This window comes from Ictidomys tridecemlineatus, chromosome 6 (assembly GCF_052094955.1).
Source record: "Ictidomys tridecemlineatus isolate mIctTri1 chromosome 6, mIctTri1.hap1, whole genome shotgun sequence".
In the NCBI taxonomy this organism is placed as follows: domain Eukaryota; kingdom Metazoa; phylum Chordata; class Mammalia; order Rodentia; family Sciuridae; genus Ictidomys; species Ictidomys tridecemlineatus.
Genome location: NC_135482.1, coordinates 122,942,651 through 123,014,739, shown reverse-complemented (window position 1 = coordinate 123,014,739; position 72,089 = coordinate 122,942,651). Strand labels below are relative to the sequence as shown.

General features: G+C 39.3%; 1 long non-coding RNA gene across 1 annotated transcript; it reads right to left on the bottom strand.

Moving 5' to 3' along the window:
• Nucleotides 1–32,563: 32,563 nt before the first annotated feature.
• On the bottom strand, nt 32,564–51,933 carry LOC120888408 (uncharacterized). Its single transcript, XR_013423282.1, has 3 exons — nt 51,830–51,933; nt 48,313–48,764; nt 32,564–33,832 (listed from the first exon to the last, which is right to left on the bottom strand). It is a non-coding gene; the product is annotated as an uncharacterized LOC120888408 (long non-coding RNA).
• Nucleotides 51,934–72,089: the final 20,156 nt, after the last annotated feature.

The window sequence follows — 72,089 nt, the reverse complement described above, 5'->3', positions numbered from 1 at the left end:
CCCCATTTTTAAAAAGTGCCTTCACTACCATGAGTTAATACAGAAGGATCTGGCTTGGGGAAGACCATGATTGAGAAAATGCAGATATGTGTGACTCAGTATGTGGGATTATACCTTCTGAGTCAATTCTGAACCCCAAATCCACGGGACATGCAAAGCAACCTGGCTTCCTAAAGAACTTTAGCCTTTTCCCAACAACCCTGATGTATATTTCATTTCCAAAGCAAATCCCATATGCTTCTGGTAATCCTGTATTACACAATGATGTTTCACATTAAATTTTTTCATTTGATCAGATATATCTTACATATTTAAAGACATAGTTAAGAAAAAATTATTTATCATGTCTTCCATTTGGAACACAATGCTGGGAATCATAGGATGTTTAGGAGGTATAGAATATAGATATGCATATGCGTACATCACAGTACATAGAGTATGTGACCAAATGCCTTAAATCTGAGTGGTTCTTTCCTTTTCCTACAATTACAACACTGTCAAAGACATCCTCCTTATTACCTTTTTTTTTTTTGGAGGGAAAAATCAATATTCAAAATGACAAACCTAATGAACCAAATGCTGGGTGTACGTTTTTGGGTATTGCTGCCAACACTGAGCTACTCTTCTTTTTGCTCGCTTAGCTTTTTTTAAGAGGTATTTTTATTTCTTTATCTAATCCCTAACATGGATTCATTCTGTATCCCTTAGATCGAGAGCAATTCTCATGGAATTCAGATACAAGCAATCTATTGGAGCTGGCCATGAATCAGCTGCAGTGGCTCCACATGCCTGGGCTGAGCCTCTTTTACAGAAATACATGGGTTAAGAGGGAAACAAGGATTGGAGCTTCTGTAGTCCTAATCCTTGGTCTCTTATGAACAACCAGACGAATTCCTAAGTCAATTCACTAAACTCTAATTGTAATAGACCTTGATTACTTAAACTAAAAAAATCAATCTCCTAAACCCTGAAAAACACAGTCATACATGTGGTATTAAGTGGAAGAGTAAGCAAAGAGAGAAACAGAGCTCATGAACTTTATTTCAGAGGAAAAAAAGTTGGTTCCTCTCCCAGTTCTCAGACTATAATCCACTGATTAAGAATTATATGTGAAACTAAGATGACTGGTTTCACACCAGCAATTGTATCTACAGAGGATACAATTGTACCATGGACAGAAGAAAAGACAGCACGAGAGGTTGGTAAACTCTAACAGGCTTAGTGTGAGAGAAGAAATGGTGAAAGAAGCAGATTTTGCCAACTATAATGCTGGGACTTGAGGGAAGAGGAAAGTAGCCTAACATACCTTAGAAACCCCTGACAGCCTCTGCCTGTGATTACATAGCCCAGGAGTCAGGATCTATAATGGTAACATGGGCCACCACAAGTAAAATTATGCCTAGAGTTATCAGTTGAAAAGACACAATATAAGATTAGAAATACTGTTAGCAACACAAATACAATTATTTTCATAATACTTGTAGAAAAGTCGTAATTCTCTTTAAAATTTTGCTTAGGTGGAACAGCTCATTCTTCAATGAGACTAGATATTTTAATAGGACCACACCATGAAGGACATCATGTGCCACATGAAGGACATCATGTGCCACATGAAGGACATCATGTGCCACATGAAGGAGGTTGTCATCCTGTGAGCTGAGAAGACTATTGAATAACTGAGAGTCAAACACTATGATGATCAGATCTAGTTTTTTGTTGTTGTTGTTGTTGTTTGCTTGCTTCTTGGACATCCAGTGGAGCAGTGGTAAGGTTGGAGGAAGGTAGTTGAGCCCTGGAGCTATGGAGGCCAATTAGAAGGCTTTAGTAATATTCCAGGAGGGAGCGTGAGCATATGAGCTAGAGAAATAGAGAAAACTGTGAAGGAGGATTAGATTTATTTGGGTGCTGTTAGGACAAAGCCTGGTGACCAATTAGATATGTAGATAATGTAAGTATGATCCAGGTTTCCATGGGTGGTAACAACAAAGATGGAGATAAAGATAGGAACCTGGATGGAGAGGGCAATAATGAATTGAACTTGGCGGTACTGAGTTGAAGGAAACTGTGAAACATCTAGGTTGAAACTGTAGGCAATCGGTTTGGGAGGTAACTGTGAACAGCTGGTAATCATTTCATGGGTGTAATGAAGAATCCTAAGGGGAAATGTGTAAAACAAAGAATGCAAGGATGGCTAATAGTGGAGAACTTAAGAAGGAGAAGGGGAACATTTGTCAGAGGCCTGGGGAATATTTAACAACTTGAGTCCTTGGATTAGAAATGTAAGTAAAAATCCCTGTAGAGCCAAAATCCCTTGAACAATGAAGTACTTCTCTCTTAAGTGATTATCTTCATTTTAACAGTGAGCTGTCTTTCCTTAGGCCTTTTCACATTTTAAGTTTCACCAAGTTCTTCTGGCAAGTAGGTGAGCTATAAACACTAAGTTATAAGTTAAAATGTCAGTTTCTTGACTCTGATAGTTTTAAGTCTTTGTTCCTAAGTAATTTGTGAGTAGAAGTGACTCATGCTGGCTTCCTGTTATGCTGATTTTTTTTTCATTTGTAAAAGTTTTACTTTTCCCACCCCATATCCATAACCTATTATACATAATTGATTGTCAAACAAACATTATTTTTTAAAAAACAAATGCAAGTCCTGTTCTGTAATGAATACTGGGTTTTTCTAGCTCTTCCCATATTTCCATCCTGGAGTTCTTCAAATCTAAAAAAAATTCAGCTAAAATTTTCCCTCTGTATGTATTTTTAATCACAGAGCAATTACCATGTTCATGATGTCTGTTTGGCTGGTAAAAATACTTGCCTTTTCTTTATGTTTTTTTTTTGGGGGGGGGACTGGGAGGAGTACCAGAGATTGAACTCAGGGGCACTCAACCACTGACCCTCATCCCCACCCCTATTTTGTATTTTATTTGGAGACAGGGTCTCACTGAGTCACTTAGTGCCTCGCCTTTGCTGAGGCTGCCTTTGAACTATTATTAATCTTCCAATCTCAGCTTCCCGAAACTTTAGGATTACAGGCATGCATCGCCACTCTTGGCTTCTTTAGTTTGTTTTGTTTTTTTTTTTAACTTTTATTTATGTGTAGTTTTGGATATGGCTATTGCTTGTTCTGTTGATCTGAAAACTCACCAGCATACTTTATAGTAATACTATTTCTAAGGAAGAATTCAGGAGTTATGTTTATGAGGTGTCCCCAAAAGCTCAGTGTAAGAAAATAAAAAAAGGTTCAGAGGATAAATGATTGGGTTCTGAAAGCCCTGACCCAATTAGTGATTTAGTCCCCTGATAGGGACTAGCTGAATGGTAACTGAAGTGGTAGCGTGTGGCTGGAGGAGGTGGGAATTAGGGCATGACTATGGGGTATATATTTTGTATCCGGAGAGTGGAGACTCTCTCTGCTTTCTTATCACCATGTGAGTTGCTTCCCTCTGCCTCGCTCTTCTGTCATTGATGTTCTGCTTCACCTTGAGCCCCAAAGAATGGAGCCAGCCCTCTATAAACTAAGACCTCTGAAACCATGAGCCCCCAAATAAACTTTCTCCTCTAAAATTGTTCTGATTCGGTCTTTTAGTCACAGCAGCAAAATAGTTGACTAAAACATCGATGTTTTAGTAATAGAACTGGATAATTACTCACTGAATTGTTAGAATAACAAAGGCCCCAGCACAGCTACTTACATGATGATCTGATACATAATTCAGTCCTGCGGCAGATATTCCAATAATGCTCCCGAGTAAATCCCTGTGATGGTTCCCATTGAATAGTATACCTGGCTGTTCTCTTGCTTGAAAGGAGAAATGGCCAGAGGTTCAATTATTTATCAGTTCCCAGGCTATAGCCAGAGCTATGGTTGGATGTTCAGTGACTTGGAAGGAATATTATTGAAATACAGGGGACATGAAAGTTTGGGAAAGAGGCGTGTGGACAGAACTTTCTGAATGCACAAAAAGTCATGAAGTTATGAGTGTCCCCTATGAATGCTCATCAAAGGGCAATCTCAGCAGAGGAAGAGTTTAATAATCAAGGGGTTAAGATAACATTCTAGGGGCTGGAGTTGTAGCTCAGCAATACAGTGCTTGCCTCGTACGTGTCAGGCACTGGATTCGATTCCCAGCACCACATATAAATAAGCAAATAAATAAAGGTCCATCAACAATTTTTAAAAATTTTTAAAAAGATGACATTCTATGGGTACAGTCAGCCTCTTTCCCCAGCCACCCCTGTCATCAACCAATAGTCTCCTGAATAAAGTGGCCATGGTGGCCAGGGTGGAGGTTAAGCACGGACTCAGAAACATGAACTCTACTACTCAACCAAGGACAACCTGGCTACGACCACTTCTGATTGTCTAATCCTCTGGTAGTGGAGCCCCCAGTATGGAACCATTCTCCAGAGTGATCAACCAAATACCTGATGGCAGGTAGATTACAATAGACTTCACCCATCATGGAAACATCAGTGCTTTGTCTTTATTGGAATAGACTCTGGATACAAGTTTGACTTCCCTGTAATCGATACATCTGCCAAAACTACAATCTACAGATGTTTCACAATGCCTTATCCACCATCATGGTATCCATGCAGTGTTGCTTCTGACTAAGCATTTGCTTCACTTTTCAGTAAAAGAAGTATGACAATGAGTTCCTGACCGTGGAATTCACTCTTCTTACCATGGTTCCTCACCTTCCTAAAGGAGCTGGCTGGAGAGAACAGTCTAATGGCCTTTTGAAGATGCAATTACTGCACTACCTTGAGGGAAGTACCTTGCTGGGCTAGATCAGGGTTCTCCAGGAGACTGTATATACTCTGAGTCAGCATCCAGTACATGGTGATTTTTCTCCCATAGATAAGATTTATGGATCTAGGTATAAAGGGGTGAAAATGGGAGTGGCACCAATCACTATTTTCTCTAGTGATCCACAAGCTTTATTTTAGCTTCTTGTTCCTGAAACCTTATGCTCTGTTGGCCTAGAGGTCCTAGTTCCAGAGGGAGAATGCTTTCACCAGGAAACAACAAGGATTCCATTGAACTAGAAGTTAAGACTACTATCAAGACACTTTGGGCTCCTCATACCTTTGCATCAAGAAGCTAAGAAAAGAGATACTTGCTGATGGGAGAGTTTAATCCTATCTACCAAAGAAAACTTAGTCTACTATTCTTCAATGGAGGTAAGGAAGAGTATATCTGGGATAAAGGAGATCATAGGGCATCTCTTAGTTTGCTTTGCCCTGTGATCAAGGTCAGTGGAAAATGATAGCAACCCAGCTTGGCAGGAGTGTAAATGGCCTAGACTCTGCAGGAATAAAGATTTGGGTCACCCTTCCAGTTAAAAATCCATGACCAATTGAGATGCTTGCTTAGGGAAAATGGAATAAAAAATGGGAAGAAAGTAATTATAAATATCAGCTGTGACCATGTGAACAGTTACAGAAACCAGGACTGTAATTGTCCTGAGTATTTATTATTTTGTTATGAACACAGTTGTGTGTTTTACTTAAACAAAAATATTCCTTTTATTCCCTCTCATCACCTCATCGCATAACATCAGATAGGTTGACTTTACAGTATAAGTATTTAAATACTATTAACTTTTCATCATAGTATTTAAATTACTGGTTTATCAGGGAGAAGAGTAAACATTACCCAAGAACTTTGTGTCATCTTCTGGGAAGAGTATATTTTTGGTTGTATGCTGAATAATTATGTTAGGTGGAAGTGTGACCTGGTTATTGTCTTTATTTGGAAGTTAAGTGTGAAGGAGATGTATAAGGGTGCCAGACTGACAAGAGCTGGAGTTGTGATGGTTAATCTTATATGTAAGCTTGTCTGAGCCACAGTGACCAAATATTTGGTTAAATGTTATTCTGGATGTTTCTGGGAAGGTGTTGTATTTAGTCAGCTTTCTATCACTGTGACAAAATACCTGAGATAATAAACTTAAAAGGAAGAAAGGTTTATTTGGGCTCAAAATCAGAAATTTCAGTACATGATCATTTGGCCCCATTGCTTTGGGCTTGTGGAGGCATAAAACATCATTGCTGGAGTATGTGGTGGAAGAGATCTATTCACTTCATGGCAGCCAGGGGAGAGTAATGGGTTGGGGCCCCAATATCCCTTTTATAGGCATGCCTCCAGTGACCTAACTTCCTTCCACTAGGTCTCACCTCTTGGTTCCATCACCTCCGAATAGTGCCACAGGCTGGCAATCAAGTCTTTATCCTATGGGGTCTCTGGGAGACATGTACGATTCAACCTATAGTAGTTTGAATGAAATTAACATTTTAAATTGACAGACTTTGAGTAAAGAAGATTGCCCTTCCTAAGGTGGCTAGGACTCATCTATCCCCTGAAAGCCTGAATAGAACAAAAAAGAATGGGCATCCTTGAGGAAGAAGAAATTCTTCATCAGACAGCCTTTGGACTGGGACTATAACAATGGCTTTTCAATTGGGGCTCCTGGCTGCCAGCCTACCCTGCAGATTTTGCACTCACAGTCACCATAATCAAATGAGCAAATTCCTTAAAAAAAAAGTGTGTGTGTGTGTGTGTGTGTGTGTGTGTGTGTGTAACCCTGATTAACACATTTCTTTAAACTCTCATCTGAGATTTCCATATTATTTCACTTAAATTAAATTCACTTAAATTTAATTCTAGATCCCCAAATGCCTCACAAGCACTCTGATATTTTTCTGTACATAATTAAAAAGCATGTCTTTTGTTCTATAAGATTAAAACAAGTTTGGGACCTCAGTGCTAACATTATCTGCACTCTGCTCAGGAGTAGATAACGTCTCTGACTTTTTGCATGCCTGGTACAGAGACCAATTCACTCTCTAATCCTTGGGTGCAAATGAATGAAGGGAGTAAATTGTGCTGTCAGCCATCCTGAGGGAACCCTCAGCTTCATAGAATCCAAAGAAACAGAAAGGTGGGAGGTTATGGTAAAGTGATAAGTCTTCTCACAGCAATCAAAACCACCTGGCTCCTGCAGTTGTACTTAACTGTAGACATTGTTTACACACACAAATTGCAGACACCAATCTGTTTTCTTAGGCTGGTAAAATGAGTACCTGAAGCTGGTTATGTGTGGTTAACAGGAAAAGTGAAGATTTTTGCAGTACAAGTTGGTGCATCATGGCTCTATATTCAGTGCTATTGGGATCATGACAGTGCATGAAAGAGACCTAGTGACTCATGAAGCTTGAATCACATGCACTTAATTCTCCATAATGCCATCTGCGTTCACAGCACTCTTCTATCTACTCCTTAGAAAAGATATATGCTAAGGAATATTCTATGTACATTTCTAGCCCAATTTCCTAACTTATAACTGAATTTTATAATTTCTTAATGAATCTTACTTTACAGATTAGAAGTTCTGGAGACCTGTGCTTCACAGACTAAGGAGCTGGGCCCCAAGGCCTGCCCATGACTTGCCCCATGTGACCCTGCTTGTCCCCCAGTTAAGACAAGCTTCACTAAGGTTGAGCCTTGATCACAACCTTGGAAAGTCCTATGCTTGTAAACATTCCCTTAGAAGCACTAAGCACCAAAACAGTTCATGTAAATTCTCCCTAAGAAATATGTAAGCCCCGAGAACAAAAGGGCCATGGTTAACACAAACCAGGCCTCCTAGGTCCTGCAGAACTTCACCATGTGCAGCATTGCTGGCAGCCTAGGGAGGGGAATCTGCTTCTACTCCTGCTCCTGTCTGCCCTGTGCTCTTTTCTGCTCTTCAATGTCTTTGAACCCCAAGCTCAAGATCTTGGGGGAAACTTCATTAGACACATGTGAACAGTCTCCATCCTGAACCATAGCCTCTCAGAAATGATGTGGAAATCAAGGGAGTCATAGCCTAAAACGGAAATGAAGGAATCAAGCAGGAAACTGGGGGCACTCATATGTCTTGCCCTGGTGAGGATAGTGTAGGGATTTTCAAACTACTTGCAGTCTAGGAGTGGGCTTTGCAATCAATTTTGGGAGTCCCAACCACAATCTTCTAAAAATTAGACTAAAATGGGGGTGGGGGGCGAGAAATCAGAGGGTATAGCATGCTGCAAGTTGAACACTGTTTTGTAAACTTTTTGTTTCAGATATTTGTGTGTGTGCCATTGTGTACATATGTGTACATAGTGTTCATGTGTTTACATATGTGGGTAAGTAGGTCACAATATAAAATATTTCTTACTGAGCATGGTCTAAAAGTACCGAATGACAATGCTAATGTAAGATGATTAGAAGATTGCTAGGCCTACAATGTTAGATTTTGCCTCTTTTCAGGAAAAAGATTTTATATTCATAAAAATTCAAATATTCAAAGTCAGATATTCCTCTGCTTTTGTCTTTCTCAATCACTATCTTAATCTGCCACGGAAGTCAGGAATCAAATGGTTAAAGATTTAAACAGAACTTCCATGTTATTTAAACATATTAAATAAGAGGTATGTCATCACATGGGATGATGGAAAGGCTTGATGTCTTTCAGTGTCTGCCCAAGAGCCCAGGGGGCTTCACTTATCAGAGAACAAGCTTCGTACCACTCCTGTGATGCAGAAAATCCCAAGCCAGCCATGGTACTCCAGCCATTGGCTCCCACCTGTTCTCTTCCTTCTCCATCCATCCCCCAACTGGTTATTTCAGAATGAAATCAATTTTGACTTAAACCAGATAAGAAGAGTCTGTTGTAAGAGGCCTGCTTTTGTGGTCTAGTGATATAAATCTGGCGGGGCAGGATTAAAAGATTGTGGAGTTCTACATCCCAAGTTTCATGTTGATCTCTGGATCAGATAGCTATGTGACCCCCTAAAGGCATATTGTTTCTAAGGATTTATTTTTCACAGTTACAATATAGTTGCTGGTCTTTTTTCTCTTGAATGTTGGGAAAATACCTAAGATATATTTGAGGATATAATACAAAAAGTCAATCCATGGAGTAATTATTACAATATTGGCAGCCTGGAGAAAATCCATTGATGTTTTTCCTAGTATGAAATGCAAAAGAGAAACAGAAATCAAATTTGGTTGAGGGCACTCAGTGGAGTCCTAAGGTCATTCTTAGCTCTAGGATACATCTGCCTCTGAACTTCTGCACTGGGCTGCAGACTTCCCACCCCAGCGCAAGTTGACTTTTGAAACATTGTTGACTTCTGCTGACCTTCTTCTATACAATGAACCCCTTTGCCCAAACTACCCAGAGACCAAGACTTTACCCATTCACTTTCTTATAAGACAACTTAACTTCTGCTAGCATCAGTTGAGAGCCACAGTGAAGGGGCCTCAGCAAACTTCCAGCTGCCAGCAAACTTCCAGCTGCCGGCTGATGATTGGCTCACAGCGGCCTCAGCAACATCTAGCTGATTGGCTCCTCTGTGGTGATGCTCATTGGAGATGCTCATTGAGCTGTTTCCCGGTCCTTTCAGACTGCCAGCTGATGATTGGCTCACAGCGGCCCCAGCAACATCTAGCGGATTGGCTCCTCTGCGGTGATGCTCATTGGGCTGTTTCCCTGCCCTTTCAGACCACGGAGCTGCTCATTGGGGGACTTCTTTGGCTCCACCCATGCGACCCAGCCAATCGGCCTCAAGAGCAGGAGGATTGTGGGAATGGGAGAGGCTTGTGTTTTTTGTGTGAGAGGCTTGTGGGAAGCCGGTGGTGGCAGTTGGTCTCTGAGGGTTTTTCCTGAGGAGCTGTTTTGTTTGGCGTGTGTGGTTCTAAAAATAAAGTTAGTTTCTTTTGACAAGTGGCTCCTGAATTGTGCCCAGCCAGACTGCCGCAATCACTCATAAATTCTAATCATTGAGTGATGTGATTTCCAAACCCCTTGTAGTTTAAAATTATAATTACAGCTAAAATTTTGTGAAACCTTAGAGCATATTTTCAAGACTGATTTAGTCTGTGTTTTCCAGGATTACAATCCAACAAATAAAGCCCCAAATAAATGTGATTTTCTTTGTTCTTGATTAGGTTAATTTTATTCTTAGCCAATGGAATTAAAATAGTTCCCACTTCACGCCCATTAGGATGGCTGAATAACAAGAGTTGATGAAAATGTGGAAACTGGAACCCTCAAACATTTCTGGTAAAAATATAAAATGGTGCAGCCACTATGGAAAAAATGTTCGATGGTCTTCAAAAAATTAAACATAGGACTACCTTGTAACCCAGCAATTCTACTTCTAGAGATATACCCCAAAGAATCAAACACAGATACTTATATGTGAATAGCAGTTTTATATACTATAACCCCAAAGTGGAATGAACCCAAGTGTTCATCTACGGATGAATCAATAATCAAACTATGGAATATACATACAATGGTTCTGACATAATAAGAAATTCTTGGTCTTTGCCCCTATTTCCTGGCACAGAGTTCACCAAACCCTTGGAAATTCCAAAGTAATATGCATCTTTTGTATGCTAATGAATGACTGGTGGCAGGGGGCTTCTGGATAATCTCAGGGTAGGGCTGGTTACTGGGGAACCCAAACAAAAGTTGGAGTTTTCAGTCCCATCCCCATCTTCTGGGGAAAGGAAAGAGACTGAAGGTTGAACTGATCACTAAAGGCCAATGATGCATAAGAAACTATCCCTAAAAACTCAAAAGACAGGGTTTGGAGATCTTTTAGGTTGCTAAACACATGGAGATACCCGGATACTGGCACACCTAGAGAGGGGGTTTTGAAGCTCATACCCCTTTCTACATACTTTGCTCTATGAGTCTCTTCCAATTGGCTATTTCTGAGTTGTAGCCCTTATAACAAATTGATAAACACAAATAAGTGTTTTCCGAGCTGTTCTAATGAATTATTGAACCTGAGGAGAAGGGCACTGTGGAAACCTTGGATTTATAGTCACTGGTGTGAAGCCTGGGGTTGAATTGGCATCTGACATGGAGGCAGTCTTCTGGGACCAAGCTCTTTAATACATGAGACCTGCACTAACTTGATTTAGTTTTAGAATTAAAATTAAAATGTAGTCTACCCAGTGGATGGGCATAAAGTTCCAGAGAATTGCTTGCTGTGGAAACAGCCTACACACTGGGTATGTCAGGGTGTTATATGAATAGAGAAACCCTCACACAATCCTCTTCAATGGAATATTATTCAACTATAATAAGGAATGAAATTCAGATATATATTCAGATATATATGCTACAACATGGAAGAATTTTGAAAAATATTATGTTAAGCAAAATAATAGACACAAAAGAACACATTTTGTATGAGTCTATTTATATGAGATGCCTAGTATAGGTAAATTCATGGAGACAGAAACTAGAATGGTGGTTTTTCCAGGGGCTTCGGGGGAGTGAATGAGTACTTTGTGTTTAATGGGTACTGAGTTTCAGTTTGGGGTGATGAAAATGGTTTGGAAATATATAGCAGTGATGGTTGTATGGTATCGTGGATATACTTAATGCCTTTCACTGAATCATATACTTTAAAGTGGTTAAAGTTAGAAAATTCTGTGTTATGATCTTCTACCATAGTTTTAAAAGTTAGTAGTGTAATACCACCCAAAGCATTGTACAGTGTAAATGGGTAAAGTGTTTGGTTAGGCAAAATAGATTTCAATAAAGCTATTTACAAAAATTTTTTTAGGGGCTGGGGTTGTGGCTAGAGGTAGAGCGCTCGCCTAGCACATGCAAAGCTCTGGGTTTGATCCTCAGCACCATATAAAAATAAATAAAGAAAATAAAGGTATTGTGTCCAACTGCAACTAAAAAATAAATATTTAATTTTTTTTTAATTAGAGATCAGGTATAGAAATTTTTCCCACACTGAGCTGTGCATTGTGTCACCTGTTTTCCTGGGAGGGATGGGTTCTGAGGTCTTGGCGGCAGCTGCCTCTCAGCCCCCTGCACAGAACAGGCATGGTGTCTAAATCTGGGGATTTTCTGTTTTTAGTGCTGTATTTACCTTTTAAAGACATTGCTGAGTTCGACAGAATTTTCCACATCCATTTGTATTTTGCTTGGTACTCACTCTCTTACAAAAATGGACAATCAAGACAAAGAAAACAGAAGGTCCAATTACGACTCTTCATTTCACCCCAAAGCAAAACAAGATTCATTTCCAATTTTCTTTTCTTTTCTTTTTCTTTTTTTAGTAGAAAGCAATGCCAGTCCCACTAGGAAGTGCTTACGATGCCACAAAGAAAAGTGAATTTCTCCAAGGGTGAGATACTTTTTGCCTGTGAGTTAGTGATAGTGGAATAAATGGCACCTTCAGTTGCCATGGGGACTTTGCAGGCCCCAATCCCTTTACACTGTTTAAATAATGTGGTTTGCACACTACCTGTAGCAGAATTCCCCAGGGTGCTGTAGTTCTGGGGGTGACATCTGGAATCTACATTTTAACCAGCACCCCTACTGATATTTTGGCATAGCTAAAAACACTCAGGGTAAATGCTTTTGCTTTCTATATATACAAAGAGGTTGTAGGTTTGACTAAAATTAGTGAATTTCCAGAGTAGCATTCTCAAGTCTTTTTTTAAAATTTGTTCTAATTAGTTATACACGATCAAGTCTTAACTGTAGGTAAAAAGCTTCACCACAATGAATCCTTGCAGTAATACCCACTGCCATGGTTTGAGCACATTCCCCAAGAGTTCATATCTTGGAAACTTACTCCTCATATTCACAGGTTGATGGTATTTGGAGATGGGGCTTTGGGAAGTGATTAAGATTAGATGAGGTTATGAGAGTGAGGACCCCAAGATGGCATTAGTGGCTTTTTAAGAAGAGGAAGAGAGATGCAAGCTAGCTTCTGTCTCCATGTGATACCCTCTACCATGTTATGATACAGCAAGAAGGCCCTCACCAGATGCTGAGCAGATGTCAGCACCATGTGCTTGGACTTCCAGGTCTCCAGGACCAAGAGCTAAGTGAACCTCCCTTCTTTATAAATTATCCAGTGTGTCGTATTTAGTTATAGCATCAGAAAAATGGACCAAGACACCTGTTTGTCTTGTGTGTCCTCAGTGACTGGTCACTGGTTTGATCTAATCAGAACAACTAGAGGAAGCTGAAACCCTCCTGTGCTTGGGTTTCCCTAGGCTGAATCCAGGGTGTTTTCCTTGACCTGAACTTGGACCTCAAACGTCACCAGCCTGAGCTTCTACACTTTGCTATCTCCTTCTCAGGCCTCTCCTATTCTCAGGAAGGCTGCCTGCAGAAAGTCACTTCCACACTCTGACCTGAAGCTCAGTAGGATTTTAAACAAAACTGTGCAATGATTTCAGGTCCACCTGGGGAATATTCTCATATCATTTTAGCAGTGTCACTAAGTATTTGGTGCATCCCCTCACCCTTGGGTCATCTGACACCAGGCTGGGGCTGGACATAGCTCAACCTAGCTGAGCATGTGCCTGAGGAATATCCAGCACTGTCTTACTGTTGACAGATGACTGCATCCCTCCCTCCCTAGACCTGATCTGCCTATTCAGAGGGGAACTTTTCCTGGTGTACACCATCACTGTTCCAGACCCTCTTATTCCATCTTCCTGAAATGGTACTTCTAATCATTTTTTTATAAGGAAGGCTTTTTCCCAATGTATGATGAATATTTATCTCACTAGAGATTAATGCCAGAGTTGATACGTTATTGGATATCAAGTCTCCTCCTTTCAAACTAATTCCACTTTAATAGATTTAAAGGAATGAGTGTCAGAATTTGAAGCTTTAAAGCAGGTTGCATCTGGCCTGTGAATTTCCACATATCTTTTCAGATATTTCTAGGTGTTCTGTCCCTGGTAGAAGTTATTTGTAATGTGAATTTGCTTATCAACCAGCTGCCTCACCTGGCCCTGCCCTTATCCATATAAGCAAGTGGATAAGGACAAGGGTATCACCTACATGCTATGGGTGCTAGCAGTGGGATGGGAGGAGCTACTAGGACTCTCAGTGGGGAGGAGTGTTTAACACTTCCTTGGGGCTCAGAAGGCAATTTCTGGAGAGTGTGATATCCAAGCTATGAGCTGAAGGTCCAGTCAGATATAAATAAAAGTGACTTTAAAACTGACCCTTTCTCCATACAGGGTTTTCTGATCTTAGCATTTTTCCTATCTTTACTTTTCCCTTTGAAACAAGAGACTTTAAAAATAGTTAATTAGCTAAATGAGAAAGCCATTAGAGAGAACCTCATGTATTTGAATGACCATGAATAATAAAAACATTTCAATAGTCAAAAGATTTTAACTTCTGGGAGGCTGTTTATTCTCCCCAAGAACAGAACATTTCCCAACTTGATGCTCTTATAATATTCATCTCTAAAGGCTCCTGGGTTTGTCTGTATAGTAATGAGGTTGCTGTGGGTACTTTGGAAATAATTAGACCTTTTAGGACATTATATTATGCTCTGCTGATGACCTTCTACCTCTGAGTGACATAAGCCCTCAAGAGAAGGGATCCCATTAAATCAAGGTGTTAAAGACATAGAAGTTGCTTTCACAGAAGGCAACTGTGAAGGATACAGAAGCAGTATAGATGGTTATTATATCTCCAGTATTTTGTTAATAATGGGTTAAAAATATTTATGAAGAAGATTAGATAGTGATACTGTGGCAGGAGAAAAGGTTAAAATGGAAACTTGGGGTCCTTCAAGGGTTTTTTCTTTGTAGCAGGGCTGAGAAACTACAGATACAAGCCAGGCCTCATCAAGGTCAGCCCATTTCCTGTGTATCAGAGGGGGAAAAAACCAAAAACTGATAGTGAGACATCTACTGCTGGTGGGGGCGGGGGGGGGGGGGTAAAGGGGTACCCAGACTTCCAGAAAAAAAGGTGGGTATGGTAGCCTGGTTGGACCAAAAAGCACATGAAGTGCTCATGAATGCTGAGTGCCTTACCCAGGCTGGGTAGGGGGGATAGCTCTCTAAATCCAGTAGATCTATATAAACCCCTAGACAATAGCTACTCTCTATAATCCCTCTCTTGGGACCCTCCACCCACCATACCACTTGGGAGCTCTGCTTTCTTTCTATTACTCTAATAAATTCTGTTACTGTGCTGTCACCCTTATGTCCATGGATTTCATTCTTCGAACTGACAAGACAAAGAACCTCATCCCATGCTCTGTACTACAATACCAAAATACAGGTAGATAGGTAGAATTAGTTCAGGTGTTCTGTAGCACAGCAGGGTGACTAATTTTGTAACAATTTATGAGACATTTCAAAAAAATTAGAAGTGTCTAAGTTTTCCAACATATGGAGATGATAAATGTTGATGGAAATGTTTTCTGACTTCATCATGATACATTGTATACTTGTATTAAATTATTATGCTATACCTCATAAACATGCACAAATGTTCCCATGTCCACATACTTCATCTTTACCTCCTTTTGACCTACAATGATCTTTTCATCTGTTCTGTAGGAACATGACACCCTCTGCACAGCTTTATCATGATGATCAACTAGACGATGTAACTAAGGTCATTGTCCTGGAGCCTCAGGTCTTCTGGGCTCTTGCCTTTTGTCCTGCACATCTCACCTCCCACCACCAGCATTTTCATGCACACTAAACAGGGTGAGCTATAAGACTTAGAGGGAACCACCCCAAATCCTTTGGGCAACATCAAACCTCTATACTCACTGTCCTGTGAGCACCATATTATTTATTTATTTATGGCCATGTTGGGGATGGAACCCAAAGCTTTGTATATGATGGGCAAGTGTTCTACCACCATACTCAGACTCAAGCACAATATTTTGTTAAATTTTTAAATCTGACAGTAGAATGTATTTTGACATATTATACATACATGGAATATAATTCCCATCCTTGTGGTTGTGCATGATGTGTTCATACATGAACATAGAAAAATTATGTTTGGTTCATTCCCCTTTGTCTAATCCAATGAACTTCTATTCTCTCCTCACTCCCTTATTGTGTGTGAGTATCTGCATATCAGAGAGAGCATTCAGCCTTTGGTTTTGGGGGACTGGCTTACTTCACTTAGCATGACAGTCTCCAGTTCTATCCATTTACTGGCAAATGACCTAATTTCATTCTTCTTTATGGCTGAGGAGTTTTCCATTACAAGCACAATATTTTTCAAGAGAATTTATTTCTTTTGTCACCTATTGCTAGGTTCATGGCTGAGGCCACTATAACAAAAGGCCTGTTAGCAACAGAAAAGCTTACAAATGTGTTCAATACAGATTTTATGTGACGTGGTTCACAGGGAAATGAAGACCCAGAGGAACAGGTAGTCCTGTGCATTGTTATGCTCAGGTTTGGTGAAGAATAGAGTTGTGCATAGGCATGACTGTACCTTCAGGATGGTGTAAAGGCCATATAGTGAAAGCTGAGCAAGATCTGTTAGTTCAGTCTTTTCTGTGACCCTTCATCTTCAGAGATAAGGATGTTCCTTTCTTTTGGTGATAGTCAGGGCATCTCTGGAATAAGGGTCTTATGACATAGGTCAGAGAAAGGTCAGAACGTTATTTTACAGCCTGCTTTTAGGAGAAAACTGTGAGGTCAGAGAGAGGTCCCAGCTTCTGCTGTTCCATCAAATGCAAATGGGCCATATTTTGGGGTTGTGCATCCTGAACCCCAACACCAGGTATTAATCTATTTGTTCATGGTGCTCCTTGGCCTGTGTGGTCCTCAAGGCCATCATGCTGAAGTCCTGATGAATCATATTTATGAGTTTCTCTGAGCTTTCTAACAAGCCTATCAAAAATAAAAACCAGTTTAGACTGTCATGACTTTTTTGGTTTGTTTTTATTTCTTCTTGTAAAGCATCTCATGAAAAAATCCACCATAAAATCTTTTCAGGACAAATGTCCATTCACAGAATATAACTTGAAAAAATCATTTTCCCCTTGTTTTTGAAAATTAGATTTATGTTTCCCAAAAGCTGCCCATTCCAGCCCTTTCTTATTTTCTTTGATTTTGGTCAGAATGACTCTCCAGGCTGTAATTTGTTCAGCTTAGGAGATTTTAATCATTTTAGGATATTTTGAACTCTACTAGAATCTCTTTAAAATCTGCTTTTTAATGAAAAGGGGGAAGAAAAAAATATTTAACATGCCCTATTCTCATTGATACCGCTATGGCATATTTTGTTTCCAGATTTTTTAAAGAAAATTTACTCCATTATTTTTTTTATAAAATGCTATAGGTGTATAAAGTACAAAAACTATAGTAATCAGAAATAATAAATAAAGAACACCCCAATTTCATGCCTAGAAATGACCATCATTAATTAAACATTATCTCAGACATTTTCCCATACCTGAATCAAAACAGGAAGGCACATGCTTCCATGAAAATTTAATCATACTAAAATGTATTATATTCATTTTTCCTTTAATTTAGTAAAGGAAAATTAAACAGAAGAAATTTTTGAAACTCATATAAAATTTTCTTTGCCTGAAGAGAATACAACTTCCTAAAAATCACCCTCAATTGAAACATAGACATTGTGAGGCACTCAGAGGTTAGGGTCAGATGATTGGTTTTTCAATGCATAAATTTCAAACCTTGACAGTGTTTGTTGACTCCTAACTTTAAAAGATAACATGAAGTTCTTTTCTCTTTTCACTTTATTCCCTGCTTGCACTTCCTTGTTTTTATTATTTTGTGAAGGTTTGCAATGTTCATCTTCTTTCGATAAAGGTATTGTTCTGTTAGCCACGTGCAATCCTTTAACCGAAGTGCTCCAACCCTGAGTTCATTCCTTAGAGAAGAGCTTCCTTGTGCCATTCCACCTGAGTGGAGTTTGCTAGCACAGTGCTCCTGGGTCACTCTGAATCCTACACACACTGCTCTGTTGTCCTCTGTACTGGATACTACTGAATGAAAGTTAAGAGATCTAACTGGTGTTTTGATTTTTTCTGCCTGATGTCTTCAGATTTGTTCTTTGTTCTTAAAATTCAGTTACTTCACTACTACTTGAGTGTTCTATATCAAAATGCCCTAAAATATGGTGTGCCCTTTTGATATGAAGACACTGTTTCTTTTCCTTTTCAGAAAATTTTTTTGTGTGGTATCTTTGAATACATCGTCTGTTCTATTTGTGAATTCTTCACCCCTGTTATGGATGAGAGTCTTCCTACTTCAATTTTCTTGACCTTTTCACTGGCATCCTAGGATCATACCAAACTTCTACTCTGTGTTAGCAATTCAGTGTCCATCAGCGTCTAGTTTTGTCCCTTGATTTTCCAATCTATTTGTCAATTGACTGCCAGTTTGATTCCCTATGTCTGCAATCCCTCTTTGAATCTCTCACTATATATATATATTTTCAATTTTGACTATTTTGTTGACTCCAGATACTTATTGATTTTTTTGAATGAAGTAATTCTGAAAAATTTCCTTCTATTCCTTAAGTAATATTTTCTCTTAGGTTGATCTCTGTTTCTTCTTTTATTCCTACCTTTCTTCCTCCACTCCTTTCTTTCTTGTTTGTGGGACATATTTGAAGAGATGCCCCGCAATTTCTTACACACCCATGTACCTGATGTAATGCAAATTACTTAGCTCTGTTCCAGGTGTTTTTTCTTTTTGAACCAGAAGTCTGACCTTTGGGTATTTTGTGTTCTTTCTAGCTGAGGGAGTGGGGAGGGTAGGAAAAGAACTCAGCTGAGGTGAAACAGTCATCCCTTAATATTCAGGGGATTGGTTCCAGTAACCCCCATCAGATACCAAAATCCACAGTTGTTTAAGACCCTTGTATAAAATTGTATAATATTGTTAAGGGCAGGTACTAGGAACTGAATTATAGCAAATTATATTCTATACTTTTATAGTTATGGAGGTTCTGAGCAACTTCGTGAGACCCTGTCTTAAAATAAAAACTAAAATAGGCTGGGATTGTAGCTCAGTGGTTAAGTGCTTCTGTGTTCAATCTCTGGTAAATAAATACATCCTATGTTACATATAACTAAAAAGAATCAAATTTTTTAAAAAAGAGTTTCTCTTCCTCCACACTTAAAAAAAACAGTGTAATATTTTCATGGAATCCACACACATCCTCCCGTGTACTTGAAATCATCTATAGATTACTTAAAATACTTAGTATCATGTAAATGCTCTATAGGAAATAAAGACAAGAAAAAAATGTATGTGTTCAGTACAGATGCGATTTTTAAAAAAATATTTTCAATCCTCCAATTTACAGACGCAAAACCTGCAAATACAGAGGGTTGACTTTCCACAGTTTTGTAAGAATCTCTGAACTCTAACTTTCTTTCTGAGATTTTGTGAAGTCTCTTCTAATCATTTTACTGACATTGTATTTTAAGTTTTCTTACATAAGTTTGTGTGTGTGTGTGTGTGTGTGTGTGTGTTAGTCTAACAATGTTCCTTCTTCCAGATGTGGATTATTCCATTTGTCACATGAAACAGAATCTTTATACATTTTTAAAATATGTCATGACATTTGTAAGAAAATAAACATGTTTCTCCTTAACATAAATAATAGAACCAAGTTAGAAAATGAGTATCATTTTATATTTGTTCTCAATTAGCATTCTACTATCAGCCATAAGTAATATACTGATTTCTTTTTGTCTTTTATATTATATTATAGCTTGTATAGCCATAATTTTCAATTTTACCTATTTGGTGCTACTTTACATCACTCCTGCATAGACAACACTTTAAAATCTCACCTCATCAGAGAGTGTCTGGTACAGTTCTGTTTATTTCTTTAGATTCTCTTTCCTTTTTATCCTCAAGATAAATGTGAATTTAAATTGATATTGAATTGATCAAGAATATGAATGGTAATTGTACCAAGAACTATATATTTTGGTAATTTTACATCATTTAAAGAATATTTCATCTTTTAGTATCTCAAGTGATGAAACCTGCCTTTCTAAAGTCTTGGGTATATGTCAAAACATTTAGTTTTCCTGACCATGGCCAGGTAAAATTAACAACGGAAATTCTCAAGTTGCATGAACATTTCCTATAAAGCTATAATGATTTCTTTAGGAAATGCAGCCATTATCCTATTATGGAATTCAGGGACATCAGGTCTCTGTTATAGTTTTAGGATTCTATTTCTCATTCACTCGTGTGCACTTGGTAAGTACTTACTGTGTACCAGCCAATATTTGAGGTGGATTATAACAATAACCAAGATGTGGCCCCTATTTTTAAGAACCTTGTGGTCTAAAAGATAACATTGTCGTACTAATAATGACAGCTAAAACATCACATGCTAGGTACTCTTTTTAATGTTTTATAAACTAACTCAATTATCAGCAATACTTTGAGTTAGGAACGATTATTATATCGTTTGAGAGCTGGGAAAACCTGACACCATTTAATTATTAGTTAACTGCTAATGACTCTAGGAAGTTAATCACTTGGGATTTGAACCCCAGTGGTCCAACCCAGGGGTCAAGTTCTTACCACTGTATGATTCTGCCCATCTACATTCCTGCATTATAATTTCAGATGCACTTTTTGTTATCCCCATTCTGTGTGTTTTCATATACTTCCTAGAATCCTTACATTTGAATGGTTTATTACTTATTTGATTTATGTGACTTACAAATACTTGACTTTGTTTGGTTTATTTTTTCTCCAATATCATCTGCACTCCTTGATCTATTTGTAGATTTATATTTCTAATTTATTTCTTCTCTTTTCTGTGATTGATCTCCATGTCCTCAGATACTTTATTAATCTAATTTCTAATAATATTTTTTCTCTTTAGTTTTTTTACCCTCATCTTGTTGTCTTCTGGGTGCATCTGCTTACTAGCCCCAAATACTCATCCATTTTAATAATATTTGAGGACTAAGTTCCAGTGTGGGGACTGATCATATAACAAGAGGCTAGGCTGGACAAGTTGCATCAGAAACACAGACCATCAGGAACACACGGAAGGAAACATCTCAGCAAGGCCAGAGAGAGTTGGGAAAAGCACATAGTAAGACTCACTTTCCAGGCTCTGCAATGCAAGCTGCCTCCTTATAGTGGGGATTTAAACTGCTGCCCTAAATCCTTTTTCTCTTTTTCCAGAAAAGGGTTAGATTTTCCTAGTTTCCTTGCAGCTAGGTATGGCCAGGTGATGAGCTTCTACACCACAGAAGATGAGTAGAAGTGGTGTTGGAAGTTTTGGATCAAGGCTTCTGAGAAACCCAAAGGTCTCTCTACATTCACATTCCACCAGTGCAGTTGGATGTTGATGATAGAAATGTCCCATAGAATGGCAGTGCCACAATATAGAAAAAGGCTTGTCTCTAAATTATTTTGTGGAAACATCATTTGCCAATCTAGAATGCATATTTAAAACTTGACACGAATGAGAAATAAACTTCTGTTGTATTTGAACGACTGTGTGCGTATCCAAATGTATTCACTACAGCAGCTTGCCTGAGTCTACGTTTATATACCTAGACACTATCCAGGGGGAGCAGTCAGAGGGGAAGGCAAAATAATTGACAAAATATTTGAACTTTTAATGGACTGAATGTAAATCCTGACTTCACTGAATAAATTCCCAAGCTAACATCTCAACAACAGAAAAACAACCCAATTCAAAAATAGATAAAGGACCTGGAGAAACATTTCTCCAAAGAGGATAGGCAAATAGCCAATAAATAAATGAAGAGATGCTGACCATCACTAGTCATTAGGAAAATGCTAGTAAAAATCACAGTGGGACACCATCTCCTACCCATTGGGATGGCTACTATCAAAAAATCAGAAAATGCTGGTGGGGACCTAGAGATACAGGAACTCTTAATGCTCTGTTAGTAGGGATAAAAAATTAAATATAAAGTTATGATCCATGTGATGCAGCAATTCCACTTATGGGTGTGTATCCAAAATAAGTGAAAGCAGGAACTTAAGCAAATATTGCTACATTCATGTTCACATCATCACTATTCACAATAGCCAGAAGGTGGATGCAGCTCAAGTACTCATCAATGTATGGATGATAAGCCAAAGGCACTCTGTCCATATAATGGAATATCACTTAGCCTTAAAAAGGAAGAAAATCTGACACACCTGGATGAACTTTAAGGATATCATCCTAAGGAAAATAAACCAGACAGAAAAGGATAAATATTTTATGATTCCTTTTATATATGAGACTCAGAACAGTCAAAAAAGAAAGGAAGTAGATGCAGTCATAGAAAATATATACATGTGGGATATAATGGGTGTGTAAATGTAACAAGGAGAAAGTAAAAAGTGGTTGCCAGGGGCTGGGGTGGAGGATATGGCCAGGTGTTGGTGTTTAATAGGAACAGAGTTTTAGTTTTGTAAGATGAAGAGTTTTGGATCTGGACGGTGATGATGGCTGCACAGCAATATGAATGTATTTAACGAGAATAAACTATACACTTTGAAATGGTTAAGATATCCAACTTCATGTTATGTGTGTTTTACCACAATAAAAAAAGAATACTGAAGTAGACGAGTTAAATTAGAAGTCAAGTTATCTCAAAATGGCAAGATTACGTATTTTTTTTTTTTTTGCAGTGGAGTGGAAATGATAAAACATGGATAAGTTGAGCTCACTTTCTGTATACAAATTGAAGTGTTTTTATAAAGAGAGGAGTATAATAGGATCTCAAATACCAAAGTACATGGTATTTAATAAAGATGAGTTGTTTAATAAAGCTTTTATTTGTGTTAAATGTATGTATGGATGTGTCATAGGACATTCAAAAGCCATTGTCGGTGTCACTGTTTCCACTGATGCATTTAAACCAGTCACATGACTGTGACATGAATTACTCTGAGAGATTAATAAGCATACATAGAAATTTTTAAAATGTGCTGCAAAAGTATCGTAGTAATTGCTTTTTGGCCCCAAGCACTTAGTTTTACCCTACTCTTTCAATGATTTTTGTCTACTGAGAGACATGCTTCAGTTATTCCAAGAACAGGGACTAATATTTTAACCCCATTTCTCCTCTTTGCTATTTTCCCATAATCACTCTTTAACCTAGATACCAGAACCATGACCCTGGTAGGTAGGGCCTACTCACTGGACCAAAAGGATGGAATATGTACACATCATAATGGGCATTTAGTTCTGCTATGATGTGAGCAGTGATTCACGAGATAATTCTGGAGCAGTTCTGGCACAAGCTAAATTATTTATTCTGATTGTGGCAAGCTGAGTAGCTAGGAGTGTCTTTTGAAAAGATGATAAGGAAGCTACCTCAAATTTCCCCATCTCAACCCCAGTATCCTCCTCCTGTTCCTTCACCCTCTCCCCACCCAACACACCTTCCTTCCCTATCTCCTCAGTCTTCCAGCCCTAAGCCTACTCTCCAGTGCAAAGCACCTATCTCCCTCCCTCCTCTGATTAATACTGTCCCTTCCCTCCACCCTACCTTAAGTTCCTCCATGCCCAGCTCTTCCTCTGTCCCTTCCAGACCACCCACTCGACACTCTGTTCATCTAGCTCCCCTTTCCTGTTACTCCTTCATCTTTGCCCCTACTCCTCCTCCTAGCCCTTCTTCCTAGTCCCTATTTTCTAACGCCCTCCAACAATCCAGCCACCCCCAACTAGACTGGATGATCAATAAGTCTCCTCCTGGGGGGTTATTTCCTACTACTGGTGCAGTTCAGAATGTCCTGGACTATGGTTTCTAACAGACTGACTTGGTGAAGATGAGGAATGCAGGACAAGGGCAAGCCCACCATTAGCCTAGAACATTTCTCTGTGGATTTCCTTGTTGGCTGGGTCTCTGTCTCTGATGGTGGTTGAGAAGAAATCCAGAAATTTCAATCGAAATCCACCCCCTGAGGACACGATCTTCAGAAAGCCCAGGTCTTGGCTCAAGAACTTAGAGGAACCTGCATATGGACTCTCACTCTAATTCACCATGCTGCCAGGAACCAAAGAAAAAATGCCCAGAGACAGACTGAAATTCCAGAAATTGGATGGGACTCAGAGCCTTTGGCCACCCCAAATTCCACGATTACAGGTCGAACCATTTTGGGGTCCACAGTGGAAAACGCTCTCTACAAGGCTAGAGATGATCACAAATAGCATTCCAGCCGTGGCATCGGTCTTTGGATTGAATACCTGAACTGTGCACCTTCCAGAGAAATATTTTTTATTAAAAATTAAAATTACAAAAAATATTTTTTCTAAATTTAATACAAATTGTCTCTGGATTGTGAGAATATGGCTGAATTTTGTCATCTTTTCTTTATTTTTCTAAAATGTCTGCAGTAAGTCTTGATTTTATAACAATTGTAAGAAGCAGAGATGGAATTGAAGTGAACTCAGAGTGTTCCTTTCATTAGGAGGCAGTGGGGAGGACTTGTGGGAAGCATTTCTAGTGTGACGGTCAGGCTATGTGCCAAGGACACCAAGACACCAGAGACTCAGTACCCACTTTTGGGAACTAACAGACCTGTGGACGGAAAAGCACAGCCTATCCCAGAGAACACGCAAGCACTCTCTGGAAGGAGCTGGGGCATCAGCCCTCTCCAGCTCAGGGTCCATGGTCCACATGTTGAGTACCCAGGTCTAGGTTCTACAGCTCCCCTTCTTTGTTCAGTTTCCTTGTGTTGGAGTTCTGTGAGGTGCAGAGCTTACCCTGTGTGCTCAGACTCTTCCTCTCCATTGGCCCTGAGATGTGGATGTCTCTGGTAGATGTTCTTTTTGGCTTTGATTGATTTTTTTCCCCTCAAGATATGACTTTGTCCTTAATCCCTTCCCTCAGTAACACACTGTAGCCATGAACAAGCCACAGCCACCTCTGAGCCATCCAGGATCCCACCATCCATCTAGTTACACACTTGTTCACCAGAGCAGGTGCACAAATGAGAGTGTGAAGTACCATGAGATCATGCCCCCAAGGTGCCTGATAAGGAGTGCAGATTGATAGGAAGGAAAGGCCAAGAGTACAGAGGCCTCCTTAGCTACCCCAGAAGTCTCTAGGCTTCCTTCATGAGGGAGCTGGGAGGTCAGGGAAAGTCTTTAAGAAGGGTGTGAAAGGGAAAGACTACTGTTTTTGGAAAACCATCTGTCAGCTGATAGAAGTCAGGGTAAAGCAAACCATACTCAAAGCCTGGGAGTCTGTTAGGAGCTGGGCTTTGGCAGGAGCCGGTGGGAAGAAGGGTTTGGAATGAAAACAAGTCTCCATTCCTGGATGGTGAAGATTTGCTTCATGTGAAAGGGCTATGAGATCATTTTTTCCCAATTTTAATGTTTATTATAAAGGCAGATTCTATTCACCCAAAACCAATTAGAAATCACTGCAAAAAATCCATTTGGGAAAAGAAAAAGCATTAATCAAGTCCTTTTTTTTTTAAAGATGGGGAAAATACTATTCTGAATTTCCTAGTTATATTCAACTTCAAAAAGTCAACAATTCGGGCTGGGGATGTGGCTCAAGCGGTAGCGTGCTCGCCTGGCATGCGCGCGGCACTGGGTTCGATCCTCAGCACCACATACAAATAAAGATGTTGTGTCTGCCAAATACTAAAAAATAAATATTAAAAAAATTCTCTCTCTTTAAAAAAAAGTCAACAATTCATGAAAAGGTCTTAAGGGAATGTTTCTCTCTCTCTCTCTCTCTCTCTCTCTCTATATATATATATATATATATATATTTATTTTGTCCTTTGGCCCATAATTCTTTTTTTTTATTTCTTTTTTTGTTTTTTAATTTCTTTTAATTAGTTACACACGGCAGCACAATGACCTTGACATATCATACATTTGAATCAGATGGGATATGATATCTCATTTTTCTGAGTATACAGGTTGCAGAATCACATTGGTCATGCATTCACATACATACAATAATAATAATGTCTGCTTCATTCTACTATCCTTCTTATCTCCCCAAACCCTCCCCTCCCATTTTTTGAAAGACACAACTTCATAGTGTTGATGCTATGGGTCTTGACCCATTAGAGGGTCAGATGATCAATATATTAGGTTGAAATCAGCATTTCATTTACAGGTTGAGCATACTTAATTTGAAAAGTCCAAATCTAAAACTGTTTTAAGTGCTGACATGAGACCTCAAGTGGAAAATTCCATACCTGACCTTGTATGATGGGTCATAACCAAAATACAGGGGCACTGAAAATACTCTGTAGTATTATCCTCAGCCTATGTGTATAATAATTTCATGTTTAGACTTGGTTCCTGTCTGAAAGATATCCCATTACATATATGCAATATTTCAAAATCCAAAAAATAATTTAAAATATGAATCATTTCTGGTCACAAGCATTTCTGATAAGAGATTCTCAAACCTGTATATGAAAGAGAATTGTCCAGGAAATTATAAAGTACATGAGAGATAGTGAGGACAAGTGTTGTTTACTGTTTCAGGTGCAGACACACACATACACATGTACACACATAGCACATACACATACATACATATATACTCATACCTGTACACATACACTATATACACACAAGTGCACAGACATATATGCTCATACACACATTTTTACACACACAACACACACACACACACACACACACACACATACACATTTTTCAGAGTCATTGCTCCCACCCATGAAGCCCACAATGGAGAAAACACCACTTGTTGGTTTGAGGCAGCCACCCACCTTCTGGTCCACTGAGGTGTGGCAGGTTCAGCTCCTACACAGGAAGCACACAAGGAGAAAAGCCTTATATAAGGGAAGGTACAACCTCCCTGGGCAAAGACTTGAAAGGGTCAGGGAGATGGTGCACTTCCTGCCACCTGCCATAGCCAACATGTTGACTAGCTCCACAGACCAGCCCAGTACAGAAACAGATAGCTAATCAATGGGTATGTATCTTCTGTTTCTTCTTTTTGTCTTTTTCTGAGCATCATGCTCCAAGAACCTGTGTGTGTGTGTGTGTGTGTGTGTGTGTGTGTGTGTGTGTATCCATCCTGACTCACTTAATTCTTTTTTTAAAAAAAATAACTTTTTTTGATACAGGAATTTTGGCTGAAATTTATGAGTTTGTAACTAAGAGACTTGTGTGTGTATGTAGGGGGGACATATGTGTCTCTAGATTATGCATTTTATGCACACAAAGGACACACTGGAGACAGTGACTGAGGCAATGAAGAAGTAGAGCTGATTGAAGTAAGCAGACCCCTCTGAGCAGCAGAGTTCTCCCTGAAAACATCCTGTCCTAATTTCTGCACCTAGAAAACCTGCCAAGAACAGCTCAAATATTTCTGTGTTCTCAAGAGTTGCCTGGAGAGCTAGCCACTATCATTGGTGAGTTGTGTACCGGCAAAACCACAGTGATTTGCGGAAGGGGTTTCCAATCCAACAGATGAAAGAATAGCCCAACCCTCTTTCAGAGAAGCAGCAGGAGGGAATACAGATCACACAAGAGAGCAGGAAGCTCACATTCCACACCCAGCACTTTCTAGCTGAGTATTAACAGCAAATTACTTAACTTCTCTGAGCCTTGGGTTTCTCATCTTTAATTGGGAGTAATTATAACTGCCCTACCAGCCTCTGAGGGTAGTTGCAAAAGAGTGTTGCAAATGCAAATCACAATAGCAGTGGGAGCTTTATTATTATTATTATTAATCCTAAAAACAATCTTGCAAGACAGGCAAGGCTCAGAGTCATTCGTATTTTATAAATGAGGAAAGAGGTTTGGCTATATTAAAATGATTCATTTGGTGTCATAAACTGCCTGGAGGAGGAACAAACCAGAACCCAGGTCTTCCAATACTCAGTCTTATGTTATTTTCCCTACAATACAACAAGGGGAGAGAAGGTAGTGACCTTCAAATGACATTTTATTATTTCTGGTTGATAGATTAATGTAACCAAAGACTATTGACAATTAGATCTTTTTTCCCTTCTATACCTTTATACAATGTACTCAAATTTGCTTCTATAATAGTTTTTATTGAAATTATATATAGCTCTAGTCTATATATAAGATCTTGTAGCCCAATGACCAGAAAAGACAGAAGAAAGTACACCAAGTAATCTTGTAAACAAGTAAACAAGTAATCTTGTAAACTGCTTTTTGAGAGTAAACTTTCTAAAGTCCTTGTACCAAGTGATACCATAATTTCATATATATGGTATATATATATATATATGAGTATTAACAGATATATATATATATATATATATATCCAAACAACTATAGACATACACATGTACAATTCAAATGTATATACATATATATTTGATTTTTGATCCAGTTTATGCTAATTGCAAAAGATCTGTGGTTTATGAAAATCCTCTCTAGCTGGATAAAGGGAGGATCAGTCATTTATCTGGACATGATGCCCAGCTCTTAGTTGGTGCTTAATAACTTATGTATTGAATAAATGGGTTGTTTAGTAAATCTGGGACTATTGATTTTAAAGGTATAAAAAGGATATGGATAAGGTCTAGGCCTACTCCTGGCTAAGTCATTCACTAACTATGAGATCCTGGTTTCTTCATTTAATCTCTCTAGATTTCACTTCTTCTGTAACATAAAAGCAATGGCCAATAGGTCTCTGCTCAAATGTCAGCTGCAGTTGGTTGGTGGTAGCTGGTAGAAAAGAGCATAGGGCTATGGTCAGGCTCTGGGGAGGACAGCCCAGATGGAATGATATTGTCTTCCTGGGCACTGGTCTTGGCTGGAAGTTTACATGCTGGACATTAGCCATCACTGGACTGAGTCATCTCTCAGACCTTTTAGCTTTATGAATCAAGAAGGGTGCTTGCATTGGTGGAAGCAGAATTTTAGAATTAACTCACTTAGCTCTGTGTAATTTCTGTTTTATGTCAGAAGCTTCTTTTCTCATGGTCTTGGGATCCAAGAAATAAAAGAATCAGAGACTTTTACTCTGGGCCATAACCAGTGCTACTTTATAGGCTCAGAAAACTCCCTGAAAGTTCTTCCAGCATCCTTAGGAAGTAAAGAGAGTTGATTGCTTAGCACAATATTAGTTTTCTACTTTATGGAGAGAGTCTTTTGAGTCATAACAAGTACAATTACTTGCTTTAGATCATTTGTAGGTCTTGGTGTATAATTTAGGTCACTTAACTTGTTCATGTTTTCTTTGCCCATAAAAGGAGCTATGACTCAGTCAGTACCTTAACAAGCTCAGTATCAGTACTTCACCACCTACATCCTCTAGTGTCTCCAGGGACCTCTATCCTGCCATTGTTAAAAGGAAAAAAAAATGGGCCAGGCACGGTGATGCACTCCTGTAGTCCTGGGGACTCAGGAGGCTGAAGCAGGAAGATTGCAAATTCAAAGCCAGCCTCAGCAACATTTTGAGGCACTAAGCAACTAATTCAGTGAGACCTTATCTCTAAATAACATACAAAAAAGGGCTAGGGATATGGCTCAGAGTGGTTAAGTGCCCCTGAGTTCAATCCCCAGTAACAAAAATAAAAAAAGGAAAAATGTGAATGAACTAAATTTAATAGCACTTAGTTGAACAAATCAGGACTCTAAAATAGGGCAACCCTATTTTCAGAACCCAGAATCCAAACAAATGGATGTGGTCAGGACAGAAAATGAAAGTGACATATGGAGTCATTTTAATTGGCTACAGCTTGGATGTGGTTATGACTGTAGCTCTAGAAGTCAGAAGGTCTAGATTTTAGTCCTGGCTGTGTGGTTGAGTAGCTGGGAGATCCTGATTTCCTCATTTAAACTCTCTAGTCTTATTTAAATCAGCTGGGTCTTACAACTGACTGAGCTCAACTGCCTTAATTGAACCTCAGCTATCTGTTACAGGATACTGAGTTCTTTAACGTTGGGCACACAGAGAAGTGCATCATTAGGTGATTTTTGTCCTTATACCAATACCCCTAAATTAGGATTTCATTGGTTTACATACAAAGTTAGGTTGCAATTGAATATAAGGACTCAAGTACAGATGCTTCCTTGGGCCAAATTTAATTACACACCATGATGATGGACTTGCTGTCACTGGCAAATATTCTCTGTGGCTTGGCCCCCAAGAAATGCCTGGTTTACTCTTTATTACCTCCCCACGACTCTCACCATTGAAACTCTTTTCCAGATGGCTTGAGCTGAACAAAGCCAATAACTTCCTAACTTTCCCTACTCAATATTCCCTTATGCGGCCATCTTAGCAAAAGAGGCAGCTTGTGAGGAAACCTCTGTTAACGCCTGTCCCTTCTCCTTTAATTTTATTTATTTATTTGGTGCTGGGAGTTGAAGCCAGGAGGGTCTTATGATTACTAGCCAAGCACGAAGTCTTATCCCAACCTTCCCCTTACCACTTTAAACATCAAATTGAGGCTGGGGTCCTTGGGCAGTGATGTGTCACTTAGAACAGAACCACTTTTTGAAATGTGCAAATACTTGAAAATAGCATCACTGGAAGTAGCAATAGTCACGATGAATAGAAAAAAATATAGGCCTGGAGTTGAATCACAATTTGGTTTTACCATTCATTAGCAGTGTGACCTGCTTTCCTTGTGAATAAAACAGGCAGAATGAAGACAGCTGCGAAAAATAAAGGACAAAATATTTATCAAGTGCCACTTACAATATCTGTGCTATTGCAGGGATCCAACATGGGCTAGTTTCCTCCTCCAGTTAAAAAAAAATTCACAAATAATAACTTCAAAATGTTGCACACCAGAAAAACCCCAAAGCTTAAAGCTCCTGAGGCATTCAAGATTGTGTGTGTGTGTGTGTGTTGTTGTTGTTGTTGTTGTTGTTTAGAAATTCAAGTTATAGTGGGGATCATCAGAGGCCTCTAGAACTCTTGGGACTGGACAAAGGGAGAGAGCAGAAGGGAAAACCTTTTCTAATAAAGCACCAAAAATATGAATTAATATGAGAAACAAAGGTAAACAATGTGAGCCAGGTGTGGTGCTAGAAATTCTCTTGAATGTATAAATGCTCCACTTAGAGGTAATTAATGGAGAGTAGGAAAAGTTATAGCCTGATAGGGAACGCAGTGCGGAGGGTGAGCCCTCTGTCGGGGTGGCTGCCTAAGCCCAGAGACCAAAAGTTTCTGGAGTGTCAAGCAGACTTTCTGATATGCTCCTGCCCATGCTACAGCAGGTCTGATTGGCCTGAGGGGTGTGTCCCTGAGTTGGGGGATGAGCTGGCCCAGCCCTGGTTCCTGTCTGAGGATGGGGCACAGAATCCACAGGCTGAGGCTGAGCAGGAGCAAGGGTAGATAGAAAGAATCCTGGCTCAGCATGAGATCAGGCTCAGTCCAGGCTGCATCCCTGATTCAAGGTCACCTTGTTGATCTGTTGTTTCCTCATCTATACAGGAAGGGATGGGATTCAGTGTTAATAACCCTTGGCATGAAGGTTCTATGGAATTTCCATAAACCTCAACCTGCTGGGGACCAAATTGTAGAGAGAATTGAGGGGTCCTATGCATTCCTGACCCTGGCCTCTGATCTTATTTCAACAGAACCATCCCAGACTGTTTTGAAGATCAAAAACTGAGTCTCAGAGTTGTCATTATTGTACATGTTTTGTATTTAGCAAATTCTCAATAAGAGCCGACCTTCTCACTGAACGCCACAAACATCAGTGGACAAATAGGCAAAGTGTAATCCTGGTTGACTTCGTGGGAGAAGATGCATTAGAACTGCAGTCAGCGACTTCATGGGGCAGGTACTATGGGAAGCTTCCTTTCACAGCTGGAGGGTGGAATTAGGTTGGTGGTCTCTGAATGACAACTAGGTGTATTGACAGCCTTAACATCCTCCTACCCTTCTACTGGGGAATTCTGCTTTCTCCGTCTGTCATGGGAAATAAAATGACTTCTGACAAAGATTTCATAGAAAAGACTCACTGTGTCCATCAGTGAGTCCCATCAGAGGGACTCTGTGCCCCGCATCCTAAGGGAGGTCTGAGAGAGCAAACCACCGCCCCAGTGCCCTGGTCTGGGATAGGACCCCAGTGGGAGAATGACTCACAGTGACACCAGACAGATACCCAGACCCAGGGGAGAGAACTCTGGGGCCTTGGTGTCTACTCGTCCTGCCTCCACCACACCTGATATTAGACTATCTTCAGGATGGAGAATGTTCTAACAGATGTGGATAACCTCTTGCTCCTGCTTTCCTGAGTTGTGGGCTGCAACTCATATTTGCAACACTTGAGATTCAGTATTATATGAGGGAAAAAACCTATAACAGGATATGGGTAGCAGAATTCTGTGAGATTTTTATCATTTTCTTTATACATCTTTCTCTTTTAGTTTATCTTATTCTGCACATGTTGTTTATATAACTGTATAAACTAAAACCATTTAAACATTTGAGTAAGTTTAGTTTTTTTCCCAACTATGTGTTGTCAATTTCCTAAATCCATATAAAATCCACTTGAGAACGATAATACTTCCCATTCTTTAATATTTCCACACAGAGGGCTGGGGTTGTGGCTCAATGGTAGAAGGCTTACCTAGCATGTGTGAGGCACTAGGTTTGATTCTCAGTGCCACATGTAAATAAATAAATAATAAAGGTCCATCAACAACTAAAAAAATTTTTTTGAAAAATATTTCCACACAGAAAGCTTACTCAAGGTAAAACCAAATACAAGAGAGGTTTATACTCCACATTAAACTTCTAGTCACATTTTTAGAAAATATTGAGACTAAAAAGTATGAAAAGTAATAATTACTTTATTTCAAATACAATGTTATTATAGACTGTTGATATAGTGATCATTAACTGATTCTAGCATCAGTGCTTCAGCTGAAAATCAAATCTTCACTGCTTCACAAACTTTTAAGTCACTTTTCCTCATCTTTTATCAATAAAACTTCATTTGCTCACTGATAACAGGAACAATCATATGATTTGTAAGGAGAAAGTAAACCTGAGCAGTTACTATACAAAGTATTGGGTAATTTCTCTACTTCTCCCATTTAATATTATATTATACATAAATGCTTTTATAGCCACAAACCCCAGGAAAATGTGAACACTGGAATCTACAGGATGTAAAAATTTACATTTCCTTTTGCCTTTCTTGTGAGTGAAAGCTATTCATGTGTGTTGCCCCAATAAATGGTGGACTTGGGCCTGTGCCCAGTCTTGTTAGGATTCTAGCACAGGTCAGAGCGGGCCACTGTAAGGATGGACAACTTTGCCCTCTTGGAGTTTCCATCACATGTCTGTCCCCACCCCAAGCCTTCAATATCCCCCTCATTTCAGCTTGCAGGTGATTTGATTTCATGGGAGCAACTTGGGTGGGCACTGGAGGAACCTGAGCCTACAGAGATGACAGAAGGCTGTGCAGGCCAGGGGCCCAGGGTTTAGGTCAGGAGTAAGGGTCCCCCTTGCCATCCTTCTCTTGCTACCTGTGGTCAAACGGATGCCATTTAAGAGTTCTAAGTCTAAGAGGCCTCAACAATGTCATCAACAATACCTCAACAATACTCATTCAGCAAGAATTTGAGTGCATCCTCTCTGGGAGGCAAAGGGTCAGGATGAAGAGAGGGAGGTAAATACCTGTGGGTCTCTTCAAGTTCGGTGGAAGAGCTAGTCACCACTCAGGCAGCTTGCAAGCTGTGTAAGTGACAAATACTGGAATGGGTGGCCTTGCCCCAGGCTAGGGAGACCAGGGACCAGTGGGAGTTGGCCAGTATGTGGGAGGAGTCTAGGTAATGGCATGTTTTAGAGGGAAGTGGTGAGCTCTGTACAGTGCATAGCAACAGGACACCTGGTACACAGGGGTCACCAACACACCTCTCCTCTCTCCCTCTACCCCATTGGCATTCCATCCCAACACCTCTGTCCCACACTAACATCCATAGACCTGAAGCCAGTGCCTTTGTGCAAGCGCCCGCATAGAAGTGCCTACTATGAGAGGGGTGGTCCATGTCTAAGACTGCTCTCCAGACTCCAACAAGTCAGATGGAGGTAGCAACCTAAGAGAGAAGGAAGAAAACAAACTATTTTTACTGAGTTCCTGGAACACTGAACAGATTTAAAACTGCTTTGTCCTGGTGCCAGCCCAGGAGGGGGGACATTTTGAATTGGAGGTTGTGAACTCTAGGCAGTCACCAGGAACCAGAGGGAGTGGAAGAAAGGAGATAGACCTCTCCCACTATTATATTCTCCTTCCATTGCTTTCCCTCCTCTCTCCCCCACCATTTTTTTAAAAAATGTGGTGAAATACATATGACATAAAATTCACTACCTAAACCATTTTTAAGTGCACAGTTCAGTGGTCATGTCATTAAGTACATTCTCATTGTTGTACCTCCATCACCACCATCCATTTCCAGAACTTTCCATCAAATTTTTTTTTTTTTTTGGTAGTCCTGGCAATGAAACCTAGGACGTCATGTGTGCTAGGCAAGTTCTGTGTCACTGAGCTACACCCCCAGACCTTATCATCTTCTTTTTAAAAGCTCTGTCAGTTTCTTTCTTCCCTGAGGCACTCAACTAGTCACGATGAGACTCATTTAAAATTGCCTGTTGTAGGAGGATGGGAGGGAAAAGTGGGAGGGAACAAAGGAATTATGAACTGCGGTCAATTTCTATGCATGTATGGGTAGTAAAGTTTGAATAAAATTAAAATAATTTGTTTTAATTGCCTTGTTGAATTCACTGAAAATAATCTGCAAAATCTTTCATTTTGAAACCTGGAAAGGGAAGTCTTTTTCCTTTGGAAAAAAACCCTGCCAGTGAATTCATGATAAGTAGCTTTCCGCTTGTATCTGGTTTTTGATTGACAATTATTTTTCCCTTTGAGAAGGACCAGCTCTGAGAGATACAGCTGTTGGGGTTGGGATATTTATTCTTTACACCACACAGGCCCAAAAGAAGGACTGGGACAACACAACTCCTATGTGTATGACAGAGGACTTGCTTGACAAGACAAAGACCCAAAGAGGTCACCATCACCTAGGAACGCAGAATGTGTCTGTCCATTTGTTCAAGTCTTCTTAAACAAAGAAGGTTGAAAAACAACCTTCTTGAGGTCGATAAGGATGGCTATGACTATGTCTAGTGGGAAGAATGACAGTTAAGGCATAATTTTACTAATGTATAGTAATTGTTCATAGAATTGTTGGAATGTCCACAAGATTCTGCAGATCACTGAATCACTTGTAAGATCACAAATCCATCCCTCAGCACACTCACTCATGTTCACACACACACACTCACACCCGTTCTCACACACATTCACGTGTCACACACCCTCCATGCCGCTGCTTGCCACACATCTTTGCCTGTACCGTTTCCTCCACATGAAAGGCTGCCCCAATCCTCTTCCCTCTCTGGTGATTTCTTCTCCTTTACAGGTCTGTATTGGTGCCACTGGGGCACTTCTCTCCCTGGGCCAGGTTTCCTGTGCAGTGCCGTCTCTGCCTTTACATTTCCACTGAGGCTGCACTTTGGAGCTTCCTGGAGCAGGGACAGATTGGCGCGTGGGTGTTTAGATGGGCCTGATACCTTGTGGTGGCATTCATGGTGCTGGTCTGGAGGCTGCCTTACACAGCAATGTCTTTTTGTTTTCCCTTCACCTCCTCCTTGCTGTACAGACTCATGGGCTGGCAAGTACCTTTCCACAGGTCAGAGTTGTCCTTGGCAGTGAGCCTTCCAGAAGGTCTCTGGAGCGGATGTGTTTCTGAACACTTCAGGCTCTGACACTTTGTGCTCTACTTTCTTTCCAGAACCACTCCCTTTGCAAAACTCTGCTTAAAACAAGAGGAGTACAAAGAGGTGGGCCCTGCCTTCCTTGGGCCCAGCTCCGCTCTCCATAGGTGCACAGCGAGGGCCCTTTGTCTGTGATGGGACAGGCTCAGCATCAATGAGAAAGGCGTACAGTGTGGGCCCATCCAAATATTAGCTGTGGACATTTTCCTCCTTTGAAAACATGAGACGCTCTGTACTCAGAGCCCTGCCCTCCAGAGAACACAATCGCTTCTGTTTTTCTTTTTCCAGTAGATTGGAGCTCGTCATTGGCAGCTACCTTATCTTCACCATGCCCCAGGTTTGGGAAAGTCAGCACTTAGAGACTCTTTAGGCAATGTCTGCTTCCCACTGGTCTTCTCTGCCTGGGCCCCCAACCACACAAGGGAAAATGGGGAGAGAGAGGAAAACCAATGCCCTGAGGGCCCACGGGGATCCCTGGAAAGCAGGGAGTCTGGGATCCACCCAGGGCTCATCATGCCTGGGGCAGGACAGGGGTGGGCAATGGCCCTAAACCGATTCAGTACGTTTTACCTATTGCACCTGGAATTTGGATGGTTCCAAGATGCAACAATCATCTGTGACCAAAATCAATATTTTTCATGTGGCTGTATCTGATAATACAATGAAGTTCAATTTATTAAATTAGAAAAATGTTGCACAACAAAAGGCAACATTGAGTCACGATTTTCTCTTTTCTAAAGTGGATCCAACTGAAGCTAGATTGTGGCTTGTAGGGTTTGATTGTCATTTTCTCAGGGTGGATTTTAAGGCCAAATTGACCAGTGTGCCAAGAAAAGCCAGATTCCTGTCCAGCCCGGTGTATCGTCTTAATTGGGTCGCATTCTTATTCTCCGGCTGGGCTGTGGGCTGATTACAGGACAGCAGGCTTTTGTCCGTGTTGGAGCATGAGCTTCCAACACAGATTTTAACCAGCAAGCTAGTGTGTGCCTTTTCCCACTGGAGCAGTTATGCAAGAAACTCGATTTAAATGGTTTTCACACCCTGTTTAACCTGGAAGTAGAAACAACCAAATGCCCATCACCTGATGAATGAACAAACAAAACATGGCAAATCTATACAATGGAAAGGAACAAAGTACTACTGCTACTTGTTGCAATGTGGATGAGCCTTGGAAACATTGCAATAAGTGAAAGAAGAACAAATAATATACAATTTCATCTATATGAATGAACATATCTGTTGAGACTGAAAGTAGAATAGGGGTACTGGAAGTTGAGGAGAGGGGGATAATGAAGAATGGTTGATGAAGGTTATGAAGTCTCTTTGTGAAGTGACAAAAATGCCCTTAAAACTGATCCTGGTGATGGCGGAACAACTCTAACATACTAAGAACCACTGAATTATACACTTTAAACAGACAGTTTGTACGGTAGGCGATCCTTATCTCAATAAACCTGGTTCTTTAAACTATAGAGCTTTTATGGATCTGGATGTACAGACCCATTTAAAACAATACAAATCAAAATAGCAAATGATTACTCTCTTTAAGGAATCTTTTTATTTTTAATGTGTGGAAAAACAAAAATCTTACTTTTCCATCTCTGACTCCCACTTGGCCAGAAATGTGTTATATAAGGTTAAGGCTCAAAGTAAGAGGGTAACAAAAATCCAAATATATCAGAAGTGGCAATAAATATAAAAAAACTAAATTTACCAGTTAAAAAGAAATTTTCCAGGCATGGTGGTACATACCCATAATTTTAGCAACTCAGGAGGATTGCAAATTCAAGACCAGCTTGGGCAATTTAGCAAGACCATGTCTCAAAATAAAATAAATAAATAAGTAAAAAGGATCGGGGATGTAGCTCCGTGGTAGAGCACCCCTGTGTTCAATCCCTAGTACTAGAAAGAGAGAGAGAGAGAGAAAGGGGGCGGGGAAGGAAGGAAGGAAAGATGCCAAACCTCCCAAATTACCATTTTTTGTGTTCCATTCATTTTCATATTTACATCTCTCCTCTACCCCTGACCTCAATCAACTCTGGGTCCCCAAATTCTGTATCTAAGTTCACACTTAACTTCCCTATTTGGAAGAACAGTAGGCATGTCATTCAGCACGCTCCTTCTGATGCCACACTGCACAAATGTAACATGGTCAAACAAAATTGTTAATCCTGTCCTCAAATCTGGGTCTTCTTTAAAATTTATGCTTAGTTGCAGATGGATACAATACCTTTATTTATTTTTTTACGTGGTGCGGGGCAAGCGCTCTACCACTGAGCTACAATCCCAGTTCTCAAACCTGTTTCTTAATTCCCTCAGGTTTCTAGATGTCGGTAAATGCTTTCAACATCTTCCCAGTTGCTCGAGGCATCTGCAGTCCTCATTCTTCACTATTCCTCCACAACCAGCCCATCAGCAAGTTCTACCATTTTATCTCTCAAATACTTTCTAAATCTGTTTATCTCCATTTCTGTTGCTACTATTCAATTCCTAGTCCTCCATGATTTCTCTCACTGATCCCCCTGCAGGTCTATCCAATATCTTTCTTACCGCTGTGCAAACTAGTCCCTACACAGAAGACTGAGAACTCTTAAAATGATAAAATATGCTATATAATTAATATTACATACATTATATTTTGTAGTATACATTATATTTTGTAGTTTACCAAGTCCAATAGTAGAATGATACTTGTAAATCTCCTCCCCTTGATTGAAGAATTAGCAGAACATTCCTGCAAAAATTAAATCTGAATATATTACTCCCCTATTTAAAACCTCTACTGGCTCACATTACACTTAAAGCACAATTCTGATTCCTTGCTTCTCCAAATTCCTTCTGTACTCTTCAAGCCTCACTGAGTTCCAATCACATTGACCACCTTTGTGCTTCTACAAGATGCCACAAGGCCTTTACACTCATTGATGCCTCTGCCCTAGATCTTCAGCAGACTGGTTCTTGTGTTGTTCAGGTCTCAGTTCAAATATCACCTTCCCAAAGTGATCTGCATCCACCACTTTATTTCAGGAGTATATGTACGAGTCCCATTTCATTTTCTTAGTGCACTACTGATCACACTATCCAAAGGCATCTTATTCATTTTGTTTATTTTCTGTCTTTCTCCTATAAGCTCCATGAGAACAAAGAGCTTGTTTTTCTGGTTATTCCCAGTTGTAGCCTTAATGTCTAAGACATAGACATTTGAGGGTGCTCAATAAACATTTGTTGAGTAAATATGCAAACCCATATATCTGAACTAAGTTGTAAATTGTGCCTAGTGGTTAACACTCCCTTGTCAGTAGATTTTTCTTTGGGTCCTTTGTTTTAGAGCTCATGTGCTTCTTTTATTAGAAATTAGTCCGGGTGATTGATCCCAGAAACTTTGAAAATGTTCTAGAGCTAGCATATTATTCCAGTATCCTCAAATCTATGTCAGTTGGGACAACTTTAGGTTTATAAAGAAAACCTACACTCTCACTCTGGAGAGAGGTGAATAGATGGACCACATTCTCTTTTGTAAGTGACTTCTAGGACATTGGCCAGGCTATGTATTTTTCTGTAATTCTTCTAATGAATTGAGCCAAATTGTAAAGATTCTAGAGCATTTTTGGGTTTTCCTGTGGGTCATTAATCAATTACACATTGCCTTCTCTACTCTCACACCTGCCTAAACTGTAGGTTATTTCAGATCATGAAACAATCTCACATTGCCCAACCTTCTAATAATCCTACTCAGTGGCTTGAGGTTCCATGTCATAATTTCAGATACCAATGTTGTGCCACATGCTGAAGTTATTCTTAAATTCCAATGTATGTAACAGCTACCTGTTATTTTGGTTAAAATGCAGATTTCTGGTCTCTAGCTCCAATTTGGTAAGTTTCAGGTAGAACCTGGGATTTGTACCTTTTGATTTCTACCACATCAAACATAGGAGGTCAGCCAACTCTCAGAAGAGCCTGCAGGGAACTGGCTGATACTTGTAAGTGTTCAGGACACACAGCTTCCTTTCTCAGTCGGGCCTGGAGGACTGCCCACCACCAGAGGAAAACTTTAGTAACCCTGGTGCCCCCAGGTTGTCTGCATGGTGGATGTCAATTATCTTTTCTCAGCCCCCTTATTACAACAAAATTTCTACTCTACATAATTGCTTCTTTAAAAATTACATTGCTATATCTTGCCAAAGACTATTTTCAATAGAACTTTTTTTTTTTTTAAGAAGCAGTTTAAGTGTATAGAAAAACTGATCAGAAAGCATGGAGCACTTCCCTATGCCTCTCCCTTCCTTTTTCTTTTATTATTAACATCTTACATTACTGTGTATCTTTGTTAGAATTATGAACCCATCCTGATGCTTTTTTTGTTCGTTGATCCTTGGTTCACATGAGAGTCCAACCTTGGCATGGTTCCTTCTGTGGGCTTTGACAAATGCTTGATGACAACAATTTGTCATCACAATATCACACAGAATAGTTCCACTGCCTTAAAAAATTCCTATTCACTCCCCTTCTCTTTCTCCAAAGACTATTTTTAACAGATATTCTTAAAGGATCAAAACTAGTTTCATTCTTCATTTTCTTGTTTTTGTCACTATCTTTAATCTCAAAGCCTACATTTGGATCTGTCCTTGAACTTGATATGATTTATTGGATGGCTACCCCCACCATATGGGTATGAATAGCACCTGAAAATCATCTCACTGAGCCCCTGGCCATCAGCTGGGTCACATTCCAGAGCTTCTTTGGCCTGCTGCTGTGTGTCTTCCTTGAAATGCCTCAGGTCCTCCCCATACCCGACACAGTCAGGGTCTGCCAATGGCTCTCTCCTCAGTGCTCAGAAAGGAGGAGTCTTTAAGGTGCTGGAGTTTTATAATATCTACTGGCCACTGGCCAAGGCTGAGTCTTCTTTATAGTATCATATTCCCAAAGAATTGTATAACTAGCTACTGTTTCCAGGCCAACTTTAGGGGCTAGCAATAGTCTTCCTAAAACTTCTGGCTGCAGGTGGGTGAAAAGTCCCCACCCTGCCTGGGCATTGTGAGGGTCCCCTAGAAGGGACAGTCAGTCACACACATGCTTTGGAATGACTTCTAAGGCAGCCTTATTTCCCATGCTGACCCGGTACTGTGGTTTGGAGGTGGCTTGTCCTCCAAAGGTTTGTGTGCTGGAAGCTTGGTCTTTGGTGTGATGGTGTTGAGGTGGTGAAATCTCTTAAGAGATGGGGCCTCATACAAGGGATTGTTTCACTGGGGGGACTGCTTCAGAAGGGATTGATGTAATGCTCTTGGAACCCGAGTTAATTCCCAAGAGAGCAGGTTGTAATAAAAAGAGCAACCTTGTCCCCTGAATCCCTTTGGATTTCTATCTCAACATGTAAACTCTTCATCCTGAATGTACTCCCACCATGATGCCAGGTTGTGGTAGAGCTCCTCACCAGAGCAGAGGAGAGGCTAGCACCAAATGCTCCTTAAGCCTCTAAAATGATGAGCTAACTAAACATCTTTTCTTTATGCATTACCCACCCAAAGGTATTTTATTATAGCAACAGAAAACAAATTAAGACACTCATTACACACAGTATTGGTTTCTGAGTCTGCTCATTCTCAATAGGTAATTTGCAGGGGATCCTACCCTCCAGCCTCCTTTGACTTTTTTTTTTTTTTGTACCAGGGATTGAACTTAGGGGCACTCAACCATTGAAAAACATCTCTGCCTTATTTTGTATTTTATTTAGAGACAGGGTCCATGCTTAGTTGCTTAGCATCTCACTATTGCTGAGGCTAGCTTTGAGCTCTCAATCCTCCTGCCTCAGTCTCCCAAGCCACTGGGATTACAGGTGTGTGCCACTACACCTGGCTCCTACGACCATTTTTATAATCAACAGTATAAGAGACAGATGAGTTGTCTTGGCTCCTGGATAAAGAATCTGACCAGATTGGATTGTGAAGTCACTGTGGATGTTATCTACCAGCAAGAAGGAAGAGAAGAAAAGAGAAGATGACTTTCAAGTTTCAGATCATACTGATACTTTGAAACCTATGGGCATGTTTAATTTTTTTAATAGAAAAAGACCGAATAAAGAAATAGTAAATTAACAGGACATGGTGGCACATGCCTGTAATCCTGATGTCTCGGGAGGCTGAGGCAGAAGGATCATGAGTTCAAAATCAGACTCAGCAATTTAGCAATGCCCTAAGCAACTCAGTGAGATCCAGTTTCAGAATTTAAAAAAAAAAAAAGTAGGAGTACTAAGGATGTGGCTCAGTGATTAAGCACACCTGGGTTCAATCCCTGTACCAAAAAAAAAGAAGAAGTTAGCTGGAGGGAACTTGTGAGCATTTTTTCCCCACACTAACAATGGTGCTTAGTGTCTGTTTCATTCTATTTGTGCTCTACTGAGACCTAGCTGGTTCTCCCTCCTTCAGTGTGTCTTCTCACTCTCTGCTGAGATCCAACTTGACATGATGTACCACCCAGCCAAAACCAGGACACTACCATCTTTCCCCCCCCCCCCCTGTGGGCTAATTCCAAGAACTCCTGCCTAGGCATCGTTTGGGTGATGCTGGAGTGCACCAGCAGGCTCTGGCCTGGCTGATGTGGCCCGAGGTCTTTTGTGACAATTTCCCTGACACAGTAGAGACAGTAGATGACAAATCCACTAGCCGAGATCACACCTATGAACTAGACCATGACTCAGGTATCCCAGAAGGTTGGCATGAGCTGGGCTCCTGGAGGGGGGGGGACACGCTTTTGCCCCAGCAGGTCTACCATGTCCAAATCCAGTCTGCAGCCACTGCAGGGACCTGGTGCAATGTGCACCCCTCCCCCCTGCTGGCCATTGCCCACTGCTGAGGGACGTCTCAGCAGCCTCCGATTCTCAGACTCAAAGTCTTGTGCATCTGGGCAGGAGCATCTTACAGCACCTCTCATTTCACGGATGGAAAGAGGATCATTCAGAGAATTGTAGTTACCATGGTTGCTGAGAGTCACCCGTCAGAATCTATATCATAAGGCAACGAAACCCGCTGAGGTTACAGACTCAAAAAATCATGAGGTGCTCAGTGGGTGCTAATCCCCAATGGTGAAGGGCTGGCTAAGCAAGAATAAAGTTTGCCTTTGGGAACCTCCCCTCCCTAGGTGGTGACTTGTCCCACTCCAGTGATATGCTGTCTGCCTTCCAAAGATGGAAGAGACCACAGGGAACTGACCCTTTGCGCTCTCTGCCTATACCCAGTTACTAATAGCCACCAGGACACAAGCCCTGAATGTAACAGAAAAGAAAGCTGGGAACATGTTTCCCCTTGCCATCAAAGAGAATCAGTCCACATAATTTTAACCATAAACAAGGATTTTCACCTTGTTTTTAAATAAGAGCTTTATTCAGATATACATCACTTGCCTTAAAACTCATCCTTTTAAAGTGTACCATTTAGGATTTTCAATATATTCATGGAATCATATAGTATGTGGGCTTTAGTATCTGGCTTCTTTCCCTTGACAGAATGGTGCTTTACATTGTGCCTTGTACTTCACTCCTTTTTAAGGCTGAATAATATTCTGTTGTGTGGATACGTCAGTTGAGTTTATTCATTTGTCTGATGATGGATTCATGAGTTATTTCCATTTTTGAGCTGTTGGGTATCATGCTGCAGTTAACATAGGTGTACAGGTTTATTGTTTTTTTTAATGGGGTCTGTTAGGTTGCCTTTTAAATGAGGGGCCATGTCACTAATTTTCACATGTATGGTTATATCTGAATATTCTAGAAATGTGACCCAGTCTCTTCCATGCTCTGAATTGGAGTGATGAATTGTGCACTGTTCCTGAACACCTTCTATATGCCAGATTCTCTTCTATGTACTAGGGATATACTGATGAGCAAGATAAAAACCCTACCCTTGTTGACTCCTACATCTCCCTTATCCTGCTCTGTCCCCTCTGCTCTGCCTTGGTGAAGCCCAGGGTGTAACTAAATCTTCTCTTTCTCTCTCTATTTTTTTATTTTTGTAAGTATGACAAGGACTTTATTAGTCAAGGTACAAAGCTAAGTTGCTATAATAAAGAGACCCAAGAACACAGAAATTTAAAGAAGACAAAGGTTTCTTTCTCTCTCATTAGTCTAAGGAAAGTCCCAGATTGGCCTGGGGCTCTGCTCCTAATGAGTCACCTGTCCCACCCCGACCCCCATTCTGGTTCCCTTCAGTTCAATCAGATATCAGGGTGGTCTATCTAAAATGCTAGCAATGACATGTCATCCCTCTACCTAAGCCCCCACAGTGTAGCCTATTCACTTATATGATAAAACCTGTATTTGTTGGGGCCCACATAAGCCAGGAACATTATTGCCCTGACCAGTTGAACCTAGACTCCAAACTGGAATTCCCACCTGCAGTGGAGTAACTTATAGTTCTTGGATTACTCCTTGCTGTGTTAGTCCTGAGGACTCCCTTTCCATTTACTCAAACAACTGCACATCCATTTCCTACCCTGCACCAGACACCAGGATTGTCAGTAAATGAGTCAGATGCCATTCCCATCCTCACTGTCTCTCTTCCAGAAATCACCCTTCTACTCAGGGCCTTGTAGAGTACATCAAAGCTTGCCTTCCTTCTGGAACCTTCCATGAACTGGTGGACACACCTCTCAGCTTAGATATTGCAGGAGGAGGCAAGAGAGTGGCAGATGAGCCCTTCTGTTCAGAGACAGATGAAGCTAGGTTCAGATCCCACCTCCACCTCTAATGAGCTATAAGATTTTAGCAAGTTATGCAGCCTCTGAACTGCAACCTCCTCCTTGTAGAATACACAAAGGGGCATGAGAAGTGTGCAGCACAATTTCTGGTTCATCTCAGCAAGCCTTTATGAAGCTCACATTTATTTTCGCCACTGCCTGAGCATGAATATACTAACTTTTCCAGTTGTGTTGTCACATTGTACTACTATTTATTTACACATTTTTCCTCTCCTACCAATCTGAGATTCTCAAGGGCTGTAATTATTTGTTAACTTTGGAATCCTTTGTTCCTGGCACATTACCTGAAAGTAAATCATTGGTTTGCCTTCCACTTATTATCTTAATTACCCCCCTGAGAGGCAGAGATCAAATCTCACTCCACTGGGCAGCTCTATGTTTCTCCTAGTATCAGGCAGGATGATCCCAGATACAAAGAAAGAATGAATGGTTCACATATGGGCCACATTCAGACACCTGAGAAACACTTGGTTTCTACCCACCTCCAACTGGTCTGCTTTCTGGGTGGTCTCTTCTTCCCCATACTGAGCCCTCAGACCTCCCCCTTCCACCGACCAAAGGACACACAGGCCCTGCTGGTCCATTCTGATTTGAGCCTCCATACATCATTTGACCTCTGGAATATGCTGGCTCCTTAAGGAGGGAGCCTGGGTCCTCGTACAGCTGTTTCCACTTCCAATTTCACACAGGTGGTCCCACTAACTTCTCTGCCATTAGAGAATTCATCAATTCATCTGCCAGTTGTTCTCAAATCTTTCTGCACAAGAGATCATCTGGAGGTCTCAAAAAAAATACTGTTGCCTGATTTCCACCCCATAACTGGTGTGACCTGGGCTTCAGATTTTTTAAACTTGCCGGGGATTTTTTAAATACACAGCAAAGATTAGGAGCCTCTGGGCTGAGTTCACAGAGTGTCCCTTGAGGTGACCCACCTGAGGATGGTCACTTCATCACCTCTGGATGTGTGATTCACGCAGAGAACCAAGTAGTTGTGGATCACAGAACTGAAATTAAAGAGACTCTTTTTATAATATCCAGGACCGTGGGCTGGCAAGTACCTTAAACACAGAAAGTCTATTTGGTGAGATGAGATAGATTTTTCCAACTTAGGATGCCAATGTTTATAAATCAAATAATCAAAGAAAAAGACAAAGGTGAGTTTTTTTTAAATTAAGGTTGCACTTGTCCCCAGCTTCCTGTGATCCCGTTCTGCTAACTAGAGGAACATGGGGAAGCTCACTTTTCAACACACCTATTTCATATAATGTGCTTTGTGAGAGATATTTAGAGAGATGGTCCTGGCTGCAGGGAGCTTACAGCCTAAAGGTGTAGACAGATCCCAAACAGTGATCAATTCTACAAAGCACTAAAAATAATACACCGTGGAGGCCTAGGGAAGAAGGAAAGGAATTTGGCCTGGAGGTCTCAGACATTAGGTACAGGTGTTTGTAGTGGTAGGAACAACCAGTGGAGGCAAATAGAGAAGGAGGCTGAGGTCAAAGGGGATCCTGCTTTCCTCTGTAGGCCACTGCAGGGTGTTGAAGGTCATGAGCAGAACAATGCCATGATTGCCCATATTCCTAAGAGATGGTGGGGAAGAGAGGCTGGATTCCGTGAGGCTACTGCCACAGTCCAGACCAAGAGCCTTAAGGACACTCTGACTAGGGCAGCAACTGTGGTAAGGAGACTTTAATTTACAATTTGTTTCAGCAAGAATTGGAACCCTACTATGTGTAAAGTGGGAGGCATAATGGAGGTAACCCCTCGAGTGTTTCAAGATAGCCATCATGTTCCCTGTGCTGTGGAATGTTCTTTAAGTATCACGATGTCCTCACCCAGCCCCACTGAGCAATTCCAGTGATGCTGCTGAGTGGCAGGGGTGGTGTCAAACGTAGCTGTGCACAGGTGCACAGGTAGAGATAGAGTGAGAATGAAAGTGATTTCTTCTGTGATTAGGTAAGTGTAATAGATATGGCTAGTTACCAGAAGGAGGTGGCTCTTCCATCCCTCCAAGGAGGGTGCCTTCTGGGGTGTGTATAATTGTCTTGGCCTAAACCAGTCATGAGAAACCAAGAGTGGGCAGATCATCCTTTGATTCCACAAGAGCTCCAGATTATGCACCTGCAAGGCCCATCTGAGTATGCGGGGGTCTTAGCCAAGGTTATCAGGGCTTGGATCCCATGATGAATCCAATTAGGAACATGTGACTAAAATGGCTTTTCCTTCCCAAGCAACATGTACCATCTAGGACTTCATTTATCCTCAATTGCCCAAAATATGTGTGATCACCTTTTGACAGATATTTTTGATCACATATTTGTGTAAGACAATCATGAGGCGACTTCAGTGAGGGGTCTAGTCACAGAAAATGAATCCACAGTAGGTAGGTTTTACCCAAAAGAGAATCACTACAGGATAGTCAGAGCTAACAGTACAGGTTGAATATACCTTATCTAAAATGCTTAGTACCACACGCAAGTGTTTCAGATTTTGGATTTTTAAGAAATTTTTGCAGTATTCGCATACATACAATGAGATCTCTTTGGAAGGGTACCCATGTCATAACATGAAATCCACTTATGTTTCATATTCACCTATACACACAGCCTGAGGTAATTTTTTGCAATATCTTAGTGCACCTGAAGTCTGACTGCAACCATGATGAGGTCAGGTGTGGAATTTTCTACTTGCCGTGTCTTGTTGACACTCAAAAAGTCTCATTTTGGAGCATTTCCGATTTCAGATTTTCAGATTAGGGAAGCTCACTTGACCTGTATTATATGAGGGTTAAAGAAACAGACTCAAGGTTCAGAAATATCTCCCGAAGCCAGACCTCAGAACGAGGCCACCATAAAAAGCTGCTGTCCCTCCCTGGATCTGGAAACTTCCAACCCCAGAACCACCCAATCTCTGCCTCCCTCTGAGCAGGAGTCAAGCTTCTCCCCTGGTCCCACAACCAAATCCCACCTGCTTCCACCTGCAGCCGCAAGTGGACACCCTGGAGCCCACTTCTCTGCTCCCTTTTATTTACTGGCTCAGCTTGGGACCTGCACTCAGCAACTCTGCTCAGCTGGAGCAGGAGGACTGCCACCTCTGCCTCCCTGAGGCCTCCCAGTTCTTACTTGAGGGTTCAGCAGAACATGAGTCATACTCAGGTCCCTAACTGCAGCAAGTCTGGAAATGGAGAGTTTCTAATCTGGTTTCTACAAAACAGGAGGAAAGGTGGAATGAATGCTAACCCCAGGGCACATCTCTATGCTTGGGCCCCTGTGGGTCAGGGGTGCCAGAGAGACCTTCAGACCAGTTCCCAGACTCGGGAGCCATGGCAGTCCTGTCTCACCACTTCTCTCTCCCCAGCAGGCGATCTGGCAGCCTGGACTGAACTATCTCGCAGAGACATAGGCATGTCTATATTCTACTCCCATCCAAGTACACTCAACTGACTCCTGCTCACTGCCTTTATTTAGTAGAGCCTCACTCAGCCTTCAAAATACAAGACTTATTGAAGAATCCCACTGTACCATGCTCATGAGGCCTCTGTCTACCTGAGCACCATGTCCTTATCACTTCATCCAAAGGCCTTAGTGAGTATGTAAGTTTAGTGTGAAAGGTCATTGATCACCCTCTAATTGTGCCCTGTATAATAATCTTGAACTCCAGTTCGATCCAGAGTCCTATAGAAAGAAATGGGATCAAATCCATTGCTCTTTTTGTATTCCTGACAGTTTTGTAGCTCAGTGCTAAAAATCAGAAAAGTCGTTCAGTTCCTATTCCCAGGAAAGTCTGTTTCCTATGTGGCAAAAGGGATAATAATACCAGCCCTGTCTCTGTGTGTGCATGATTTGCTGGACTCAAGATAAGAGCAGTTAATGTGCAGGAAAAGGTGCTATGATCTTTACTCTTAACTGTTGCTGAGTAGAAGTTCTCACTCCTTAATAATGCTGCAAATGAGCCTGAGAAATTGCCCCATCCAGCCCAGGGCCTTGGGTCTCACCTGAAGGGCTCCGTCTGCTCTGTGGAGACATGATTGGCTTGCACCTCTCAGGTAAACAGCTGAAGCGAAGCAAGTGATGCATGAAGCATGAAGACCGGAGACAAGACACCTAACATGTGGTTTGGGCTTGACTGCAGGAATTAATTAGAGTTGGCGCGAATGCAAACTTCTTGTTTCTGGGCTTTTCCAAAACAAATAAGAGTTGGCTAAGAGGGCCTTCCTTCAACATCTTGAAGTTGAGTTCTCCTTTTCTCCCTCTTCAGGGAGATTGATGAGGCAGCCATAAAGGCAGTTAGTCCTGGCAGACATGATCTTAACCACTATTCAAAGGGAGACCAGGCTAACTATGTGGATGGTGAAGCCATGCTTATGTGCTGATTGATGGGTTCAGAGAAGAGAGACAAAAACTATTAGGAAGCTTCAGCAGTTTCCCAAGATCACTCTTCTCACACCTGGAAGAAAGAAAGAAAAGATGGCTTAGTCCATTTTCTATTGTTATGACAAAGTACCTGAGGCTGAATTAGTTAAAGAAAAAAAGGTCACAGTTCTGGGGATCCAAAGGCATGGGCCAGCATCTGATGAAAGCCTGTGGCAGATGGCATAGTATGTTGGGAGCATGTGTGTGAGAGAGAAGAGGGAAAGTGTCAGACTCATTCTCACAATAACTAGCCCACTCTCAGGGAAACTACATTAATCCTTTCATGAAGGTGGAGCCCTCTTGCCTCTTAAAGCCTTACCATCTCTCAAGACAACCACTTAGGAGACTAACACTCAACATGAGTTGTGGCAGGGACAAACCACACCCAAACCAAAGCAGAAGGGAAACAGAGTTCAATGAGTGTTGGACATCTATTCCTAACCTAAACCCAACTTCACTCAAAATCATTGAGGTCTGTTCTGCATTTCAACAGAAAATATATTCCCTAGAAAAGTCAGTGTGGTATTGCTGAAGAAAGTACGACTGAAAGACGTACAAGAAAAACACATTGAGAACACTGAAATAAAAATTAGAGTTGCACAATAGTGAGATGACTGAAGCTTGGGATAACTTTGTGCCTAGGTCTGGGTTCCTCGTGCAGGCTAAGTACAAGAGAAGAACCAGATCCACTAGTCCTTTTGTCCATCCAGCCCATCATTGGTTTAAATTCATGGGGATAAAATTGTGATTCACCATGAATCTGAGATAAAAGAGCCAACTTTTAAAAAATCTGTTTCTATTAACTGCTCATTCCTACCTTTTCTATGCACATTCCACCCCCAGCCTTTGGTGCTAGAGATGGAACCCAGTATCTTACCCCATTAGGCAAGTGCTCTACCACTGAGCTGCACCCCCGGCCTCTATGCAAATTCTTACTTGCATACATAGCTGTTTTTCAAACCCTATGTGTGATTCATTGAAACAAAATGTGACGAAAGCACTTAGGAGTGGCCCCAAATATTAAAATCCAAAGGATAGGTAATAACTAGAGAAGAGCTATTAATTGGTTATTCAAGAAAAAGACCCTTGCTAGGGAGATGACATTTTTTCAGAGAAGTAATAAGGTAAGTTTGCTCCATGATTTATTCAGTTCTGGTATTTGGGGTATAAGAATGATCCTTGAGGCTATGTAGAGTTAGGTAGTTTAACAAAAATGTTACATATCCAAAATTGTCCCGTGGATGATGTGAGAACTTCAGGATACACCTCGACCAAAGCAGGCATTTGTGTACTTGGAAGGATTACTACTGAGTCACAAAATAGGTGGCAATTGCAGTCTTCTCTACTTGGCTCAGGGTTTGATATGAAGGAAAAAGTTGGTTTTCTGTTGATGTGAATTCTTAGGTTTCATCTGAGTCATATCCTCTTTTCGCCTCCCCAATTGAAGTCCCATCCCTACACATGGTTTTTACAGGTAGTTTTTACATATTTCAGTCTCAGTAAAAACAAAGCAGTTGCAAATAAGTCACAAGCTGCCCAAAGCAGGAAAGTTTCTTCCCTCCAAAAAAGCAGTAAACTAGATAATCCACAGCTCTGCATAGAATAACGAAGCCCTCCTGGCTTAATTAATTTATTTATTTTGAAACTTTTGTACTGGGGATTGAGCCCAGGGACACTTTACCACTGAGCCACATCCCCAACTCTTTTTTATTTGTTTTTAAATTTTGAGACAAGGTCCAAACAAGTTGCTTAGGGCCTCGCTAAATTGCTGATGTTGCCCTTGAACTTGAGATCCTCCTGCCTCAGTCTCCCAAGTTGCTGGAATTACAGGTATGCAATCCCAGATCCTGACTTATTTTAAAATGACAAGATGTCATGGGGTAGAGGAAAGACCAAGATTTCCTGACCGTCATGGCTTTTGTATACTTCCTAAAAGTCCTAGAGTTGTCGTAGTTGACAAACGTAGAAAAGTTAAATCCAGATAAATTGGTCAACTACAAACATAGAAAAGTTAAATCCAGATAATAAATAAAGAAAGGCTCTTCCAGAAGCTATTAAGAAAATGAGATAAGCCAAAGACTGAAAGAAAATATTTGTAGTTACACATTATCTTCCAAAGGAATACTATGCAAAATGCAAACTCCTACAAATCTGTAATAATAAGCAATCTGTTAAAAATTGGAACTCCAAAATCAGAATTTCATGTATGGCCAAAAGCACAGGAAAAATATTCAACATTATCCCAGAAGTTTAAGTTACACATTAAGCTATCTTCATATTCAGTGGGATGGCTAAAAGTGAAAAGATCAACTATATTGAATTCTGACAAAGATGCTGAGCAACTAAAACTCTCATACATTGCTGATAGAATAAAAAAAGGCATAACAACATTGAAAAATTAGACTGGTCTTCTCTCATAAAGTTAGACATAGACTTACAATATTACTATGGTGTTGCCCACTTGTTGAAGGCTTGGTCCCCAGCTTGTGATGCTATTGGCAGGTGGGCCTAGTGAAAGGAAGTTAGGTTAATAGGGGTAGGCCCTTGAAGGAGAGATTGGGGCCCAACCCCTCTTTGTCTCTTTGTTTCCCAGCAATGAGGTAAGCAGTTTCCTCTACCATACATTCTAAACTGTGATGTACTACTTTATCACAGGCCCAAACATAGACTGAAACCTCTGAAACTGTAAACCTTCCCCCTTTATAAGTTGTTTATCTCAAGTATTTTGTCACGTGACAAAAAACTGACTAGTACAATTACAACTCATTAATTCCATTTCTAGACATGGAAATAAAAACATATTTTCACAAAAAATATGTATGTAAATGTTCACAGAAGCTTTATTTTAAAAAGCCACCACTTTGGCAGGGAGGAATAGAACAATCCAAGTGTACATCAACAGGCAAATGAAGAAACTGGAACATTCACACAATGGAAACTATTTATTTATTTTAATTGCTCAGCAATTAAAACAAAACAAAACAAACCCTCCTGACACCGTTTCAAAAACATTATGAGGAAAGCAAAAGAAGCCAGACACAAAAGAGTTCATACCATATGACTCCATTTGCATGAAGTTCTAGAATTGGCAGACCTCACCTCTCCTGGTGGAAATCAGGTAAGTAGTTCCCCTGGGGCTGGGGGGAGGAGGAATTCTGTGCAGACAGCTCAAGTGAACCTCCCATTGTGAAGGAAATGATATGTATCTGGATTGGAAAGGGGGTAATAAGGGTGAACACATTAAAAAAAATCACTGAAGCATGTTCTTAAAATGTGTGCATTTCATTGAATGCCAATTAATTGGTTAACACAAAACAAAGTTTTCAGAATCAATCCCATGCAGGATGCTCTCTCCTCAAGTGGCAGGTTTTCATGTGGACTAGACAGAAATTGGTTTTGAGATTTAGCATATATCATAATAATATTAAACAAGATTCATTTTTATTTGGTTTTAGCATACTCATCTTGGAAGTCAGAAAGTTACTTTGATTGTTCAATAGTTTCTGGATTTAACTTCAAAAGTACTAACTTTAAGCATGACTTTAAATTTTCCATGCAACACTGCTATGCCTTAGAGGAACTGCTGATTCACTATTATAATTCTTCAGAAAAGGGTATTCTACAAAAAGAAAAATCCAGGATATTGCATTGTAGTGTTGTGTGTGTTTTGCCTCAATATATACTGTATTTTCTATTTGCAACAATGCTTTGAAAATATTTGCAAATACCAAGATATCAGCCATTTAAAATGTCTTTTATTTTTTGAAAAAGAAAAAGTTAAGAACATCAATTGACTTCTCTGGATCCTGCTCCAGCCAAATCAGACTCTAGCATCTCCTTCCATGTGTTCACCTCTCTGTCCCTGCCCTTTCACCATTAAACAAAAAGGCAGTCCATCCAGAAAGGGTGTCACATGTTTGGTTTTTTTTAAAAAACAAACTCATTTTATTTCTCCATCAACCTTTACAAATCACTTCAAAGGTAAACATGGCAAGTGATCAGAGAAAGGTAATTTTGAAACTGTAAACACAGCAAGGAAACTCTTAGGTGGTATAAGAGACAGCCGGGCAGTGGCTGTGACTCAGCTTCCGCTGTAGACATAGCTGTTTCACTCCACGACAGGCATGTCTGTGCAACGTGGACAGTGACATCCCCTCTCCTTCTCTAGTAGTCACTGTCCCTAAACAGGAACCCAACCGACAAATGGACCAAGCACATTCCAAGGACAGATAGAAGGCTCAATAAATGATAATCACTAGAAAGATACAATAAAAATCAAATATTCAAGTCCAGATAGGAGAGTTCAATAAAAACAATCCCATTGTTTTATTACCCAGTGAGCCAATCTGAGCCAAGAATTTTTAAAGTTCCTATCTACAGATCAAAACTTCCTCTTCTAAATAACCTACCCTAAATCAACAATTAGAGATTTACCTACCTTTGTAGTCCTTGCAAAGGAGTTTATAATAGTAAGACTATAGACAACATCTAACTATCCAACAGTACAGGGAATTTTTATGGCAATATGATGGAATATTATTCATACAAAACAAAATTTATGGTCTCCTTTGTGAACCTATTTTCCCCAAAACCTTTCAATAAAGCATAACATTTAAGTTGAAGTCTGAAGTCAGACTGGCTGCATTCAAATCTTAACTTTAAAACGGATTGTGTAACATTGAATTATGGACTCAACATATACCTAAGGTTTTAGTTTTCTTGGATGTAAATAATAAGGCTACCATAGAATTAATAAAATAATTAATAAAAAGTGCTGATATAATAAGGACTTGGCAAACACTGCTAGTTACTACTTTGGATCCTCACAGAAACTACCTAGAGTTTTGTTTTTGTTTTTAAGAAATTCTGCTGCTTGATTTCCATACCCAGGAATATGCTTGGTCTGTGGTGGAACTCAACTTCTAGAATTTTTCAAGCTCCTTATATAGATTGATTTCAGTCATGAAAGAATAGCTTGTCTTGGACTAAGTGTGCTGCTAATAACAATTTCAAACTGTGGTCAGAATATAAATCCAAGTTTGACATTATAGAAGATCCACCCAAAACAGGCAGAGCCTTCTTCCTTGAGAAAAGAGAATCATGCTCATGAGTTCCACATTTAACCAGCTTTGCCTCAAGGACACTATCCAGCTGCAGCAGAGAGCATCCATATATTGTGCTAAAGAGACAGAGGTTAAAGTTCAGAGCTGCCAATACAGTAGAAAATAGAAGAAAAAACATTTCAGAAAGCAGAATGAATAGAGGTGGAAATCACAAAATCAGTGTAAAACTCCCCTTTAATCCTTGGCTAATTTATGAATAGTGCATGTGCATGAAGAGATGCCTAGAGCCCAGCAGAAAACAGCAACTTGGGAGCAGGTATTGAGTACATGATTCCAAGTTCAAATTCTACTTAGATCTGGCAAACACTACAGGCTCTTCCTGAAAAACCACATCTTAGGAGTAAGAACCACGTCCCAAGACTAAAGGTTATGACCCAGGATAATGACAGAACCAAAATAGCAAAGACTAAAACTGAGCTTTCACAAGATGACAGGATCCACAAGCAATTTAAGTGCTTTCTAGCACCTTTTAGAGGAAAATAATATAATTTGAGATCTCTACAATGTATCTACAACTCCCCAAACCATAATAACTTAAAAAAAAAAGACAGTAGACAGGCAAAAAACAAAGACAGGAAATGAGACCCATCATCAAGATAATAGCAACAGATGTATAGATAACCTGAATTTACTAGACAAGCAATTTAAATCAGCTATTATAGATACATTGGGAGTTTACAAGAAGGGATGGGAAGAAGGGGCAAAAAGATCATCACAATAGAGAAACAGAAATGCTAAAAAAAGGGAACAAATGTAAATTCTAAACTAGAAAAACACAGTGGTAGATGGAAAAGTTAATTGGCTAAACTTCAACGAAGACTCCACACAGCAGACACAAGGATCATGAATATCAATAGACGTCATCCACTTTGCAAAGCACAAAGAACTGAAAAGAACATCTGAGTCCTGTGGAACAATAACATAGAATTGGTCTAACATATACTCAACTGGAGGCCCAGAGGAGAGGGCAGAAAATGGCATAGAAGAAATACCTAATGAGATAATTGTCATTTTCCCCCAAAACTGAGAGGAGACAATTCACAAATCCAAGAAGCTCAGCAACCCCCAAGCATGATAAACACAATAGGATATATCCTATTGTCAAACTTATGGAAAATGAAAAGAAAGAAAATTGAAAACAAAACTAGCCAGGAAAAAAGCCACATTATATTCAGGAAAATGACAAAATAATGCAAAATAATGATAGCTAGCATCCCCACCAAAGGAACAGAAAGTACAAAGTGTTTGAAACACCTCTTTAAAGTACTGGGGGTGGGGAACACAATACCAATCTAGAATTCTCTGTCCTTTAAAATGCAGGTAAAATAAAGACATATTCAGATAAACAAAAACTGAGAGAATGCATTACTAGTAAATCCTAACGGCATACAATGCTTTGGGCCAAAGGGAAGTTATTCCAGATATAAGTCTGAGTCTACACAAGAAAGACTGAAAATCACTACAAATGGTAAGTCTATGAGTATATAAAAAAGGTTGTTTTTCTAACGTTCATTAAGAGACTATCATCTTTAAAGTACAAACATAATAAAAGTGTATTTATTTATTGCATGGGTTTATATGTAGAAGTTAGAATATATGACAAGTAGAGCACAAAGGTCTGGGGTGGTAAATGAAATTATGATGTTATTAGGTTCTTGTCCATGAAGTGGCATAATATCAATTTAATATTAATTTGAGAGTAGATAGTGTAATCTGTAGAGCAACCATTAAAATATATGAAACAGATTGACAGTCCACTAAGGAAGCAGAATAATAAAAATGACTTGAATAAATGGAAAGAAGGCCAGAAAGGAGTATTAAATAGGACAAATAGAGAATCGGAAAGGAGGTCGACTTATATTCAACTCTATCATTAATTATATTAGATGCAAGTGAACTGAACTTCTTCTTCCTGCTATGATAGGATAACTTTCCCAATTTGCCATCTTGGGATAAGCAAAGAGAAAACTGTACAAATCATTTGGCAAATGTTTTTGCACATTGAATGACAGACAGCTCAAGACTGTGACCTCAGAAAAGAAAGAAACAAACAAGGTTGCTACAGCTTTCTGCCTAGAATCACATGTCATCTCATTGTATGGCTTAGGAAGATCACAGTCTTAATGAACTGAGAAGATAGTGGTTGGGGTTCAGGGAGATTGGGGCAGCTCCAAGTTGCAGGGCAGCCTTTCAGAGATGAGGAGGGCGCTCAGAGCCAAAGATGTAGACATCTGTGTAGAAGAGACCTTAAGTATTAGGCTGAATACTAAACAGAAAGTGAATAGAGTGCCACTCCACAAGGCCAGTCAAAGCAAAATTACAAGAGAAAGAACTAACAGGGTGTTGTCCTCAAAGCAATTCTCAGACACCTTGCAGGCTGAGAGACAGTCAAAAATCTGAGCTCCTGGAGCGGACCTAACTACAGTGGAACACAGCTTTCCTATATGACTTTCATCTTAGGAAAGTAGAAAAAGAAAAGCAAGTTAAACCTGAAGTAAGTGGAACACAGGAAATTAATAAAGCTCACACTGAAAATTGATGACGACAACAACAGAAAAACTGTAAAGAAAAATCAGTAAAACCCGAATCTGATTATTTAATAAAATCAATAAAAACAAATAACCCTCTAGCCAGAATGATACAGGAAAAGGAGCAAAGAAACAACTTATAACAGCAGGAATTAGAGAGATAGTATTATTATGGATTCTACAGAACTTTCGAGTATAGTAAGGGAATATTATGAACAACTTTATGCCAATGAATTGGAGAGCTTAAGGGAGATGAGCAAATCTCTTGAAAAGGGCAAACTGTCAAAGCTACCTCAAAAAAAAAAGAAAAAGAAAGAAAGAAAAAATCAATTTCTTATTAAAGAAACTGAATTGTTCATTTAAAAAAAACCTTCCCACTATGAAGACTCTAGCCCTGCATGGCTTCCAGGGTGAGTTATACCAAACATTTAAGGGAAAAAAAATACTATTTCTACACAAACTGTCTCAGAAGCCCAAAGAGGAGGACAATTTCCTATATCAGCCTATGAGGCCAGTATTACAAAAGCAGACAAAAACATTACAAAAAAAATACCTATATACCAATATCCCTCATGAACAGTGATGCAGTAATTCTACAAAATATGTTTAGCCAATCCAATCTACCTTATGACAGAGATACTAACCCTTTCTTCTTTGGTTTTCTATTTTTAAATTAAGGTATATTATAAAAATATAGTAAAAGGCATCATATTCTAAGTGTTTGGTTAGATAAATTTTGAAGAATATATGCAGTCTTTTAACTACAAGCTAAATCAAGTTATAGAACATTTCTGTATACTTTTGTTTAGAATGTTTCTAATTAACCTCTGAAAATCCCTCCCCAGTCAATACAACTATTGTCATGATTTCTATCACTACAGATTGTTCTTATGTGTTCTTTAATTCCATATAAACATAATCACATATTACTCATTTTCTTCTATTTGGCTACTTCCTCTCAACATAATGTCTCAGCAGTTTACTACATATATTAGTAATTTGTTTCTTTTTATTACTAAGTAACATTCCATTTTATGAATGTATTATTTTATCCATTCTCCTCTTAATGAACATTAAGGCTTTTTCAAATTTTAATATGCAGTGAACCTAGTGCTTATTTCAGTTTGAAAGAAAAAAAACACACACATGTATTGCACACACACACACACACACACACACACACACACACCAGAAAGAAAGATACCACATGTACATTGGTTATCTGGAAGCAGTGAGATTTTTTACTCTGTATTACTCATACTTTATTGTATGAAAATAATCCAGATTTTCTATAATGAACATGTAGGAGAGAATCAGAGAAAATAATGAATATTGATATCAAATTCCATGCAACAAACTTCTAATTACCCATACACCCTCCAGCTTGTGTCTACTTAGCATGGGTTTGGGGCTCTACAATGTCCATAGGCTGGTCTTCACCTGCTCCCACCAGGAGTGAGTTATGGGCCCCCATTGATCCTTAGTGCAAAGAAACCCTCATCCAAATGGGACCTCTCAGTCCATCTGGAGCCCACCTGATACCCCAGGTCTGTGCTGGGGTCACCCAGCCACTATCAGGGGGTGCCCTGTGTGGGGCACTTGAAGCTAAAGGACGCCATCCTCCTCCCTGGGGATCTTTCTAGGCAGATTCTGGCTTCAGGTGTCACCTCTCCGGGAAGAAGTCTGACAGTCTGGCCTTGGAATTCGTTGCATGACTGCTTCCCCGGCAGCTTCACGACACCGGGGGTTTGAAAATGAAAGTATTCCAAGGTGCTATTTTTCTAGATTTCTAACAAGTTGCCCAACATCTCAGGGCCACAACTTTACCCTGGGGCAATGAGGATAATATGGCCTATTCTGAAAGGGTTGATAGGGCAACTACAGAAAAAAAAAAAAGATATAAAACATTTCACAGCTGCCTTGCCATAAATTGGTGATCAAGACCATTCAACTTATCAGAAATTTGAAAACAAAATGTCTTTTTTACAATCGAATAATACACAGATTGTGTAAGGATGATGATAATCTCTAAGATGCTCTCCCCTTAGGTGCTGAATGCCTCCAGCGCGCAGTTCTAGAATGCACGTCCTAGCAATATCTCCATTTTACACCCAAGGAAACTGAGCCATACAGAGGCAATACATCTGTAAGCTGGTAATCACACAACTCCATAGGTGGCAAAGCAGAACCTGTGCTCAAGCTTGTCTGAAACTGTACTGGGTTAAGTATTGGCTTCCCCAAATAAATGTTCATGTCCTAATCTTCAGAACCCATGAGTGTGACCTTTGGGAAAAGGATCATTGCAGGTGTACTTAATGAGATCACCCTGGATTACCTGGTGGACTTTAAATCCAAAGACAGGCATCCTTATAAGAGTGAGGTGGACGGAGATTAGAGAGACAGAAGGCCATGTGAAGACTGAGGACAGACAGAGTGATCCTTCCGCAGGCCAAGAATACCTTCAGCTACCAGAAGCCAGAAGCATCAAGGATTCTTCCCCAGAGCTCACGTGTGTCCTGCTGACACCTGATCTTGTATGTCTGGTCCCCAGGGTTGTGAGAGAATCAGTCTATTGCTTTAAGCCACCCAGTTTTAGGTCATCCGTTACGGCAGTCCTAGGAATCTAACCCAGCTGCCAAAGCTCTGAGTTTGAAACTAGACATGAACCCCCACCAAGGGATTCCTTTGCTGTACTGTTTCTTGAAACACAAAGATTTTCATTTGTTTTTTACATATTGGGAATTGAACCCAGGGGCACTCTACAATTTAACCACATCCCAAGACTTCTATTTTTTATTTTGAGACAGGGTCTCACTAAGTTGCCCAGGCCAGCTTCGAATTTGCAATTCTCCTGCCTCATCCTCCCAAATCCTGGCAGGTGTTGCTACCACACCCAACAACATGAAGTCACTTACAGTCTAGAGCATTCATTTCTGATCTTTCATAGCCACATTTCATATCATGTGTTTCGGCAGGAAGACTTACATTTGCCCTACCAAGCTCTATTCCTGCGAAACTTAATTATACCTGGACTACGAAACCTATCTGGCAAACTCTGCCTGCAACAAAAGGCAGATAGTGCCATCTGTGGGGATGCTTTTCTCTGAAGATTTGTCCACTAAGTTCATCCTTAGAGTCATGGTGATGCCTCAGTTCCTAAGAAAGCTACAATCTTAATAATCTTATGATGTGCAAAGCTTTTCAGTTTTGATCCACGATCAAAACCATCTTTCCAACAATTATCCCCATGATGCTGAGAATGTTTCCTTTAATGAACGTATTGGAGAGAACTAAAGTATAAAGTTCTACTAAAACAAAGTATGGCAAATTCCAGAGTAGAAACACAAAATTCAAAAAATGTTTATCCTTTTAAAAATTCTACAGCAGACTTAAACCCATAGACGTCGTCTTTGAACTAGCTATGTTGAAACAAATTCTGATGCTACATCAATTCAGTCTTTTACTTGACAAGGCTTGATTTTAGGAATCTGGCTAAGAATGTTGTATCTACAGTAAAAGAGACACTGAATTTCTGAAAGAAATTCCTAAAAGCTAGGAATTTAATAAAAATATGTTTTTTAAAAAAGAATGAGTTACTGGGATGTTACCTGTTCCTAGTGAAGAACATGCTCACAGAAATCCAGGCTTCACTGAGAGAAGGGAGAAGCCAATTTTTGATTAGTTCATTTGTAAGTAAAAGACAACTTGAGAACACTGGACACTATTTCGGGAGTTCTTTAGTTCTTTGCTGCTAACCTTCCCTTGGGCTGCCTGGTTATTCATAATGGAAACAATTTGTACTTTTCCTAAAAGTGAGGAGAAGGTCAGGAAACAACGGGGAGTGGGGTTAGAAAACTGGCTTTGAAGGCCTGGGTTCTAGGTTATGATCTCCTCTGTCAACTGATCATGACAGTACCTCATTCTTTTTTAAAAAAATATTTTTGTAGTTGTTGATAGACCTTTATTTTTTATTTATTCATACTTGGTGCTGAGAATCAAACCCAGTGCCTCTCACGTGCCAGGCAATTGCACTACTGCTGAGCCACAGCCACAGCCGGTACCTCATTCTTATGAATCAAAGAATAATGCAGAAAATGCCCCATCATGGTGTCACAACATAGTAGGTGTTCAATAATAGTAAATATTACTATTATTAGGGGTTTTATGATTTTGGTGTGTCCCCCAAAGGTTCATGTGTTGGAAACTTGGTCCCCATGTGGTGATATTGAGAGATGATAAACCTTCAAGGAGTTTAATGCAAGGTAAATAGGTCATTGAGGACACTGCTTTTGGAAGGTTCTTGAAGAGAGTTGAAGAGGGTTGTTATAAAGCACCCAGTCTGCTCCTCTCGGCTCTTTGAGTTCCTGACTTGCTCTATGATCTCTTCTTTTTGCATACACTCCCACTACTGTAATGCCATTTGCCATGAGATCTTCTTAACAACTGAGTAGAAGCCAGGCCATGCTCTTGAGCTTCCAAAACTGTGGGCTTCTTTTCTTGATAAGTGCCAGCCTCAGGTATTTTATTACAGCAATGGAAAATGGACTAAGATGGAAGCAAAGAAACCAGAGATTAGATTAAAGCTCTATCACATACTATCCCTATGATGCACATCTTGGTTCCATTTGTAAAGTAGGAATGGTAATGGAAAAGAGACATTGTATCCTAGATGATAACATTGTAAAGCACTATTCATCATAGAATAGTATTCTGACCTTTGAAATTTCTTCTAACTACAGTAGTCTATAATTTATGATCTGATGGTACAGAATGAGAAGAGATTTGTGAATGAATACTTTCCAGAACAAGTCAGATGTTATTTTTAAAGAAGAACTTTATGTTGAGATACATATCTTCTATAACATCCCACTTTGTTTTCAATTGTAAAGACAGGTAAGACAACACTGCATTTAGGATCAAAGCTAATGTTGTAATGCAACTGATACTCTGTTAAACTAGAAAAAAAATAACTTTAGGTAATATAATTCAACTTTAGGTACTACAATTAGAGGCATTCTTTGTAGAAAAATGTCAAGTATTATCAAAATATGCTTTTTTTTCCAATCTGATGAACACCTCATTACAAGCAAGGAGCTCTTTCCACTATAGATTGGAAAAGTTGTTCTATTAAGCTACTTCTGAGTGGTTGAAGAGAGAGGGGGGGTGTCATTATATATAAAGAAATTTTGAAGTCAGGAACAGTGGCACACTCCTGTAATCCCAGCAGCGTAGGAGGCTGAGGCAGGAGGATTGCAAGTTTGAGACCAGTCTCAGCAATTTAGGAAGGCCCTAAGCAACTTAGTGAGACCCTGTCTCAAAATAAAAAATAAAAAAGGCTGAGAATGTAGCTCAGTGGATACCTCTGGGTTCAATCCCCAGTATCTCCTACCACCAAAAAGAATCAATTATTTATAAAATAGAATAAAATATTACCTCATCTGCCTGAAAGAGTTAAGCACCTTCCCAAAGTATCCAGCAGGGAGGAGTTTACTCAGCTGTAGAAAATATTTGAGTGGAATAAGCACTTTTCTAAAAGCTTGTTATTATTATTCTAAGAACAATAATAACAGTGGTCCAAATACTTGGAAGGATGCCTAGTTTAGGCAGCTTGCATTTTCCTACATTATATCAGAAACAGTTTTCTCACTTCTTGGTATTGTACAGAATTATTGGTTGAATTTGCAAAAATCAACTAAATATAATCTTTTTTATGAAAGGTGAACTTTCTCACTTTGTTCAGGTCATTTTCTTAGCAAAACACATGGACATTCATTTTTAGATAGCAGACCAATAAATAAATACTCTTTATAATAAATACTTCCCTTCTTTTTTTCCTTCTTTTTATTGGTTCTTGTTATTTACACTAATATCAGGATCCATTCTGACATAATTATAAAGGCACAAAATATAATTTGTTCTTATTCACTCCCCAGTATTTCCTCTTACTTTCCTCCTTCCTTCCCCCTGTTCCCTTCTCTCAAATCTATATATCTGTCTGCTATTTACTTTTAGTTTGTTTGGTTTGGGTTTTTTTGTCTTATGAAGTGTCTTATAGATGTACACGATGGTGAGATTCACTGTGGCATATTCATATATGTACATAGGAAAGTTAGGTCAGAGTCACCCCACTGTTCTGCTCTCCTCCGCCCCGCCCCTTGTTTTGTGCTGGTTTCTACGTATCAGAGAAAACATTTGACCTTTGACTTTCTGAGTCTGGCTTACTTCCCTTCTAAAGTGATGCGTCAGAGTGGAAGGTCTCTGAACTTTGTAAATACCAAATTTTAAATCGGGTTCAATTGGCTAAGTCTTTCTATGGTCAATGTAACAAGATATAACTCAAAGTTTTTTTTTTTTTTTAAGCATATTTTTATTTTTATTTTATTTAGAGAGAGAGAGAGAGAGAGAGAGAGAGAGAGAGGGAGAGAGAGAGAGAATTTTAATATTTATTTATTTTTTTTGTTCTCGGCGGACACAACATCTTTGTTGGTATGTGGTGCTGAGGATCGAACCCGGGCCGCACGCAGGCAAGACAAGCACGCTACCGCTTGAGCCACATCCCCAGCCCTAACTCAAAGTTTTAAAAAGAGCTCCATTTATTCTCACAAAAATGCACTATTCAGAAAGAGAAAGAGAAAGACAGGTGAAGAAGAGTAAGGACACTCAGAAATGTCAATAATTATTCAAGTTAGGTGTCAAATGAGGGTGTACACAGAGCTGGTCATGAGATTCTTTCTATTTTGTGTACATTTGAAATGGCTTTTCATTTTCGTGTGAATTATAACGCAGAGAAAAGTCCACAAAACATAAATGCCTATTTAGTGTAACTAAAACCTGAAAAGTAAACACAGCTAGGAATCTACCACCCAGGTCAAGAAACGGGACAGTGATTCTGTAGATGCACTCCCCTTCTAGATAAGATGATTTACAGAAGTTATTTATAGAATTCTGAGCACAAGTCCTGTGTCAGTTGTTTAAACTGTAAATAATTTACAATTTGGGGTTTGTCTTTTTACTCTCTCTCTGATACATCCTGATAGAATTTCAAAATGTTGACATAATCAAGCTCATTGAGTCTTTTTTTAATTTTTTATTAGCTCCTTTTAGTTATGCATAGTATTAGGCTCACTTTAACATAATTATACAAGCATGGACTATAATTTGCTCTAATTCAGTCCCAGGTACCTTCCTTTTCCCTCCTCTTCTCCTTCCTCCTGTTCCCTTTACTCTACTGATCTTACTGTTTATTTATAGTTTTTTTTTTAATTAGTGCCTTGTGAATACATATAATGGTGAGATTCATTGTGGTATACAAGATATGACTCAAGGTTTTAAGAATAGCTCCATTTACTCTCACAAAAATGCACTATTCAGAAAGAGAAAGAGGAAGACAGGTGAAGAAGAGTACATAGAATGTACATAGAATATGTGCATAGAAGTTGGTTCAGATGCATTCCACTGTTCTTCTCTTATCCTGTCCCCCCTTCCTCCCCCTTGATCTCCTTCTTCTCTCCACTGATTTTTCCTCGATTTTGATGGAATTCCTTCCCTTTTCTTTTTTTCTTCCTTTTTATTTTTCTTCTTCCTTATTTTGGACTAGCTTTTGCATATCAGAGAAAATACTTGACCTTTGACTTTCTGCATCTGGTTGGTATAATGTTCCCGAGTTCCATCTACTTACCAGCAAATGCCATGATTACATTTTCTTTATCCATTCATCTGTTGATGGACATGTAGATTGTAAGTTACATGGCTTGGCTATTGTGAAATGTGCTGTATCCTTATAGTATGTTGATTTTAGATCTTGGCTATATACTGATCAGTGGGATACTGGGATATAGGGTGGTTCTATTTCTATTTTTTAATTTTTTTTGTTTTAGGTGGACACAATATCTTTATTTTACATTTATGTGGTGCTAAAGATCAAACCCAGGGTGGGTGAGCACTCTACCACTGAGCCACAACCCCAGTCCCCCCATTTCTATTTTTTTGAGGAATCTCCATATTGCTTTCAAAGAGATTGCATTAATTTGCAGTTTCACAAGCAATGTATGAGTGTTCCTTTTCCCCCACATCTTTGCCAACATTTATTATTATTTGTATTCTTAATAATTGCCAATCTTACTGGAGTAAGATGAAATCTCAATGTAGTTTTGATTTGCATTTCCCTGATTATTACACGTTGATCATTTTTTCGTATGTTTGTTGACTGTTTGTATTTCTTCTTTTGAGAATTGTTTGTTTAATTCTTCTGCCTTTTTATTAATTGGGTTATTTGTGGTTTTGGTGTTAATTTTTTTGAGTTCTTTATATATCCTGGATACTAATATCATATCTGAGGCGGAGGTGACAAAGATATTTTATTCCATAGGTTCTATATTCATGCTATTCATTGTTTTCTTTGCTATGTAAAAATTTTTTTTTCAATTTGATCAGATTTTGGTTTTATTTCTTGAGCTTTAGGAGTCTTGTTAAGGAAGTTGCTGTGTGTGCCAATATATTGAAATATTGGGCCTAACCTTTTTATTCTGGCAGTTGCAGAGTTTCTGGTATAATTTTTAGGTCTTGATTCATTTTGAGCTGTCTTTAGTGCAGAGTGAGAGATGGGATCAAGTTCCATTCTTCTACATGTGGATATCTAATTGCCCCAGTATCATCTGTTTAGAAACACTGTCTTTTCTCCAACACACGTTTTCGGCACCTTTGAAGGAGCAGATGACTGTATCTGTGTGGGTTTGTCTCTGTGTCTTCTATTCTGTTTGATTGGTCTTCATGTCTGTTTTGGTGCCGATACCATGCTGTTTATGTTACTATACCTCTGTAGTATAGTTTGAGGTCCGGTGTCTTGATGTCTCCAGCATTGCTCTTTTTGCTCAGGATTATTTTGTTGATTTAGGGTCTCTCAATTTTTAATGAATTCCTGTAAAGAATGTCATTGGTATTTTGATGGGGATTTCATTGAATCCGTATAATGCTTTTGGTGGTATGGCCATGTTGACAATATTAACTCTGTCAATTCAAGAACATGGAAGGTCTTTCCATCTTCTAAGGTATTCTTCAATTACTTTTTTCAGTTTTCTATAGTTTTAATTGCAGAGGTTCTTTACCACCTTCATTAGATTAATTCCCAAGTATATTATCTTATTCTCTTAAGGTTTTTATGAATGGGATAGTTTTCCTAATTTCTTTTTCATCATATGCATTATTGGAGTATAGGAAAGCAATTGATTTATGTATGTTGATCTTATATTTTTGCTAAATTTGTTTATCAGCTCTAGAAATCTGGTGGAATTTGGGGGATCTTCTAAATGTAAGATCCTGTTATCAACAAACAGACCTCTTCTTTTTTCTATTTGTAGTCCTTTTATTTCCTTCTCTTGCCTGATTGCTCTGGCTAGAGTTTCAAGGACTATGTTGAATCAGAGTGGAGAGAGTGGGCATCCTTGTCTTGTTCCTGTTCTTAAAGGAAACAGTTCCCATTTTTCTCCATTCAGTATGATGTTGGCCTTGGGTTTGTCATACATAGCCTTTATAATGTTGAGGTAGGTTCCTTCTTTCCCTAGTTTCTCTAGTGCTTTAAATGTGAATGAGTGCTGGACTTTACCAAATGCTTTTTCTTCGTCTAGGGAGATAACCATGTGAATCTTGTCTTTTTTATTTTTTTAAATTTTTTTTGGTACCAGGATTTAAACAAGGGGCACTTAACCACTGAGCCACTTCCCCAGCCTTTTTAAATTATATTTTGAGACAGGGTCTTGTTAAGTTTCTTAAGGCCTCACTAAATTGCCAGCCTCGAACTTGCAATCCTCCTACCTCAGCCTCCTGAGTTGCTGGATTACAGGCATGCACCACCATTCCCATAATAATGCTTGTCCTTAACACTATTTATGTGATAAATTACATTTATTGATTTGCAAATGTTGAATCAACCTTGCCTCCCTGGGATGAATCCCACTTGATCATGGTGTACTATTTTCATAATGTGCTTTGTTAAATATGGTTTGCCAATATTTTATTAAGAATTTTTGCATCTATGCTCATTGAGGATATTTGCCTGAAGTTTTTTATTAAAATATTTTCAGTTGTAGATGGACACAATTCCTTTATTTTATTTATTGATATTTATGTTGTGCTGAGAATTAAACCCACTGCCTCACACATGTTAGGCAAGTGCTGTACCACTGAGCCACAACCCCAGCCCTTGTCTGAAGGTTTTTTCCTTGATGTATTTGATTCTGGTATCAGGGTGATATTGGATTCATAGAATGAGCTTAGCAGTGTTACCTTCTTTTCTATTTCATGTAATATTTTGAGGAGAATTAGTATTAGTTCTTGTTTAAAGGTCTGGTAGAATTCAGTTGAGAATCCATCCAGCCCAGGGCTTTTCTTTGTTGGAAGACTTTTGATCCTGGCTTCAATTTTATTTCTTGGTATTAATCTATTTAAGTTTTCTATATCCTTGTGATTCATTTGAATAGGTCATATGTCTCTAGAGATTTGTCAATATCTCCACGATTATATAGCTTATTGGAGTATAAATTTTCACAATAGTTTCTAATGATTAGTGTCTGTGATGATATTTCTTTTTTCATGTCTAATTTTGTCAATTCGAGTATTTTGGATAGTTTAGCTAAGAGTTTATCAATCTTGTTTTTTCTTTCAAAAAAGCAACTCTTTGTTTCATTGATCCTTTATGTTGGTTTTCAATTCTCAATTTCATTTATTTTGGCTCTGATTTTATTAATTTCCTCTCTTCTATTGGTTTGGATTTTGTTCTTCTTTTTCTGAGGACTTGAGGTATAATTTTAGATTATTTATTTGGTATCTTATTTTTTAAAATGTATGAACTCAGTGCTATCGGTTTTCCTCTTAGAACTGTCTTCATGCTATCCCAGAAATTTTGACATATTGTATCATTATTCTCATTTTTTTCTAAGAATTTTTTTATTTCTTCCCAATTTCTTCTGCTATCCATTTGTCATTTTGTAGTACAGGCTTTGTGGTTATGAATTCTTTTAGTTTTTCCTTATCATGGAAGGTTTTTATTTCATCATCAATTTAAAGAACAATTTTGCTGGATATAATGATCTCGGTTGGTTTTCATTTTCTTTCAGAGTTTGGTATGTATTATCTCAAGCTCTCCTGGCTTTAGGGTCTGGGTTGAAAAATCTGAATTAGTTTATCTCTAATTGTGACCTGCCATTTTTCTCTTGCAGCTTTTAAAATTCTATCCTTATTTTGTATGTTAGGCATTTCATTCTAATATATCTTAGAGATCTTTCTTGATCTTGCTTGCTTGGAGTTCTATATGCCTCTTATATTTGAATATTCCATCTCATTTCTAACATTTGGAAATTTTTTAATATTACTTCAATAAAAAGATTGTATATCCTTTTTAGTTTGTATTTCAGAGCCTTCATTTACCTGAGTGATTCTTAAATTTGGTCTCTTGATGTTTTTACAAATTTCTTAAATATTCTGGTCCTGGTCTCTTAACATCTTTTCTTTATGGTCAACTTTATTTTCAAGATTATATACTTTGTCTTCAAGGGATCAAAATTGATCTTCAAAGTCATCTAATCTATTGTGATGCTTTCCATTGAATTTTTAATTTGACTTATTGAGTCTTTCATTTCCAGGATTTTCATTTGTTTTCTTTTCACAATCTCACTCTCTCTCTCCCTTTTTTTTTTTTTTGAAATAGTCTTTTAGTTTCTCTCATTTCACCTCTTACATCATTTTTTTAACTTGTTGAACATTTTAACTATGAACTTTATCTGACGTTTTGTCCACTGTGGTGTCAGTGGAGTCTTATTGAAGTGTCGTGGGCTATTTTGAGTGGTTTATTCCTTTGCTTTTTCATATCACTTGTATGATCAATTTGACCATCCTACACCTCTTCTTATTACTCATCTAGTACAATTTTAGTACTTCTTTTATGCAAGAAACTATTTCTTAACCTCTTTCTCTTAGGAGCCCTGGACTGGGTAAACATCCAGGTACTGATACTTTAACTCAATGTGTGACCTCTGCCTTTCCCGGAATCAACACCACTTTGTCACTGAACTGTATTTACTACAGTCACGTCAGAGAAAAACCATGTACTATTCAAACTTATGAAAAAGGAAAAACTTGTTGATACTGTTCTCCACAGTTTCTGTAATTGAGGTATAAACTTGTAGTGATGTTCTTTTGAGTCAATTTTTCTTTCACTGCCTCCTTTCTGTGTTGTGAGGAGATTGGGATCACTGCCCACCTCCATGAGTCTTTTTCTTTATTGTTAAAGCTTTTGGTATCTTGATTAAGAAGCTTGTTATCCTGAAGATCAAAAGATGTCCTCTGAGTAGTAAGTAGGTAAAATCTACTAGTGAGTTATACCCAAGCCCATATTTCCTTCTCAGCACTTTGTTGTTCTTGTTTCACACTGAGATCTATAGCCTACCCTAACTAGTTTTGTGTATGATAGGGGGAAAATGTCACCCTTTTTTTCCATGCAGATACCCATACACTCATTTCTTTGTTATCTTTACTATAAATCAAGTTGTCTCTGTCTGCTTCAGTTTGTTTCTAGACCCCTTATTATGTTCCAGTGATTTATCTTTGTGCCAAAACTATACTATTTTCACAAAGTTATAATAAATCTTGGTATGTGGTGGAGCAAATCCTATCTTTTAATTTTTAATAAAAATTACTTGGCTTTTCTTTCCCTTTGCATCTCTGAATAAATTTTTATCCAGCTATACACACACACAAACACACACACACACATTTGGGGATGACATCAAGTCTGTAACAGGGATTTGAAGAGTGCTCTATTTTGGATTTGGACTGTCCCTTAAAGGCCCATGTGTTAAAGTCAGGTCCCTCAGTGGCACTATTGAGAGGTGGTGGAACCTGTAGATATGGGGTTGTAGGAGAGGAAGTTAGATAGTTGGGGGCATGCCCTCAAAGGGGACTACAGGACCCCAGTCTCTTACTCTCTCTTTTTTCACTTCCTGGACATGACCTGAGGTGCCACATGTTCCCCACCATGGTGCACTGTCTTACCACAGACCTAATAGTAATAGGGCCAATTTATCATAGATGAAACCTCCAAAATAAACCTTTTCTCTTCATAAGTGGAGTTAGCTTAGGTCTTATAGTGATGAGAGCTGACTATAGGGATAACAGACATATGGCCATGTATGCTATGTTCATTTTTACCACATGAACATAGCATACATGGCCATATATTAAAATCTTTAATATCTGTCAGTAATGGCCTATAATTGTAACAATAGGGGTAATTCACTAATTTTGCTTTTTCTAGAAACTTCACCCTTTTTATCAATGCTATGACAAATAATTTATTTTCCGTTTAATTGTCTGTTTACATGAGTATGAAATGATTTGTTTTATATCCATCAAACTTACTAAACATTCATATCAATTCTAAAAATGTATCTATATGGCTGGGGATGAGGCTTCATGGTAGTGCATTTGCCTAGCATGCACAAAGTCCTAGTTCAATTACCAATACTGCAAAAATACAGAAGGTAAATAGATAAAAATATCTCCATAAATTCTTAATATTTTTCTATATAGAGAATCATGATCTGTGTAAATAGTGAAGTTTTTCTTTTTTTCTGTTCTACTTCTGATATCTCTTATTTGTTCCTCTTAACTAATTGTATTTGTTAGGGTCACTGGATAGGAAGATGTAATGGTCTTGTCTCTTCATAAATTTCAGAAGGAATGCTTCCCACACATCACCCTTGTTTTGCTGCTGTGACTCAAAGATCTGACCAAAACAATTTTAGAGAAGTAAAGTTTATGGTTTCAGAGGTCTCAATCCATAGACATCAGACTCCACTCCTCCAGGCTCAGGGTGAGACTAAACATCGTGGAGGAAGAGTGTGGCAGAGGGAAGCAGCTCACATGATGATCAGAAAGCAAGAGATTGAAACTCCACTCACCAGGTACAAAATATATGCCCCAAAGCCATGCCCCCTATACCCCACCTCCTTCAGTTATCGCTCAGTAAATGCCATCAGGGGATTAATTGAGTGAATGGATTAAGGCTCTCACAACCCAATTATTTCTTCTGTGAACTTTCTTGCATTGTCGCATGTGAGCTTTTGGGGGACACCTCACATCTAAACCATAACAACCCTGTTGTAGGATACTTGCTCTGGATTTTTGAGGATCTCTTAATGTAAGTTCTTGTCTACTCCTTCTTTGCTAAAAATAATTTTATTAAATACATTTCTACAACAATCAAAAGGATTTTGTTCCTCTTGTAAGTGCTTAGGTGGTTACTATAGTTCGAAAAAATTCATGCGTTTGAATCCTAATCCCCAAATTAATGCATTAATGGTATTTGTAAATGGGGCCTTTCAGAGATGAGGACTTAGATGAAGTTCTTGAGGGTGGAGTTCCCAGTATGGAGCTAGAGAAAAGAGAGAGAGACCCAAGCTGGTACATTTACTCTTTCTCCCCTGTGATATGCTCCAACATGTTATGATGCAGTAGGAAAGCCCTCACCAGATGCTGACACCATACTCTTGGACTTCTCAGCCTCCAGAACAGTGAGCCAAATAAACTTCCATTCTTTAAAAATTACTTAGTCTCTAGCACTTTGTTAAAGCAACATAAAATGGACTAAAACAATGGTAAATCATACATGTTGATTTTCTAATATTAACTAATCTTACATCTGTGGCATAAAATCAATTTGATCATGGTGTATTACCCTTTTCTTGTAGCACTGCTTTGGTTTACTAATATTTTCGTGCTGGGATTGGCAGAAAACTTTATTTTCTCAGACTGTTTTTACCAGGTTTTGGTATGAATGTTATCTAACCTTATAAAATTGTACCAGAAAGGTTTATATAAGATTGAAATTAATCCTTTCATGAATGTTGATATGATTCCCCTAAAACTCATCCAGGTCTGGTCTTTCTCATTTGGGAAAATTTTTGATGACTGAGTCAGTTTTTTTTAATCATTAAGAGAACCATTTTGGTGTGTGTGTGTGTGTGTTTGTGTGTGTGTGTGTGTGTGTGTGTGTGGTGTGTGTTTTAAATTTCAATAAAATGTTTTTTTAAGAAACTGTTTTTCCCCCAAATTTTCTAGTTTGTTATCATATTATACATTCCTCATAATATTTTTTTAACTTTTTAATGACTGCAAAATCTGTACTGATTGGTTTGGGGGTGTGTGTGATGCAAGTGGATCCCTCCTCATCATTGTTTACATCTATTTGTGTATAGGATATTTTTTTGGTAAAATGATATTTAATTCCATCATTCTTTTTATTTTATTTTGATTTGTTTTACTTATTTATTTGTTTTTGGTTCTAGGGATTGAATTCAGGTCCTTGCATGTGCTAAGAACGTGCTCCACTGCTGAGTTACACCCCAGGCTCCTGCCTATCACGCTTGATTTATTATTTTGAGAGAAATAGAGAAAATGTACCCTCCTTAACCTGGTTACCCTGAGGCATGTTTCCTATAAGAAAAGCAGGCTAAATGTTTAAACTCTTTCCCTTATTTGCTAGGTTCCAGAATACTGAGTTTGCCTGTAACTGTCCTAAAGGTAACCAACGAAGCTTTGAAATTTATTACTATCATTATAAATTCAAGAATGCTAACACATTAATCATCCTTTTAAGCATTGCAGTTATTTTTCTTATGGACGCCGATATCCTTCCGTCTTTGGTCAGTGAGACCC